This window comes from Triticum aestivum, chromosome 3B, assembly GCF_018294505.1.
Source record: "Triticum aestivum cultivar Chinese Spring chromosome 3B, IWGSC CS RefSeq v2.1, whole genome shotgun sequence".
NCBI classification, from domain to species: Eukaryota; Viridiplantae; Streptophyta; class Magnoliopsida; order Poales; family Poaceae; genus Triticum; species Triticum aestivum.
The window spans coordinates 487,464,787-487,536,875 of NC_057801.1; the positions used below are offsets into that span (position 1 = coordinate 487,464,787).

General features: G+C 47.2%; 2 protein-coding genes across 5 annotated transcripts; one reads left to right on the forward strand and one right to left on the reverse strand.

The window, feature by feature from the left end:
- Positions 1-6,079: 6,079 nt before the first annotated feature.
- On the forward strand, positions 6,080-31,805 carry LOC123070525 (LEAF RUST 10 DISEASE-RESISTANCE LOCUS RECEPTOR-LIKE PROTEIN KINASE-like 1.2). 4 transcript variants are annotated; one of them, XM_044493775.1, is made up of 5 exons: positions 6,080-6,977; positions 29,684-29,716; positions 30,152-30,439; positions 30,547-30,997; positions 31,109-31,805. In XM_044493775.1, exons 1-5 carry the CDS (start codon positions 6,221-6,223, stop codon positions 31,566-31,568), a joined length of 1,989 nt encoding a protein of 662 aa, XP_044349710.1. In that variant the 5' UTR covers positions 6,080-6,220; the 3' UTR covers positions 31,569-31,805. The 4 variants fall into 4 exon arrangements, with proteins under 4 accessions (XP_044349710.1, XP_044349708.1, XP_044349709.1 ...); XM_044493773.1 differs by lacking the exon at positions 6,080-6,977 and adding an exon at positions 20,065-21,317; XM_044493774.1 differs by lacking the exon at positions 6,080-6,977 and adding an exon at positions 21,425-23,305.
- Positions 31,806-31,915: 110 nt separating this feature from the next.
- On the reverse strand, positions 31,916-35,100 carry LOC123070526 (alpha/beta hydrolase domain-containing protein 17B). The gene is made up of 5 exons (XM_044493776.1): positions 34,525-35,100; positions 33,522-33,558; positions 33,187-33,423; positions 33,067-33,114; positions 31,916-32,752 (listed from the first exon to the last, which is right to left on the reverse strand). The coding sequence occupies exons 1-5, from the start codon at positions 34,893-34,895 to the stop codon at positions 32,354-32,356; spliced, it is 1,092 nt and encodes a 363-aa protein (XP_044349711.1). The 5' UTR covers positions 34,896-35,100; the 3' UTR covers positions 31,916-32,353.
- Positions 35,101-72,089: the final 36,989 nt, after the last annotated feature.

Consider the following 72,089-nt stretch of genomic DNA (forward strand, 5'->3'; position numbering starts at 1 on the left):
CCTAAAGCCAAAATCGGTCACACCGATTCTTTCTATCCGGCGCCACCGAGTTCAAATGTCATAGCCACTGCCACAAACCCTAGGCAAATCGGTCTCACCGATAGGGATCTCGGTCTCACCGAGATGGGATTGTAATCTCTCTGTTTCCCTTCGTAACGTTTCGGTCTAACCGGAAGTGAGCGATCGGTCCCACCGAGATTGCAATGTAAACTCTCTGTTTCCCTTTTGTAACATTTCGGTCTCACCGAAAAGAGCAAATCGGTCCCACCGAGTTTACCTGACCAACTCTCTGGTTAGCTAATTACCAAAATCGGTCTCACCGAGTTTGTGTAATCGGTCTCACCGAGATTACGTTATGCCCTAACCCTAACCATATCGGTCCTACCGAGTTGCATTTCGGTCCCACCGAAAATCCTAACGGTCACTAGGTTTACTAAATCGGTCTGACCGAGTTTGTTGATTCGGTCCCACCGAGATTGGTAAATTGTGTGTAACGGTTAGATTTTGTGTGGAGGCTATATATACCCCTCCACCTCCTCTTCATTCGTGGAGAGAGCCATCAGAACAAACCTACACTTCCAACTTACCAGTTCTGAGAGAGAACCACCTACTCATGTGTTGAGGCCAAGATATTCCATTCCTACCATATGAATCTTGATCTCTAGCCTTCCCCAAGTTGCTTTCCACTCAAATCTTCTGTCCACCAGATCCAAATCCTATGAGAGAGAGTTGAGTGTTGGGGAGACTATCATTTGAAGCACAAGAGCAAGGAGTTCATCATCAACGAACCATTTGTTACTTCTTGGAGAGTGGTGTCTCCTAGATTGGCTAGGTGTCACTTGGGAGCCTCCGACAAGATTGTGGAGTTGAACCAAGGAGTTTGTAAGGGCAAGGAGATCGCCTACTTCGTGAAGATCTACCGCTAGTGAGGCAAGTCCTTCGTGGGCGACGGCCATGGTGGGATAGACAAGGTTGCTTCCTCGTGGACCCTTCGTGGGTGGAGCCCTCCGTGGACTCGTGCAGCCGTTACCCTTCGTGGGTTGAAGTCTCCATCAACGTGGATGTACGATAGCACCACCTATCGGAACCACGTCAAAACATCCGTGTCTCCAACTGCATTTGAATCCTCCAAACCCTTCCCTTTACTTTCTTGCAAGTTGCATGCTTTAATTTCCGCTGCCTATATACTCTTTGCATGCTTGCTTGATTTGTGTGATGATTGCTTGACTTGTCCAAAGATTGCTAAAATTTGCCAAACTCTAAAATTGGGAAAAGGTTAAGTTTTTAATTGGTCAAGTAGTCTAATCACCCCCCCCCCCTCTAGACATACTTCAAGATCCTACAACTCTTCGTGCGTACATTCAGCGGTGGACCACCCTACATAAAATGGTGGAGAACTTTACCGAGCACCAGGCGATCTTCGCCTTCAATGCAGGAGTCAGATACCGATAGTTGAACATGAAGTCCGGCTGAACTAAGACCCAAGCCTTAGTCGAGCTATGGAGATAGCCAATTGGTACGCCAATGGTGAAGAGGAAGACTGACTAAGAAGCGACAAAAGCCAAGCAGGCGACGCTCATCACTCGGACAACAACAAGGGCAAGAAGCACAAGCGGAAAGCTGAAGCTGGAGGGAATGCTGAGGCCGCGACCCTGGCCAACCAGGGCAAAGGCAAAGGATCCCAAAAGCAGAAAAAAGACTGGAAGGTGAAGAAGTAGGTCACCTTGAAAAGTGACATCCTCGATCAACCCTGCCAGATCCACATGAGGAAAGATGAGGAGGGCAACTTGATTTTCCCCAAGCACACCACTCGGGAGTGCCAACTCCTAAAGCAAGATATGCGGCAGGTTTCTTCTGTGGACAAGGACGAAGACGATGATGATGATGGAGGCAAGGGTACTTCCGGATACTCCCATCGTCGAGAAAGTCTTGATGATCTTTACCGATGTCGAAAGCAAGAGTCGCCTCAAGGTTATCAACCGAGAGGTCTACATGGCGGTTCCGACTGCCACCAAATACCTCGACTGGGCCAAGACGCCAGCGACCTTTGATTAGTCGGACCATCCAACCCACATACCGACCCCCGGGCGGCAGGCTTTGGTGATTGACCCGACTGCGGGAGGAGTCCAATTATGCAAAGTCCTAATGGACGGCGGCAACGGGCTCAACATTATTTATGCCGACACACTGGAGGCAATGGGCATTCTGATGTCCCAGCTCAGTAAAAGAAATATGTAGTTCCACGGGGTAATCATCGGGAAGAAGGCAAAATCACTCGGACAGATTGCCCTCGACATTGTATTCGGTGAAGAGAAGAACCTCCAAAAGGAACGACTAACTTTAGAGGTGGTAGACTTCCGAACTGCTTATCACACTATCCTGGGTAGGCACAAGAGCGAGGCGACCCAGCTTGGCCAAATCTTAAGTCAAATCGATGCATATTATGGCTTGAAAATGATTATATTGGAAGGTGGCATACATGTAACAAATACGAATGCTCGAAAGGTTCTTGGGTTTTTTTAATTAAATCCACCAAGGTGGTATATGTCGTACACTTAAAGATACTTCCAAAGTGACTAGATGTACTTCGGTTTTACCCAACACTATCGAATAAAGTTTTTACAACTTCAAAGAATGAGTGCCGAAAAGAGGGGTTTCTCATGCGAGAACCGCTAGACTGCATTTTCCCGTTGTGTGCTATTGTGCTTTATTTATTAAGAAATGTTTGACTGCTAGGCAGGAGTGTGGAACGTTTAGCGCTCCGGACCTCGCCATCTTACATAGTACACTCTTTGGTGGGAGAAGCCATAGTTTAGAGCTACCATTGCATGCGCCTTACACTTAAATATATCTAAGGGTATTATTCATGGTGATATTTATCCTACTCACCTTGCTAAAAACTTTAATGTTATAATCAGGCATAGTGAGGACCGTTTGCTACCTGAGATTTAGGTAGATTATGGACGCATGATAGATCATGATTATATTAACAGAGACAATCCACCTAACCGGTACAACCTGGTTTTCAGCCAGGGTACCCGCAATATCATTACTCTGCGTGCTCCTTCTTTGTTTTATGTTAATGCCATGAGGAGATACAATATTATGCCAGAAGACATAATTAATTATCGGAACGAGTTGGCGGCAGCAGAGGAAGTCCACCCTTGGGGTGCTTGGGTATGACAACCGACTCAGATCCTACCTGGACTTGATGGATTCTATGATTGGTAGTGATCAAGTTAGGCCAAAATCCTACTCTTTGGGGAGTATGGATTCTATTCAACACTTTTATTCATGTTCACACATTCATTATACTTGTGGGTGTTCATCATTTTCTTTGTATATCCATTTTTTGATTTTATTGGTTTTTTGTGTGTTTGATAAAACTTTAAAAAATCCAAAAATATTTCTCGCTTATTTTTGGATTTCTTTCTTTGTTAGCAAGTCCTATATTCGTCAACCTCTCGCCACCTCTCCTCTTGAACCCGCTCATCACATGCGTGATAGTTGAAAATTTTTAAAAAGAACTAAAAGAACTCTAGCATTACTACTTCAGGCGGAAAAGTGGTGAAACATCATATTACACAAAGATTAAAAAAATTGCATCACAAAAGACCATAGGGTTATTCAACTGATACTATTTTTGTAGGCAACTTCATGCAAAAAATATGAACAACCTTTATAGATATGTTGGCAAACTGTTTGATATGCCCCTATGCAACTTCTGACCCCCCCCCCTCCCCCTAGCAACTTGACGTCACACTATGAGCAACCCCTATATCTTGCGTATGTAACTATACAAATCTGCATAGAGCGAATGTTCTAGCAAAATCAAACGCAATTGTCCCCCTAGCAAAATTCACACAACTGTTCTAGCAAGATCCGGAGCAACCGTCCTTAGATAAAATCCAAGCAACTATCCTAGCAAATCCAAGCAACTGTATTGCCAAAACACAATGCAAAACTATTCTAAGCAACTGTCCTAGCAAATCCAAGCAATTGCATTGCCAAAAACACCGTCAAAAATTGTCCAAGCAAAACCAAGCAAACTACCCTAACCAAACGAAGAAACTCTAATACGTCACGATGCAACTCTTCTAACAAATCCAGCGACTTCTTTATCCTCATAATTCACATAATTGCCAATCTATTGACCCCAAAAAATTGCCCCATTGATTCAAACAAAAAATGGCATGCATCTGGACAAGGCCCTGGTTTTTTGGTAATAGGCAGCTTCATAACAATGGTAGAAAACTAGGAGAAATATTTTATCTCTTTTTACTAAATATGGATAGGTGATAATAGGGCAGTGTATGCATAATATATGTATGCAATTTCATGACGCAAGTTGCTTCCTTTAGTGCTGAAAGTTGCCTCCATGTGATTTCAAAGTTGCCTATGGATGATACTCAGTTGCCTACATACAATAAAAATTTGTCCCACATGGTTTTTATGTTATCTATGATATACTTGCTAGGTAACTTCACTAGTACACATGATGCAAGAAAATTGCTTCTGTTAAGCTCTAAAATGTCTTAACTAGAACCAAAATTACTCTTGAAAAAATTCATCGAAACATATCCATATGTGACCTAGTTTTGAAGATTCATCGCGAGAAACCTAATAGTGAAAACGGATCTTCATTGTGATGGTTGGTTTAAATGTTATAGCTTTTTTTTAAATGAGACGGAATAAAGTGGGCTGACATCATCACATGCATGTGGCAAATCCTTAGGGACCATCCAACACCTGACAATGTCAGGTACATTGCGAGGAGGAAAGATGTCATTTTCTTAGCAGTTTGTCGAGTAGCAGATGCGCAAGGATCGGACGGCTCGCGTGCATGCACTCCACTCCGTCGAATAGCAGATGGTGCATTATCTAGAATTTAGACAACACAAAAATATATACTTAATAATAAAGGGGCTATTGCTTCTGGCGGTATGTCACGATAATTGTCCCCAAAATTGCAAAATATTACCCACAAATGTTACCTATAAGTGATAAAAACCATTTCACACATACGAATCCCCGGCCTGGGCCGACCCATGCAGTAGGGACCTCATATATTGTGCTCTGCGCGGTGGAAGAAGACACGGCGCGCTTGTTTGGACCGACCCATGTACGAGCGGCCTGTTTTTAAATTTCGTTTTTATTTTTTATTTTTATTTTCTGTTTCATTTTTTCTACTTTAAATAATTTGGGACTTTAAAAAAGTTTCAAAAATAAAAAAATGAAGAATTTTCAATAAACTAATTAATAAATTATAAAATGTTTGTGAATTCAAAAATGTTCACGATTTTATAACAAATGTTAGTTTATTTAAGGAATGTTTAAAAATTTAAAACAAACGTTCGGGAAATCAAAAAATGTTCATGATTTTTTATAAAGTTAGTGTATTAGAAAATGTTAATGAAATTGAACAAAATTTCGCCAATTAAAAAAAATTATGAATGGAAAAATATTCGCCGATTCAAAAAATGATCTTGCATTTCAAAAATGTTTGTTAAAGAAATGTTCATGAATTTCAAAAGTTGTTTCACCAACTTTCAAAAAATTGTTTGTCGATTCTAAAAATGTTCGCCGATTCAAAAAAATTGTTTAATAAAATGGTCACAATTTTTATTTATTTTTGCAAATAGTATAAAATATATAAATTCAAAAGTTATTCAAGAAAATGTTCAAGAATTTATAAAATGGTCACAAATTTGAAAAATGTTCACGATTTCAAATGTGTGCATGAGCCTAAAAAATGTTCATGTTTTCACGAAATTAAGAGTGGTAGTGTACTCCGATGATGCAACAAAATGTGGTCATGGTTATTAAAGATTATGATAAATTTTTCTTCCGTTACAGCGCACGGACCCTTTTGCCAGTAAAGTAAAATTAGCAAGGAGTCCGAACAGTGATAACTAACAACGCGCCTTTATCACTCTGTACTGTAAAATGCCCTCCGTCCCACAACCATCCCCATCACCGGTGCGCGGTGCGCCCCCGTCGTCGTCCGCAATGAATAACGGGCGATGCAAGGTCGGATCGTCGTGCAACCGCGACCAGCCGCGTGCTCCGTGGAGGATCGAAATTTCCACATCCAGTCGACGCACCCGTCGCCCCCAGCCTAACACCCTCACTTGACTCTCACGCGCTACGATCGCGCCAGCTTAGTCGGCGCCTCCTCCTCCCAGCCCCCCACCTCCCCTTGCTCATCCACACCGCCGCCATGCCTCCCCTGCTCCTCCTCCTCGCCGTCCTGCTCCTCTTCGCCGCGGCCAACGCTTACCCATCCACCTGCGGCAACGCCACCTGCGGGAACCTGACCATCGCCTACCCGTTCTGGCTCAACTCGTCCTCGGCCTCCAGCTGCGGCTACCGCGGCCTCGGCCTTGCCTGCGAAGACAACACCACCCTGATCCTCCCCGCCCAGTCCCACCACCGGTACAGAGTCTCGGGCATCGACTACGACACGCACTCGGTCTTCCTCGTCGACGACGTCGAGGCCGAAGACTTCAACACAACCAGCTGCCCGCACCTCCACTTCAACTTCACCATCGACGCCGGCTCGGCGCTGCAGCTTACGCACTCGGACTCCAACATCACCTTCTTCTACAACTGCAAGAAGAACGTCTCGTGGCCCTCCGCCGCGGAATTGATCGGCTGTCCAGAATACAACAAGAGTTCGTACGTGTCAACCGGCGATGGTTACACGGATGCGGCGGACGAGTACGGGTGCGAGGCGGCGGTGGTGGCGCCGGTGCTGGACGTCCATAAGAAGGGCATGATGGATGTGTCTGGGGAGAGAAGATACGTTGAGGTGCTGAAGGGTGGGTTCGAACTGAGCTACAGACCGCACTCCGTGCAGTGCGGCGCGTGCGAGCGCTCCGGCGGGTGGTGCGGCTACCGGCACAACCAGACGCACGGCGGGGTGGGGTTCGCCTGCTTCTGCGACGGCGGGCCCACGGGGGATCTGTGCGCTAGCGGTACGTATTATGCATTCTCCCCTCCCGCTTTGCATTACCTTTTGCTTGCTCGCTTCGGGTTTCAAAATATGCGCTCCCTTATTTGCTCTGAATGAATGTCGTCAATGCCCTGTTTTTGTTTCAAGGAACATTGACACTAGCATGTGATCTTCAAGCAGAATCAGCTTCTGCAATTAGCAGTCCTTAACAAACTCGACCAGTTCTTAGTCCGCTCGTGCTAGCTGCCTAAAGCCTTTCGTTCTTTGTGGCTCACTGCACTGTAATCTGTTCTCATAGAAACCAGGAGCAACAGCATCGTCTAGCCAACTATGACGCACAGCAATCTAATTAAGTCGTTCTTTATGAACTTCCTGTTAGGTGTTTCTCAGTGGTCCGTTAATTATTAGAACAGCAGCAAGTATTGAAGTCCACAAGTTTCAGCGACGGAGGCAGCGGTGTCAGTCACCACACACGACCTGACAAACGACTCCCGAGGTTGGGTTCACAACACGACGGTAGCTGGAGAGAGGGCCCTCGTTCGCGGATCGACATCGATAGCTCAGCTCAGTGGTGACCGGTGACTGCCCCGCGTGGAATTGATCGCTCGCCGGTTGCTTCTTACGCTTCGCTCCGACTTCCGTGGACGAGGAGTTGCGTGGATTGCCTCCCGTCTTTCGATCTTTCTGCGGCCAATTTGGGAAGTTTGGTTCGGTTGGTACCGGCCTCCTCGAAGTTTTTTCCTGCGTTCATACAGAAACATCGCGTGCGCCAGTAATAGATGGCGCCTGTCAGTGTAGTGGTACTGTACAATTGTACCTTGGGCAATGACCACACATCAACAGACGACGGACATCAGCGTCTCGTACCTACCGGGCTACTACAGTAGGACGACCAGTTGGGTTGCAGCCAGCTATCAGCGAAATAAGTTTTGCAACTTCTATCATTCAAAATCATATATGGGGGAGACAACAACAGAAGCTAATCTTAGAGCAACTTCAATGGGGCGATCCATACCGTCCGCCCGCGTCCGTTTGGGTCGGAGTGGACAAAAGTGGCGGCCCAACACGCCGACCCAAACCCATTTCACGTCCGCGTTGCGTCCGCGCCGCGCGTCTCCTCGCCGTCCGCCGCGTCCCCACCTGGCGGCCGTCCAACTACGACGGTAAACATAATTTATAACGACCGTCCACCTTGAGCCCACGCGTCAGCGACGGCAGTCGTCATTTTTTAAGCCGGGCGTGCGGCGGGGCCGTCCTCGTCCACTACCACTCGCCCCCGTCCCCATCTGGCCATCCCTGCCCCCACGCCGGCGGCAACCCTAGCCACCGCCAGCACGGGTTTCTTCTCCAGCATCGGCAACAGCCGCAAGGGCAAAGCCCCCGCCCGCCATTCCCCCTCCCTCCCCGCATCGGCGCGCGCTCCCCTGCAGAGGCAGCGCATCAACGTGCCGTTGCACCAGGCCTCATCGTCCGCGACGAGGACCAGGAGGCCGAGGCCGCCTACCAGGCGGCCATCAAGGAGAACGAGGAGGAGGAGCGGTGGAGGGAGGCGGACGAGGCGGCTTTCGAGGCTGCCATGGCGGAAGCCATGGCCCTCTCTGCGGCGGGCGACTGCGGCGGGCCGCCGGTGGCCTCGCCGTCCCCGCCCAAAGCCGAGCCGGAGGATCCGGCCTACCTCGAGCGCTACTCCTGGACCAGAGTAGTGCGCGAGTGGGTCAGCGCGCCGCCGATCTGGCTCGGGACGACGGAGAAGCAGGAGGCGGCCTACCTCGACCACTGGCGCCGCGTTCAACTGGCCGAGGAGCGCCGGGAGGGCGAGCGCGAGGCCGAGGAGGAGGCGCGCCAGGCCCAAGCAGCGGTGGCGCAGGCAGCGGCGGCAAAGCCCGACATCACCGTTGTCTGGAACACGGCGTTCCCCTGGGCCGGTCCTGCGCCGACGCTGATCGACCTCACCGGTCCCGACGCAGACGCCGCCGCCGCCGAGGACGCCTAGGGCAGCGCGTCGTCTAGTTTTTTAATGTAAGGTGAACTTTCGCCGGCCTTCGTGGTCGGCTTTATGTTTAATTAAATGCATGTACTTATTTTCAAAATGCTTCCAATACTTTTTTTGGCGCGCCGACAAAATGGATCGGGCCAGCGTTGGGTGCTCGCGCCGACCCAAACACAACAGCGGACGTTTGTGTCCGTCGGGCTGACCCAAACGGACAAAAAGCGGACAAATGCGCCGTCCGTTTGGGTTGGCCCGTTGAAATTGCTCTTACGGTGCAAGAATAAAAAAACATAACTGAACCGTTGGATCTCGGATCGATGCTCCAGATTGGCTATACCGAGCTGGTGATGCATCTGTTCATTTTCTGAAAACCCGCTAACTTGACACCAAAACAGAAAAAAGGTCCCTCCACCAGCTCCCACTGAGAAAATCTGGAGCATCCATCCCAGATCCAACGCTCCGCATTCAGTTTTTCTAGTTTTGCACCATAAGGGCATCTTCAATGTTGACCCACAAATTTGCTCCGGCATCCGACCGCGGAGACGGCCATCCAACGTTGCCCGCTTACATTTTAAATCGGGTTTCAACTAACCGGATAAAATTCATGCAAACACGGGGGATTTCATCAAAGTTCAAATAGAAAATATCACAAATCATCCATACATAACATGCAAAATAAGCTTAGTACAACAGTAGTTCAAATCAAAGAGATTAACCGGATGTTCAACAAGTTTTTCATGAACCGATCATGTCGTCTCACACATACTGCTCCTTCAGCTTCATCCAACGTTATATGTGCGTAAATGATCGCCCCTCTATCTTGTGGTACATCACGGCAGTGCATGCGGGCTACACAATGTGTAGAGCAACATTGAATCAATCAATCAATCAATCAACAAGTTGGGCAAGAAGAAGCAAAACTTACGTTCTCCTCGGCTGCCGCGTGCAATGGTCACCTTGCCTCTAGCACATCAATCCCGCCATAAAACTTGGCAACAATGGTCTCGGTGGCGTACCATTAATATGATAACGACCTCGGATTGCGATCACGGATGATGTGCATGTCATAGGACTCATGAACACGTTGCCGGAAGAACCCTTCTCTGCTCCTGCCTAGGAAATTCGTGAAAAAGGTCAACCACGCATCGCACAACAACTCATCCTCCATGGTCGAGTATCTCTCCATCCTTCATTATTCTAAAATAATGGCATGGCGTTCAAAAATAAGCTCAATGGCATTTGACCGAACACCTACCGGCTGTGGTGTCCGACATGGACGTCGACAAGGGGGGATGGACCGTACCTGCCTACAAACGGGTCCTGGGTGGACGACGTCGTTGTAAAAGGTGAGTGGGCAAGTCAGCCTCTGTGCCAGTCGAAGAGATACAACGGCGGCGACGGAGTAGGAGGATGCAGATGCAAAGTAATGGGAATAAGGGGCGGATTGGAATAAAATGAGACCGGGAGGGGGCATTTAGTGTACCAGGGGTGTCGGAGTCCTACGCGACTATTGTCTAGACTCTCACAAAGCCCCCCCCCCCCCCCCCCCCCCCGCTCCCCAACTTTGCTTCTACTTTGTGGGATAAAGTGCTCCCGTATCACTCGGCGGACTGATATAGACCCACGTTGAATGGCACAACGCATCCCGACCACATTGTCCGAACGTATGCGGGCGGTTTGAGGGTCGACGTTTGAGATTCCCTAAGGGTAGCTTCTATTGCACTACTTGGATATGTCGTTATGCATCTTGTCCGAACGTATGCGAGCGGTTTGAGGGTCAGCGTTTGAGATTCCCTAAGGGTAGCTTATATTGCACTACTTGGATATGTCGTTATGCATCTTCTGCATTCTTTATGCATAAGGTTGTAGCTGAATGGTTTTGAAAAATAAAATTCGAAGACGATGCAGTATGGAGTATCCCAAAAGGATGGATGGAGGGGTTTTTATAACCAAAGATAAACTTATCTGCTCCACCCCCTAGCTAGGTGTTAAAAGAAATCAAAATGACTCAACGATTGTAGGATTCATTAGTGGGAATAATCACATTGTCACATTGTACTTACATAATGGTGGTGAACGCATCAAATGTAATAAGCATGTATCGAAAGCATGTGATTCACTTTGATTTTGTTTCGACAAACTTTGTTTCATCATGAGCTCAAGGGATTATTGTCTTCCCTTGACATGGCACCTAAGTTCAGTTAACAAGGAACAACCATGTCATTGGTACTATAAGACAAAATAAAGTTAATGTTCATCTAATCACTTTTTTGTGTGACTTGTGATTAACCCAATAATTATTGAGTCGTGTCAGTGTAGGTGATGTTCTCGTCACACACACATGTACCGAAATCACACGCCATAGGAACCAATGTTTTGCCAACAAGCGACCAATATCAACACTCTACAACAAGATAATTGTTTCTAGATTTTATATCAGACTTTCACATAGGCATTGAAGTCATGCACTACTCGAGTTGAGAACTCTACCATCAAAACAACTACAGCTAAGACCCCAACACAACTACAACTTTTGAAACCACCTCTTCGTCTTCTACATCGGCCCCGGTACCGCCTAAGAAGCCAAAGATGACACCCTCGCCAAATTGTACCATGGCGGCTTATAAAGACGTCGCCGAGGCTTTCTCTCGCTGCACTGCCCGAGGTTACGTCCTCGCGTCCACCACCCTCACCAGTATGACAGCCCTTACGGTAGAAGCTCACCTGACTAGGTCAAGATCTCCTAAGGCAGCGCCACCAAGGAGGAAGTGGTGCGGGTGTTTGTGATATCCCGGCTTAATAGAGATGATAGACTACTCATATCAACAAGGTGCACCTTCTTTTCCAAGAAACCATCCAAAAAAAATCTCAAAGTTAAGTGTGTTTGGCTTGGAGCAATTTGAGGATGGATGACTGAATGAGAAGTTGTTCCTAGGTGTGCTCGAGTAAGGACAAAGTGCACGGGAAAGACTAGTGTTGGTGTGTGGGGCCAGTCTAGATCCCACGTGTAACGACCGGGAACTGATGGATGAACCAGTGGGTTTGGCTAGGGTGTTACAATGGTATAAGAGCCGACCTTCACGGTTACACGAGCATGTGCGGATGAGTGATGACATGAGGCACATGTGGATGTTGTCACTGGCGTGCACAGATGTGTGCCAAGAGGGAACGTTCCTGCTAGGCCAACAGGGACATCGGTTCCTTTGAGGGGGGTGTATGTGACATGTCGGCTTAATTACAATGATAGACTACTCATATCAACAAGGTGCTGCTTATTTTCTGGGATCCCATCTAAAAGGAACTTCAAAGTTAGGCTTAGTTTGCAGCAATTAGAGGATGAATGACCAACTGGGAAGATGTTCTCAAGTGCACGCCAGTGAGGACAAAGTGTGCAGGAAAGAGTAGTGTTGGTGTGTTGGACCATTCTAGATCACAGGTGCAACAACCTATAACCGGTGTGTTTGGCTAAGGTTCTAAAACGTTGTCGCTTCCTACTCCGGCAAAACTATATATTTTGGCTTTCGCCCCAAGGATCCACAAAACATCATGGCAGGAGATTCTGCAGAGAGGGCACCCACAATGAAGCCTGTAAGAAGGTGAACAACGCTCGTGGGTGTCGTACTCATCGGATCTCAACCAAGTTTGGTCAGTGTTTTCAAGCTATGGTACTCACTCAACCGATGACATTCACACCGGTGATCGCCTGAGGACTTACCAAGGTGGTATACTAGATAGGAAGGGTGATTTGTTAACTAATGTCTGTATTTATTATATTTGATGTGTACAAACACCTACTGTGGGAGTGTTTTCATCATTCAGATGTCATAAGAGTGGCAAGTTTTAAACACCACCTTGGCAATTATTAAGCCAGAGGTCCGCACTCAGGTTGACATAGTTAAGGTTTGAATGGATGGATCACTCTAAACCTTTGGATTGGGACGACCAATCTGAAAGGACCTAGATGATGCCTAGAGGGATTCAACTAGTTAAGACATTTTCCTCAGATCCAGTCTGCTCTTGACACCTTATTTATCTTTTAAATAAGTAAATAATGACACGGATAAATGTTTTGTTGAGGACCCCCATCCAGGCCATAAGAAAGAAGCCACTGGAGTGTGACGCTCAAAAAAAAGTAATAGGTAAACAAGGTTCTATTAGGCTTGCAAGGATGTTTCTCTTCGAAAGATGAGGTCTACTGGAAGAGTCAAGTCAGGCAAGTTGAGCACTCAGATTCAACAAGGGTGAATGCCCATTTTAAAGCAAGTATGCATTTACCTGAACTTTTCTTACGAAGATCATCATTGATTGCTTTTAAGAACCCTTGCTCTTGCTCTAGATTAAGCTTTTCAAAGCGTAGCTTCTCATGAGTCTTTAAAAGCTGTCGCTAATCCTCTAAGGTAGTTTCATGAGCTAACTTAAGAATGATTAGTTTGTTAGTTAGACGCTCAATCTCCTTCTTATCATCGTCATTCGTTTTATCTTGATTAGCATGGTTAATAGCAATTTTATCATAGTTTTCATCACTAGAGTTGTCATCAAGTAAATCATCATCACCTAGCAAATCATCTTCATCACTATTGAAATCAACATACTCGGGGTGTGATACCTTGGGGCCTTTAGCCATGAACCTTCCAATCCCTTCATTTGGTGAATGAAATATGTCGTAGGAGTTGGATGACACAAGTGCAAGACCGTCAACACCTTCATCTTGAGTATATTCAAAGTCAGAGTGGTAGCTTCTCTCGGAGTAGTTGTCGGAGTCGGAGTCGGATACCCATTCACCAACATGAGCTTGATGTCTTTGTCTTGTATAGATATTCGATGACTTGTCCTTCCTTTTTGAATCCTTACTTCTACGAGAGGATCTTCGTTCATAACAATCATCTATACTCCTTCTTTCTCTTGGTGGTGATTCTTCTGTTTTGCTTCTCCTTCTGGGTGAATCTTCTCTTCTCTGTAGGGAGCCATACACTCACTAGAGTAGTGTCCGGGTCTTCCACAATTGTAGCAATTGCGATCACGACTAGAAGATCTTTTGTCATTGTAGGACCTTGACTTGGAACTTCTTTTTTTGCTTCTACTCTTGTAGAACTTGTTGAAGTTCTTCACCATTAGGCTCAATTCTTCATTGAAGACTTGGTTCTCACTTGATGATCTAGGAGCATCACATGAAGCCTTGTAAGCACCACTAGACTTGTTGTGAAGCTCTTCCTTATTCTTGAGTGACATCTCATGAGCAACAATTCTACCAATGACTTTCATTGGCTTGAGATCTTTGTAATTGAGCATCATTTGGATCAATGTGCACACGGTATCATACTTTCCATCCAAGGCTCTTAGGATCTTCTTGATGATGAATCTGTCGTTCATCTCTTCGCTTCCTAAGCCGGCAATCTCATTTGTGATGAGAGCAAGCCTAGAATATATTTCAGCGACACCTTCACCATCCTTCATTTTGAACTTGTCAAGTTGACTTTGAAGCACATCCAATTTGGATTCTTTGACGGACTCGGTACCTTCGTGCGTATCAATCAAAGTATCCCAAATTTCCTTTACATTCTCAAGGCGGCTGATTTTTTTGAATTCTTCGGGGCACAATCGGTTGAAGAGGATACTGCAAGCTTGAGTATTGTATTGCAACATCTTCAATTCTTCCGCGGTTGCTTCATGATTCGGTTCTCTTCCATCGAAGAATTCACCTTGCAAGCCAATACACACAATAGCCCAAACGGCAGGGTTATGTCCAAGAATATACATTTTCATTTTACGCTTCCAACTAGCAAAATTAATGCCATCAAAGTAAGAACCTCTACGGTGGTAATTTCCCTCGCTAGATGCCATACTCTCCTAGGTTGTGAAAGTAAGGCTATGATCACCAAAGCTATGGAAATCAAGGCAAATCGAGACCAAAGCTCTGATACCACTTGTAGGATCGAAAGTAGGTCTAGAGGGGGGTGATTAGACTACTTGACCAAATAAAAATCTAGCCTTTTCCTAATTTTAAGTCTTGGCAGATTTTAACAATTTAGCACAAGTCAAGCAATCAACCTACACATGCAATTCTAAGAGTATAGCAGCGGAATTTAAATCATTACATATAAAGGTAAAGGGAGGGGTTTGGAGTGGCAAACGCAATGTAGAGACGGAGATTTTTGGCGTGGTTCCGATAGGTGGTGCAATCGTACATCCACATTGATGGAGACTTCAACCCACAAAGGGTAACGGTTGCGCGAGTCCACGGAGGGCTCCACCCACGAAGGGTCCACGAAGAAGCAACCTTGTCTATCCCACCATGGCCATCGCCCACGAAGGACTTGCCTCACTTGGGTAGATCTTCACGAAGTAGGCGATCTCCTTGCCCTTACAAACTCCTTGGTTCAACTCCACAATCTTGACAGATGCTCCCAAGTGACACCTAACCAATCTAGGAGACACAACTCTCCAAAAGGTAATAGATTGTGTGTTGATGATGAACTCCTTGCTCTTGTGCTTCAAATGATAGTCTCCCCAACACTCAACTCTCTCTCACACATAGATTTGGCTATGGTGGAAAGATGATTTGAGTGGAAAGCAACTTGGGGAAGGCTAGAGATCAAGATTCTTGTGGTTGGATTGAAATGTCTTGGTCTCAACACATGAGTAGGTGATTCTCTCTCATAAAATGAGTAGTGAAAGTGTAGGCACGTTCTGATGGCTCTCTCACAGATGGAGAGGAGTGTGGAGGGGCATATATAGCCTTCACACAAAATCTAACCATTACACACAGAGGAGCCAACTCGGTCAGACCGAATGTATGAACTCGGTGAGACCGATTCAGTTCAAAATATGAACGTTAGGATTTTAGGTGGGACAGACATGATCAACCCGGTGGGACCGATGAGCTAGGGCTAGGGCAAAACTTGATCTCGGTTTGACCGATTACTTCAACTCGGTGAGACCGATTTCAGTAATAAGCAAACAGAGAGTTGGCCAGGCAAACTTAGTGGGACCAATCGCTCCTTTCGGTGATACCGAAACGTTACGAAAGGGAAACAGAAAGTTTGCACTACGAACTCGGTGGGACCGATCTCTCATTTCGGTGAGATCGAAACGTTACGAAGGGAAACAGAGAGTTTGCACTGCAAACTCGATGGGACCAATCGCTCATTTCGGTGAGACCGAAACATTACGAAGGGAAACAGAGAGTTTGCAGTCCGATCTCGGTGAGACAGAGATCCCTATTGGTGAGACCAAACTGATTAGGGTTTCTGGCTATGGCTATGTCAAGTGAACTCGATGGCGCCGGATGAATCAAATTGGTGGGGCTGAGCTTGACTTTAGGTTTTGGACATATTTGGATTTGAGAAAGTGGTTGAGGGCTTTGGAGCATATCACTAAGCATTTCGAGCAAGTAGACCATTAAGCAACACCTCATCCCCTTTTAATAGTATTGGCTTTCCTATGGACTCAATGTGATCTTGGATCACTAAAATAGAAATGAAGAGTCTTGAGCTTTTTCCAATATTTGTCCTTAGTATTTTGAGGGGTCCACATCTCTAGTCCATGCCATACCAATCATTGAACTTTCTGAAATAATCATCTTGAAAGGATATTAGTTCAATGAGCTATATGTTGTTATGAATTACTAAAACCACCCAGGGATTAGTTGCACTTTCAGATTGATTGAAGTCTAGTGGGGGTTAATTGACTAACAAAAACAAGCCCTAGTCAATTTTTGATTTGATGATAGATTTTAAGATTGACTAGTAGTTGCCTAGAACATCCTACACATGCAAGTCCGATGAGAGTAAAGAGTATAAGCTATACTTGCAACAGCGTAAAGGGATTCATGAAAGGGATCGCAAACACTTATTTCCTCTGAGGTTTGAATAGTTACTATTGTCCTACTCCTTGTTGGTGGAAATTCAAACACAAAGTCCTAAGACTTTCTGCCACAAAGGTCAAAGCATTGTCAACTTCAGCCACAAAAATCGCACTAAGTGTTTGCACACCTATTCCACCATGGCTTGGTACTACTAAGGTCAAAGCCTCACTCTAGCCTTCACAAACTTCTTAGTTCTTCACACCTTGAAAGCTCCCAAGCAATCTTGGTCGATCGAGGAGGCACACACCAACCAAAGGTAACAAGATAGAGGTTGCTTGGTGGTGAATACATTTCTTGTGCTAAAAAATAATCTCTTGGGTGTTTCAAAGATAATCTTGAAAAACAAAGACAAAGGAGCTAAAAATAACATTAGGGTTGATCTAGACTTCAATCAATACTACACTTTAGTTTGAAAGTCTACACAAGACTTGGTAGATGTTGAGTGGAATGATGGGGTGGGTGGTGGCACATATAGGCTGGACCTAGAAATGTGACCATTAAGCCAATTTTTGCATAGCCCAGAGCTTAAAGTGTTTCACTCAGAGGTACCAAACATAACTAAGAGTGGAAACTTTACATAGGATCGGAGGGTTCGTTCGGAATGTTCCTGGAGGCTCTAATGGAAACAAATCAGAGGACAAAATTACAGACGTTTGAGGATCTGACCAGTGTTGGTTCAGAGGTCTCGAACGAGATATAGAACTCTTTTTTGTCGCTTCAAATGATCTAGATGAAAAGTGGTTGATAGGTGTGACTGGCACATAGAACAAAGGAACTAACTCTCTAAAGGACTCAAAGGCTCCGGGTGAAAAGTAGTTGGAGGGTCCAAACAAATGAAGAATGGAGAGAGTTAGGCAAAGGAAACATACAACTTTTGAGGCACGGAGTTTGATTTCTAAGAACTTTGCAACAAAAGCTTCACCTCTCCAATCATCCCCTTTTCCATTGTATCGACATACCTAAGGACTCAAGTGATCTTGGACACCAAAGGCTATGGAAAATCCTTAACCTTGTTGATGATTGTCCTGGGATAAAAGAGGGGTCAAACCATCTTCCTAACTTGTATCTCGTAGCACCTAAGGTGGTCACCACTTAGAATAAATATTACTACCTTTAATCAAGTTATCACAGATCGTAAAAACACTAATGGCAATGGATGCACTTCCACAAAAGAAAATTATGATCAAACCTCACAGTATGTAGCTCATGCAATGGGATGATTGGAGAGGAGAGGAACAAGCGATGAGATCAACAAATGACACCTAGGTCACAAATTGTTTTTATCACTAATAGAAAAAAACAATGGGGAAATTTCACATCCACCCCCGCCCCCCTTGTTGCGAAAATATATTTCTGTGATAGAGTTGCAAGGAGATTGGGGAGGCATCCAAAGGACATGACATTATTTATTTACAAAAAAGCTGACCAAACTGACCATCTGACATTATGATGTTTTTTCCACCATGCAAACAATGCAAAGAGAGCATTGGCTCAGTGGTTGGGCATGAGGTTGTGCAGCCTAACGACTCGAGTTCAATTCCTAGAATTGACAGGTGATGCATAGGGATTTTCCTTCATTTATTGAGGATCAAGTTTGGTGTGTGGTGGAACCGCTCATCAAAAAATATCTTGATACTCATTTAAAAAATTCTGAGGAGCATGTTTATCTTGGTACTCATACTAAAAATGGTCGAGGCCAAGAACTTGCCCCCGCGTCGCCCCCGTCTCGGACTCGGGCGGCTCCCGAAACCCTAGCCACCAGGGTCACCCCCACCTCTCTTCCTTTCCTCCGCCACCGCCAGAGGACGCCGCCGGGCTAAGCCCGGGGGCCGACGGCGGTGGCGAAGGCTCTCCTCCCTGTATCGCGTCGGAGGGGGTGGGGCGGGACCTCCACGTGCGTGACGGCGCGGCGGCGATCTGATCCATGGTGGCGCGACGGCGTGCTCTGCGTGGAGGCCTTGGGCGGCGGCGCGGTTGCCTGGTGGCGAGCTGGCGGCGGCGGCGTGAAGAGGGCGTCGTGGAGGTCCGGGGTGGCCAGATCAGGATCCTGGGGCGGCGGCCCTGGACGGCTGCGGTGGGTGAAGCTCGGGCTTTCCGCGACGGCATGACGTGGTGCAGTCCATATCCAAGGCGGATCTGCGTCAGCGATCTCGTGGTTTTGCCATGGATTGGTTCCGATTAGAGCCGGTGATGAGCGTGCGGGATCCATCTCGGCGGCTCTTGCGGTTTGGCGAGGTGGGGTGGAGCCCTCCTCCCAGGCTCCAGTGGTGGCGCATTCAGGCAGTGGCCGGTGTGCCAGGGCTCCTACGGTAGCACTGCTGTTGCGGTTGGTCGCCGGATCTAGGCGGCTAGATCTGGGGCTTTGAAGGCGGTCGAGACAGTGCACAGGTTGTCGGGTGGATTTCTTGGGACGGATCCGAGTGAAAACTTGATCTTCGGTCATGGTCGGAGCCGGTGATGATGATGCCCTTATCATCGTTTCCTTCATGAAGGCATCATCGAGGTACAAATCCCAAACCCACCCAATACCTCCGGGGGAAACCCTAGATCAGTTGATCGGATGACGGCGGCATTTATGTGTCGTTACCCCCTTGGGGGCGGTATTCTTGGAGATGCACTCGGACTCGAGGGACCAGCGGATGGCTTCTTCAGTGGAGCGGTGTTTCTTTCTACATATTCATGGCGGCGGCTCTTGGAGGCATGGAGCAGCGGAGGCTTGACGTCAGATGTGTGGTGATGGACACGTGCAGGAGGTCGACACTGTATTGGCGTCGTGGTGGCGTCGGCGGCAGCTAGACCAGGCAAGATTGATGCAGCAGTACAACTCTAAAGATGGATTGGTGACAAGTGGCTGCGGCGGCCTCATACCCGGCAGGCGTCCTGGTTGAGGAGCACGCCAGACTGATGGGTGCCCATACCCGGCAGGCGTCCTGGTTGAGGAGCACGCCGGACTGGTGGGTGCCCATACCCGGCAGGCGTCCTGGTTGGGACCTCAGATCTTAGATGTTAGATTTGGCTGCGATGTCCGTTTGATATTAGGCCCAGGCTATCAGTGCCCCTTCATCAATTGAATAGGTGTAGCGACAGTTGTTGCTTAGACGGTGGCTTTAATTTTACTGTTGTATGACTTTGTAAGGTCTTGTGAGAATAATTAATAAAGTGGTCGCATGCATCGCCCAGTTGCAGAGATCGGGGTCATCCTTCTTCTTTTAGAAAAATACCGTGCATGGTAGAAAAATGCACTCTCCACACTCGTAGATGCTTGACGCGTTTTCAGTTGGTAGCAAAAATGTCTTGTGCAGAAAGGCAGATAAAAATATCAGCTATTGATCGGGCTGGAGGTCAAGTCAACTAGTGAAGCCATGGCATGACGTACGAAGCAGCCCATCATGATCCATTTGGCTTTTCTGCCAACAGCAAAGTGACCCAAGACGAGGAGACCGACTTTGCTTCGGTCTTCCTCCAATCGAAAAAAAAAAGCTCACCCTACTCCTAGTGGCACACCAACCAAGCAAAATTTCCACCAGACACAGTCGTGCCCGCGATTTAAATACGGCGGCGCTCGCCGGAGCCGGTGGCGTGCAGGACCGAGCAGAAAACAGCCAGATTCGTCTTCCTCCTCTCGCCAATGGCTCACCTACCACCACACTCGCTCTTCCTCCTCTTCCTCGCCGTCCATGTCTTCGTCGCATCCCATGGCTCCCCTCTTCCGCCATCTAGTGCTTACAATGATTCTGTGTGCTCGGAGTCGATCAAGTGTGGCGGCGTTGACATCAGATATCCATTCTATCTGTCGAACGCGACTCAAGCAACACCCGATTACACATCCCAGTACGCATGCGGGTACACCGATTTGAAGATCTTCTGCCAAGGCGAGGGGGCAACCGCGATCCCAATCCTTCAACTCGGCCAAGACGCGTTACACAACTACACCGTTCGGAACATCATCTACGAAAATCACGCCATCATTCTCAGGGACACTGAAGCCCTCATTAGCGGCGGCAAGTGCCCCACGGTCGCCCACAACGTGACATTCGGCAAGGAGTGGCTGAACTACACCGGCTCCTTGGAGGAGCTCACCTTCTTCTTCGGCTGCTACTCCACAGAGGGCGATCACCTGCCACCTGATTCTCCGCTAAGAAAGTTCCAGATCGACTGCAAAGGGTTCAATCCGCCTGCAGGCAGCGGAGACGGTGTTTCCTTCGTCTTCACCTCTGAGGAAGGCAACGTCTCTCGAGAGTACGAACTGGCTGAGTACTGCAGCCAGAAGGTCATCGTGCCGGTACTCGAGAAAAATGCTCGTAGAAGTGGTCCGCTCGTGTTGCCGAGGGATTACGATGTCGTGCTTGAGCAAGGGTTCGAGTTGGAATGGAAGCAGGGCAAGGAGCAGCAATGCCAGCAGTGCGAGGAATCCCACAAGGGACGGTGCGCCTTCAACGAGAAGAAGGAATACCTTGCTTGCTTGTGCTCCGGCGGGATCTGCAAGAATCCAAACCCTCCATCATCAGGTCAGTCCTTCACAACCGGCCCTTCAATTTTATTCACATCTGCAAACAGACGGCCGATAACAACGGTCTCAGCTTGCCAATTGCCATTTCGCCGGAAGACAAAACCACCCAATTCCGTCGTGTGAGCCCACACGCAAGTTCATCTAGAGTAGACAAGAACGATGAGTAATTTGACACATGCCGTTTTTGTGCTTTATTATCTGGAGCAGTGGCTTGTCGATCTGCAACTCGTTAATAACCTCCTGTCCTGCCCCTCTCCGGTGTGTGTGCAGGCGCGGTACTGCCGCTGGCCCGTTGCAAACGCCAGCCTGATTTAATCGGAAATTCATTTCAGTTTCAGTTTCAGTTTCAGGGGCGCTTGTGCCTGAAAAACGAACGAAACCAAGAGCGCGTCCGACCATTTCGAAAAAAGAATAGCGCGTGGGGTAGGGCAGAAGCGGTAATAATATTCGTTCCCCATTTCGTCAGTCGTCAGTCGACAAGGATGGTTCCCGACCTTTTCCACACCCCATGTTCCCTACTTTGCATCGAAGCGCGCCAGCTCCTGACTGTGGGACTCGTTCATTATCATCAGGCGGACCGCTGCCTCGCGTTCGAGAAGCTCTTCTGGAGCTTTTCTTCTCTGATTTTCCGGGGCTGGACCAAACGCGTATCCTCAGCAGGTCTTCTGAAGAGAGTTAACGGGTTCCTAGTTCTTTCTGTAGCTCGGAGGTATCCAGCTTGGATTACCACCAACACCAAGTGCACTGTTTTTACAGAGACTATTAAGAGAAGTTAGCGAGCGATTCCCAAATTAAAAACCTGCCGTGGGAGACAAAAGTAAAGTAGATATCGGCGACTAGCTAGAACTAGAAGCCTTTCTTCCACGCGGCTGAGCCAATAAAGTATACCACACTAGTCTCCACGGAACAACGACGGGAGGTACCAGTACAGCAGACGACTTGCGTGGCACCCTCGCGTTATGTATGCGAGACACCGGACTGGTCAAAGGTTGCCAGCCGCCGGAGAAACTCGCAAGGCCTTCACCACTTATAAACGGAGGCGGGCAGCGCCAAGAAACAAACGACCCAGTGCATCCACCAAACCAAGGGGAGGGAAAAAGTGACCCTCGTTCGCCTAACTCCATTAGCCCATAGCCATGCCTCTCTTGATATGCCACCGGCTGCTGCTGGTTCTCCTCCTCTGGGTCGCCGCCTCCCATGGCGATTCATCTGATGATGGTGCTTACGACACCTCCATGTGCCTGAATCAAAATTACACCTGCGGAGGCGTGAACATCACCTACCCGTTCTATCTCGCCGGGGAGACAAAAGATGTCAAGGGCAACGCCAACTCCTACTGCGGCTACCCTGGCCTGGGGATCCTCTGCGACGACGAGAAGCCCATCCTGCAGCTCAACGGCGCCGCCAACTACACGGTGACGAGCTTCGACGACGCGCTCGCAACGCTCTCTCTAGCCGATCCGGAAGTCGAAGACGGCAAGCCCTGCCCGAGACCAAGAATCAACCGCAACATCACTTTTCAAGAGGGATCGCTGCTGTTCTTTCCTGACAGCGCGGTCGATTACCTTATCTTCTTCATCGGCTGCAACTTCAACTTTACCTTCTACAAACCGAGTAGCATCTACCCGATCAGCTGCGAAAGCTTTGACGATGGTCCTGGTCCTGGGCTATCGTTTGTGCTTCCGGATGATGCAGTGCCCGCCGGCAACTGGGTGCAAGCGTGTAACCAAGTCATACAATTGCCTGTGCACAAATACGGCGAGATCAACCTTACTGACCCTGGATGGACAAACGGGAGTAGATATGCCAGTGTTCTTCGTCAGGAATTCCAGCTGGGATGGAACGAGAGCGCAAAGCCCCCAGCATGTACCCAGTGCGAGGGATCCAATTCCAGGGCAAGGTGCGGTTACAGCCGGACAGGGGATTTCATCGGCTGCTTGTGCCCTGACGGCCGAGTACACTCCGATAATAATTGCAATAAAGCCCGTAAGTTCTCTGAATCTGAAGCTTTTTCTTTGCAGAAGTTGCGTGTTTCTAGCCTGCCCTGCCCTGCCTCGGTTTCAAAAAAATAAAAAAAACGTATCCTTAATTTACACCGCCTCTTGGAGAAATACCTCACACACATGCTTTCTCACCAACTAGAGGGTCGAGTGCAGGGCCTAAACATTTCTTATCGCTGTAAACAAAGCCTATCAGACCACATAAATCTAAGCCTTCAGTTCCGTCAGTTTGACTTCCAGGTGTGAGAGAGCCTGCAACCCTTTTTTGGCGGGGGCGAGAGAGCCTGCAACTTACACCAACTTGTACTGTTGCATATACTAGATGTTGAGTTTTTTTTTCCTGTGGCATGGTAATGGTTCGGGTTAATATTACATGAACGGAAGCCCAGCCAATTCTAACTCGTAGACGAGACCAATTCCCGCTCCGATTTGGACGTGATTGCTTCATGTGAAGTAAACACGTTCTATTTTACTCTTCTTGTATCTGGCGGGGAACACATTTCTATTACTCGAATGACATGTATAGGATTGTGCGCATGTTTTCCACGGGTGTTGTCGGAAAATTAGACGCCATCTTAACCATTCCGCGGACATGCCTTTGTTTTCTCTTCGGATATGAAATTTCTTAGCCGCTGCTGAAATTTGTCTTGGTCCACCGAGGACCTTTTTTTTGCGACCGAGTAGTTGGCCAACTAGAATCCTGAGAAATCCATGACACCTCCACAATATCTCCATCTTCTTCGTCTCATCCAGTTCCGACTTTAGCGGTGATGATACATCTGGTTGCAGAGCCATGCGGCTCTAGGACTGGATGCGACGCGTGGGCACGTCGCAAGTGGTGAGGTATGAGGAGAAAGTGAGGTGGGCTTCAATGAGGAGGTTAAACAGGAGTAGGGGCTCCTCGGTGAGGGCATGGGAGAGAGGAGAAGGAGTTGCGACCAGTGTAGAGCTTCATGAGGGCCATACAAGGCCCCCCCTCCCACCCAAGAAATGGGCCCAAGCTCCGCAACTAGGTATGACATGTTGCTTGGTGGGAAGTCGTTCCTTTCAATGTGTACCTTAATTTGGCGGCTAACATGTGGGCCAACTTGCTATCATACCAGCATGTCAACCACTAAAGTCAAGGTGTATCCCAATGGGAAGGGGGGGCGAGATTCGGCTTGGACTATGATTATGGTTTATATCTCATGGTTGTGGTTGATTTATCAGGTCATTTAGTGGTGAAGAAATTTGGCATTGACGGATCAAAATTAGGCCCATCTCGACGAGCCAATTTGTGGTAATAATGTTTGACCTATCTCAAACCTCAAACTTCTATTGAAGTCACCACTAACCGCCGAATTTTCCACCCATTAGTGGTGTTCTTGCCACTGATGGCTCATTGGTTGCCGGTCACAAATTTTCGGCTACTAATGGTTGCTTTTGTAGTAGTGACTCTTCACTAATGCAAGCATGCAGCCAAACCAGTTGTCATCTCTTTAGGACATGGATCACTAGATAGGCAACCAACCACTAGACCTAGTGGGCACTGGACTTGGCTTGGCTCCATGAGGCCTGGGTGCAACGATTTTCCAAGAAGCATCATGGGTTTTGGCGGCGGATATCCGAAAAGACCATGACACTGAAGTGGTGCCACCACCTAATTTGGCGAGTCGGGCTAGGGTTTTCAGACAGGTTCGAGGAAGAAAGACCAAAATGATGTCTCCAATGAAGGACTTGATGTCCGCAAGCACCACTGTCATCAAAGTCCGTCGTCAAGACGCGCTTTCGCTTAGTCCACAACTTTCCACGCGTAGTAGCTGAATTACATCCGTTTTTGCAGAACCACCATCCTAGAGATCACCATGGGTCAGACCCAAAAAAGCTCTAGATTATACCTATCGGCCCATCCATCTTCTTCCATCAACTCGCCCACCTTACAGCCAAGAAGAACGACATCGTCCGTGAGCACCACCTACCAAGCGGAATATGACAATCATCAACCGCCAGATGAGGGTACCACCCTGGCTATTGTACCATCGTCGTCGTCGGTAAGCCACCACAGTGGGGGGGCGATGAGAGCCCCACCGATGTCATCCACCATAAGTGAGTATTTGACAGAAACGGAACTATCACAATTGGGGTTCACGTCCCACAAAACTACAACTTCCAAAATTTTGACAAACTACCACTTTTTTGTAATTCGTCCCTAAAAACTATAACTTTCGGTTGATGACCGTTTTAGCCGATTTAAACACGTTTATGACAAGTGGGACCATAAGTCCAAAGACTGGGACATCTCCCGGCAATGGCCGAGGTGCTTGGATGCGACATAAATACAACACAACGGGAGATCAGGGATAGCTTGTGTCATCACCATTTACCGCGAGGCTTGGGGAGGTGGCTAGGGTTGAAAGAAAGAGTAGAGGCGACTAGCACTTGTCGGTTATACCGAATCAATTCAAAAGTCTATTGAAGGTTTCACTTTGGAAGTTTATTAGAACCATTTGAGATTTTTCTTGTGTCTTGAATGGTTTATGGATCATTTGAATTTTGAAGATTTTCGTAATCATCAGCGTTGCATTGCGTGTGAGAAGAGAAAATGGAAAGGTCAGGGGAACGGTTGGGATGTCCACGTGGCCCAAGAGAGTGTGCACACCCACCATCATAGACGTGCAGGTGCAGAATCGTCCCGAAAGGCAACCAAATCTTTCTAGATAAAACGCCAAATTTTATGATAATATATAGACCACGAGCATACTCCACAGGTGCGGCAACAAAAAAGAACCCACTGTCGAGTCGCGACTCAGCTACGGGGAGGAGACTTTACACAGCTGCGGCAAAGCTGGCGCGTCGCAACTGCCACACAGGCGTCCCATCAACTGTCACGGTGCCGTACGTCCTGCACTGCCCACCCAACCGGCCAACCCCCTCACCCGAACCCCGCCATGCTCAGCGCACGGCTTATAACCAGGAGGCAGGCAACCAACCGCGCAGAAACCGGCCTAGCTCGAGCCAACCAGCCATGCCTCCCCTCTACCGCCACCATCACGGCCATGTCATCGTCCTGCTCGTCGTCCTCTTCGCTGCCGCTTCCCATGGCGCTCCAGCCGGTGGCGCTTACGACGGCCCGACGTGCCAGTTCGAGCCTTCCACCTGCGGCGATCTCACTGTCCAGTACCCGTTCCGTCTTTACAACGGGACAGAGGATGCACTGCCGGCGTACGGCGAGCCTCAGTCGTCGTACTGCGGCTACCCCGGCCTGGCCATCCTCTGCGACGACGACAAGCCCACCCTCCTCCTCGGGGGCCACGACTACACGGTCTCGGGCATCAACTACACCAGCCTCACCGTGTCCCTCGCCGATGCCGATGCCCTCGGCGACGACACCTGCCCCATGATCGATCACAACGTCACCGTCCCGAAGCAGTTCCATCTGCCCACCTCCACCGTCGCCTACCTCTTCTTCTTCCTCAACTGCACCTTCCTGCCGGACGCCGATGTCATTCCCAGGCCATTGCGCAAGCCGCCGAGCATCAAGCCGGTCACCTGCAGGGGCTCCGGAGAAGAGCCCGCCATGTCCTTCGTGCTGCCGGAGCGCGAGATCCCTCCCAAGGAATGGTGGCAGGCGTGCCGGTCAGTCTACGCAGCCCCGGTGCTCAAGGACGCCCTCCCGGCCGACGCCACGGACCCCGGATGGAGGGAAGACGGGTACGCGAAGGCTCTCCGCGGCGGGTTCCAGGTGGGCTGGGACCGGAGCTCCGGCCCGTGCGGCCAGTGCGAGCAATCCGGCGGCAGGTGCGGCTACAACCGCACCGCCGGGTTCCTGGGCTGCTTCTGCGCCGACGCCGATGGCGCCCTGGTAGCGGGCAACGCCGCCGGCTGCAGCAAGATATCTGACACCACAGCGCCATTGCCCGGTAAGCCCACCGTTCACATCAAACTGCTGCAGCACTTCTGTGACTGCCCGTCCTTCACTCGCAACCAACAATCCGGACACTCTGGGTAGCTTCGCTTGGCAGTCACTAGTAGTAATTTGCATGCCATAATTGAAGTCATCATAGGCTCATGGTACTCGCTAGCTTCATCCACACTCATAACCTGACGGATGCATAGGCCGCCTGACCAACTTAGAATTTTCAGCGTGTGTTTTTCAAAAAGAAAGAGAAATATCAGCGTGTGAAAGGAACCAAAGCTCTCCCTCGAAAAAGAAAGGAAATCGCGTCAGTACCATTCGTCCTCCCATACCTTCTTTTCCATCCGACAACGATGCCTCCGATTTCCTTTCCCATGGCCCAACCGTCATTGCGTCGAGAGGAGTTAATACTCTCTCCGGAAGATCCATGTCCAGCAGATCACGTCGATCGCGTCGGCTTCACTATACGGCTACGCGGGGAAGAAAAATTCAATGCACAGCGACGCAGCTCCGTCCATGGACTCGGTCGTTCTGAGCTCCAAAATCGTCTCCGATCATGCGCTAGCTACTCCCTCTGATCCAAAATAAATTTAGTTCAAAACTGCGACACTTATTACGGATCGAATTCATGGCCCGTCTGCTGTCTTAGCTGCTGCAGCAGCTTCCCGGCAAGAGCTTAACCAGCGAATTAATGGTTCGTTAGGTGATCGGTCGCGAAGTTGATGTGCACTAGGCCTTGCCCTGTTTACTTGAAAGGTCGACATCCTTTCACACTTTGTAACAGAAGAAGAGAGGCACATTCATTCGACCGCTGGTCGTTGTTGCCCAGCATCGCTGGTGTTCACACCGCATGATCGCCGTAGGGCAGGTGAAGCAACCTGAGATCTGGGCCGCCTCCAAAATCTGTGCAAATCTTCTATCATATGACTACAAAAGCGCTACTTTGGACCGTCAACATCTGATTTGAACAATCCGGGGGCGTGTTATTCAGCTTTTTATCTTTTGACCTAACCTAGACCGGTTCAGATGGTGTCAGTTGGTGGCTCAACAATACGGACCAAGACTTTCCAGACCATTAGCCTTTGATCTGAATGCTCTTTCAGATGTCATGGTCAGATAATATTTTCATTTTTACGAGGGAAATCTTTTCAGTGTTTCAGCTGTCTTGATCATGTGGTTTTCCCTGCCTTTATGACTTCTTCAAATTTCTTTTCTGATGCCGATGCCCTACCTAAAGTTATCTGTCATGTTCCTAAAATACTAATATCTGACATGCCTATATATATGTTAACTGCGACTTGAAGTACTAAGCCCTCGCAAAATGCTTTGCTATAACTTTATCTGAAGTCCTAGTATTGTCGTCTTATCATCATGATGCACAATTTCTTGAAAACGAAATGTTAATTCTTCAACAAAACTATGAAAAGATGAATGAAAAGATCTTGCGTCTGCTTTTGTCTTTTAACCTAACCTAGACAAGTTCAGATGGTGTAAAGTTGGTGGCACAAAGTTTAGCCCCTCTCTCTTTGGTGGGGAATAAATTGACCCCTAATGCAAAAACATTGAAGTTCATTGTTAAGTATAAAATCAAGACTTTCAAGACCATTATTCTTTGAGTGCTTTTCCAAACGCTGTAACGTCAATTGTCAGATGTTCGTTTCATTATTTCAGCTGTCTTGAGCATATATTTTTGCCTGCCTTTATGACATCTTCAGATTTCTCTCCTGATGCCTATGCCCTGCCTATTGTTATCTGTCATGTTCCCTTAAAAACCTATCAGTCATCTCATAACATTATCCAAAGTCCTACTCCCTCCGTTTCTAAATTAAGCCCTTTTAGAGATTTCAATTAATACGGACTTCATATGGATGTATATAGACATATTATAGTGTAGAATCACTCATTTTGCTCCGTATATAGTCTATATTGAAATGTCTAAAAGGTCTTATATTTAGGAACTGAGGGAGTAGTATTTTCGTCTCACTGTCATGATGCACCTTTTTTTGAAAACTAAATGTTAATTCTTCAATGAAACTAAGAAAAGATTAATAAAAAGATCCTGTGCGGTACTCTTTTATTGCAAGATTTGGATTTTAAAAAATGCAGGTCGTTATTCATAGATAGTGAAAATCTATAAACCAATCATTTCGATTATGGCCAAGGTTTCCAGGATTAAAAAGAATAACAGGTGTGACTTCTTTTTTTACGATGCAAGACAGGCATTCTGTTGATTTCATTAAGATAGGGAAAAAAAGAGAAAAACAGAGTGTTGTCCAGGGCTCCAGGCCAGTTCCCCATGCTGCGTCTTTGGTACCGGCAGCAGATGCAGAATCTTCTCAGATATTAGTTAGATTTCAACAAATAATCTGAATCAATATTCAAAAATAACCAATTGACGATTAATTATCCCTGTAAATCTCCATAGACTTCATTTCTAACTTTTTGTGTGCTTGTTAATCTTTCTTGCAGGATCGAAGAGCAGAAATAAGATGGTTATACCAGGTATACATATTTCCCGTGTCACGTACCAATACACATGCAGTTAATTTCTTGCCTACTATATTCAGATGCGTCGCACAAGACCATTTTGAGCTACATCATCAGTTACGACTGATCTGTAATTCATTATATGTGATATATGAACTCTTGCGCTTGCTGCTGATGCCTGTATTTAAACTGCACTCTTTGATTTAGCTGCTAAAATATACCAATAAAATTGCTCTTTTCACCACTTCAATCCTCAACCTATGCTCCCCGCAAAAATAAAAAGGAAAAAAAACTCAAACTATGCAATGTTTACAGTTCACCAAATATTATACTAGAAGAAACTAGGGAGATGGAAAAAAAAATCAGAAAGTTTGGTGATTCACATTTTTTTGGTACGACTCACCTGCAGGCCCTGTCATTAATATGTTTGATCTTCATTCGCTATTCTAGGTGTAGTGGCCGGTGTTGCCGCAGGCTTGCTTGCTCTTGCCGTGATAGCTTTTTTGTTCATTCGCAAGAGAAGGCAGAGGAAGGTTGTGAACTCGTCGTCGAAGCTCCTCAAGTACAGGTACAGCGGCTCCGGCGGGACCCCGACGCGCTCCAGGGGCGGCGACATGGAGTCCGGCAGCAGCCAGGACATGGGCAACCGGTTCAGCTACGAGGAGCTCGAGGAGGCCACCGATTCCTTCAACGAGAACAGAGAGCTCGGCGACGGCGGCTTTGGCACCGTCTACAAAGGTACTACAACACGTGAAATGCACTTCTGCAACAATCTACTGTAGCTCCGTCGGTGGAGACCTGAACTTGACAATGGGTTACCTCTCTCTGACTTTGATCCGTCGCAGGGTACCTTGGGGACGGGCGGGTGGTGGCGGTGAAGCGGCTGTACAACAACAGCTACCGGCGCGTGGAGCAGTTCGTGAACGAGGCGGCGATCCTGGCCCGGCTGCGGCACCCGAACCTGGTCATGTTCTACGGCTGCACCTCCAAGGAGAGCCGCGAGCTGCTCCTGGTCTACGAGTTCGTCCAGAACGGGACGGTGGCCGACCACCTGCACGGGCCCCGCGCGGCGGAGCGCGCCCTGCCGTGGCCGCTCCGCCTCAGCATCGCCGTGGAGTCCGCGGCGGCGCTGACCTACCTCCACGCCATTGAGCCGCCCATCGTGCACCGCGACGTCAAGACAAACAACATCCTCCTGGACACCGACTTCCACGTCAAGGTCGCCGACTTCGGCCTCTCCCGCCTCTTCCCGCTCGACGCCACGCACGTCTCCACCGCCCCCCAGGGCACCCCAGGGTACGCACCCGTGCATGTCACTCACTCCGGTCGATGGCATATAGTACTGTTGTGGAAACGCAGGAGCAATGTAACCAACCGTTGTGTTTGATTGTTGCGAATGAATGGCAGGTACGTGGACCCGGAGTACCACCAGTGCTACCAGCTGACGGACAAGAGCGACGTGTACAGCTTCGGCGTGGTGCTGGTGGAGCTCATCTCGTCCAAGCCCGCCGTGGACATCACCCGGCAGAGGAACGAGATCAACCTGGCCGGCATGGCCATCAGCAAGATCCAGAAGTGCCGGCTGGAGGAGCTGGTGGACGTGGAGCTGGGATACGAGTCGGACCCGGCGGCGAGGAAGATGATGACCATGGTGGCGGAGCTGGCGTTCCGGTGCCTGCAGCAGAACGGCGAGATGCGCCCGCCGATAAGGGAGGTGCTGGACGTGCTCAGGGCCATCCAGGATGAGTGCCTGGGTCACAAAGACGGTGGAGGCAAAGGCAAGAAGGACTTTGCCGAGCCCATCTCCCCCAACACGGTGCACGCTCCCTGGGACAGCAGGACCACCACCCCTAACACCAGCCAGTAGTAGATTAGATCAGTGTTTGCGGCCGGCCGAGTTTTATTTCATCGCTGTTGAGAGATTTGCTTGCCGTGTATGATGAGCGATCCGACGATTCTTTTTTGTCCCTTCCAGGTGATGTAAATATGTGTTTGGTTTTTTAAACTGCCACAGTAGAGACAGTACTGTACATAGTGCATACGTACATTGGAGTGGAGTGCTGAACTGGGTATATGATACATATGATTACATAGGTTTTTACCATATTGTGTTCTCCTGATCCTGAGTTCTCTCTATTCTGCAGCCCCAACAGTCAGATTCTAAGTAACATACAGTAGTACACAAATGAAGGTGCAGAAAGACGCAACGAATGCAAAGTTCCTTTTAAGCCACAAAACATATTAACACTATATTTGCATATCCAGACTAGAATATGTTGCTTCTTGTGATTGCTCCAAGACTTTAGACCGCGCCACAAAGTGGCCGCAAATGTTCTATCCTTGTCCCTCGTGATTACAGACAATAACACGGTACACTTTTACATGATGGAAATCCTAACGCCACCGGGGGTTGCAATACAGGTTAATTAACCGAGAAAGTTACCATGTTGAGACGTACCCTCTTTGATAAATAACAGCTTATTCACCAGCATCCTGATTCTTCTTCTCCCACATTTAAACACAGCTATTATCCCCTCTACCGCAGGAACTGTCGCCGTTGTTCCTCGCTATACACTACGACACAGTTGCTTGATTCCCATTCCATGGTGCTCAGAAACTACTCCATGAACTGTGCAGACGTCATACCATAGATCACCAAACCAAGCATCTTCTCCTCCTAAACTTGTCAACGTCATCTGAGCTCATTCGTGGCTTTTCAGGAACATCCACTGTTTTGGATTTCCCAACTCTGCTATCCAAGCTCTTCCGCGAGATCTGCCGGCACTTTGCAGCTTCTTGGGTTTTGTCCGAGGATACAGATTCTGCGTCTTTACGAGATGTGTCTTCCGTTGCTGGTAACTCTTTCAAGTCAGGTTTTGTAGACTTTTTGCCAAGGCTCGACACAAACTTCTTCAAGTGCCTGATGTAGTCAGGATACAGCTCAAGGTTGCAGTGCCCACCGCCACTTAGCCACAAAGGTGAATGTTTCACCTTGCAAAGCTCCCATAGCTGCTTTCCGTGGGACCAATCAACTACGTCGTCTGACGTGCCCTGGCATAAGTATTATAACTGTTTCAGTTATGACTACTGAATAACTAAAATTCTGATATAAAAACTGTGGTGATACATGTTATATCACCCCAGCAACTTCAACATCTGATTGTTCATTTGGTTCATTTTTGTGTAATTTTTACATACTTGGCTTGGTGAGCATTTAAAAATGAATCATTTATATTCAGCTTCTCAATGTAGTGGTATTACAAATCCAAAACAAATCCCACTATCCCACCAGAGAGGTAATGCAAGACAGCAAGAGGCAGATAGTATTGAAAAAGAAGAGGGTAGGGTAAACTAATAGAACTTACATGAATGACAAGAACTGGACAATTTACCAAGCTGATCTTGTCAACATTCTACAAAATGGAGGGAAAATATATCAGCTATTTATCACCAACTCTGATGAGGAGGGTGCAAATCGAATTTACCTTGTAAATGTCAAACCAAAAAGTTTTCTTGACTGGATATAGTACTCTCAGTCCAGATAAAATGGGACTGTGCAGAACCACAGCTCGCAAGTTTGGCAACCGTGAAGCAAGATCAATGGTTGGACCACTTCCAACAGATTGGCCATACAAAATTATATCCTCATCTGGCACACCATATTTTTCCTTGAGGCAGTTATATGCTGCTTCAATGTCTGCATATGTATTATACTCAGTGGGCTGTTCAATGGAAGAATAAATTGTCCATTAAAATATGCTTGCATACAAGATTAGCATTGCCACGTAAGTTAAAGATGAAGCAGAAAACACAAACATACCTTCCCTGTAGACCTCCCATAACCAGCATAATCATACCTGCAACACGTAGGGGGGTCTATTAAGATGGATGTCAGGGGGGAAACATACTCTTCTGTAGGGTACTAACTTTGAGCATAAATCAAGCGTGTGTGTGGGTGGTGTGGGGGGAGGGTCTTGGGATCCATGTCTGCTTAATTCCAATCATCTGGCACATTGGTGATCCACTAGACAGACCCACTAATTATGCCTCGAAATACAACATACCATCTCCTCATCATTCGAAAAGTTTCTTGTGTCAGATCCAAGCTACCTCCACAAAATACATTATCTTATTTCTTTAGCACCCCCACAATGTCGGGTACAGTACCATGGCCCCATTGTTACCGTATAACGGTATAACTAACAAGAGATAGCCTGGAACTGGAACTATTAAACTCAAGTCACAGAGTTTCTGCTGTAGCATATACAGCACACTACTAGGCAACCGCCTGTTTTCTGAAATCCATCTAATTTTAGAAATGAGGTCGAGATTTTCTAAACTAATGGACTGATACGGTGTGTCCCTTAACACCAAAAGCAAGAACCAAATATACATTGAGGGTCTCGCCGTGTTGGACAGCAATACAAAGATAATTTTCATGGCTGGACAGATTAAATAGTGCTAAGCAGGAACCAACAAATACAGATGAATTTCATCCGCACTAATACTAGTAACTAGTTTTGTTTTCCTTATCTTGTGTGCAATTCGAAAATTTGAGTCTAAAAGGATCTGCAGCAGTGAAGTAGCACCAAAATAAGATGATCTTACCCCGAAATAATATAGAAAACCCCCTTTTGCAAAATTACAGCAACCAATCAGAAATAGGCACACCGAATCTAACACTAATAAATGCACACCACATATCCATTTACTACCCAGTACGCACCTTTCCTAATCGTCTCCCGGAAGTTTCCCCTAACGGAAACTTCTCAGCCGCAAGCAAGTCCGGCTTCGAAAGTGAGGCGGGGGGAGGGGAGCATTACCCGAAAATGTTGACGCGGAGGCGGCGGCTGAGCTCGACGAAGAGGCCGTACATCTGGCCGAGGTCGGCAGCGTTGCCGTGGGAGTAGAGCAGCGTGGCGGAGGCCCGCGCGTGGCGCACGTAGACGGCCACGATCTCGTTCCCGCGGCGCGTGCGGAGGCGCACCACCTCCGTGGCGTCCTCCTCCTCGGCGGCGGCGGCGCCGGAGGAGGAGTCCCCGCCGCCGTCTCGCCTCCGGCGGCGCGCGGGGGGCCGAGAGATCTCGGGGATGAGGAGGCGGCCGGTGGCCGCGTCGGCGACGACCGTGTAGGAGGGCGGCGTGGGCGGGAAGAAGGCGAAGCGCGCGGCGATGGTGGAGGTCACCCCGCCCATGTCGGCGGGCTCCCGGAGGGGCGGTGGGGTCAGCTGCGCCGCCGCCTCGGGGGGAGCGGCGGCATGCGAGGTGGGAGAGGGTTTGGATCGGAGGGTTTGGTGGAGGTGGTGGTGGCCTGGTGGGAGCAGAGAGGAGGGGAGGGAGGTGGGAGCTCACTCGCTGGAGCGAACTTTTCGTGGCGAGTGTGCTTAATTTTTTTTATTTTTTTTGAGGGGAAGAGTGTGTGTGTGCTTAATTCTAGTGTTGGATTTAGCTCGGGGTTTCCTTTAGATTTAGCGAAAGGAGCGAAGCGGTTGGACTCACCCGGACTAGCGGAATGTGGCGGATCGGCTGAGGCCGCCGGCTGCCGTGGCCAATTCTGCGGTCGTCGTCCTAGTAGACTAGTCGGTCTATGGTGGATTGGTGGGTGGCCAACCAGTGAAAGATTTCTCCCTTCTTTCTCTTTTACTAATCAAAATGGATTTGCCTCAACAAAAAAACTAATTAAAATGGATCATCACAGTTGTAAATGGATGGCTAGAGATGGTTTAGGTTAGGCGAAGAGAACTAGGAGTCCAGCTATGTACTATGGAGTATGTGGAAGGAGAGAACGTGGCGAGGTTGGTTCCCTTTTTAGTTTCCCGATAAAAGAAAAAGGTTGTCTTTAGGATGGGGGGTGTAAAGGGGTGACGATTGCAGCATACCAGTACATGACAAGCTGTATGGTTCCTTTTCTAAAGAACCCGTCGGTCTTTCCCTCTTTATTTAGCTGCGCTTCATCGGGGCGGGTCATGTACTCGAGCTTGGAGTGTCTCCTACACTTAATTAGCAGAGCTCGAGCAAAAGTAATAAACCTACACGCATATACAGAACGGGCAGGCACGACGCCCCCGCACGCGAGCCCAGGCACACACACACGATGCGCCGACGGGTGAACCCGTCCGTCCCAGAGTGCGAGTGCGCCGGACGCAACAATCGATCTTTTCACTCCTGCCGGTTGGATAGGGATCGGTGGGGAAAGTCCAATCGGTGGACGGGGGTCTCTCCGTCCGTTTCCTCCTTGTTCGCTTTTGATCCATGTGCACAGCCACCCAACAGGAGATGTGGCATCATATCTCGGGACGGCGTGATGGGCATGGGAGACCAGGTCACGAGGAGCAGGAGCTCCTTTGACCAACGAGTTTTCTCGAAAAAAACTCGTCTCCGATCTGCCGCGCCTTCTACGCCCGATTCTCCCGGCAAAAAACTACAGCTGGACCTACATATTCGGTCCCTTTTTTTCATTGAAATCGGGAGCTTTATTAATGAACAACCGTAGTGTTATCAGTGGCGGCGCCAGGATTTTAAGGCTGGGTATTCATTGGCACATAAAAATACTCTAGATGTACTATAAGGCTGGTCACAATGGGGAGGAACTTAGGAGTAACATCACACACTCCAATACAACTTTGCTTATGTGTCACATATTTAATGAAGAGAGAGGTGCTTGTGGTAACTAGCTAAGTTACCGGAACATCACACACTCCAAGAAACAATGAGTCTATAACCTAATAAATACATTGTTGCATGACACTACATAGATGTTCCTACCCACTGTGGAGGTAGTAACATAATCTAGGGAAGTGTGTAAGTTACTAGACTATGTTCTTGCCCATTGTGACCAGCCTAAAGACACCAGTATGACAATAGTAATTTTTTAATGCATCAGACCATACTAATTATACATGAACATAAAGACACCAGTACCTTTTATTTGACAGATTAATGATATCCCATCTTACAATATAACTTTGCGATCGTCTTTTTGGAAGAGATTGATGACATCCTCATCCTTTACTTGATTGAAGAATTCTCTCTCAACAAATATAACCAAACAATTGTTCAAGTAATCATCACCCATTTTGCTCCTTAGCTTATTCTTCACATAGTTCATTGAAGAAAACACCCTTTCAACACTAGCAGTAGCTACTGGCAGAATTAATACCAACTTAAGAAGCTTGTAAACAATATAGTATTGTTCATGCTTGTTTGTCTCGACAAACATAACTGAAAGCTCACACAGATTCTTCAAGTTTTGAAACCTTTCATCTCTACGCACATGAGTAACATACATGTTTAGTTGCCATGGAAGTCTTGCCAGTTCATCACTTGTGAAATCATTAGCATAAAACTTTGTAGCAAGCCTAACCAATTTCTCTTGATCATAAGCAGCAAATAGACGAAGTGGACAAAATGCTGCCATGCAAGAAAGTAGATCTGTGTTTACCTCATCAAATCTGCCAGTCAACTCGCTAATTTGCCTATTAATGGCACTCACATACATATCAACTTTGAAGCGATGGTAATTCGTTGCACCATTAAAGAAACCCCTTCTAGGCCGGCCAGCGGGAAAGTAAGGACCATCCATATCAGCAATTTTGATCTTATGCTTTGTACAAAAAGATGTGACCTTTTTGAGAAAATCATCCCATCCAGGATCAGTCCTCAAACCCTCCAAGTGATACTTTGTGATATCAACAAGCTCAATAGCATGAACAATATCTTGGTCTTGCTTTTGCAAAGCTCTACTCAACTCATCTGTGTATCCAAATATTTCTTGCATCAAGTGTGCCATGAAAACAAACTCAAATGATCGAAATGGTGTCAATATGCTTAGAGCCGCTTGTGCCTCCGCACCATGGTACTCTTTTCCAATCTTGACGAGGACTCATCGTATTGCACCATACATACAGATGACATGGTTCACGGTTTTAAAGTGAGAGCCCCAACGTGTATCACATGGCCTTCCCAAACCCATTTCCTGATTCAGCCCACTCTCCGTCTCTACTTCTTCCAATTCCAATGCATCAATGAGTTCCTCAGCCTGAGCTATACGAAGCATTCTCATCTTTTTACAAGACATGCCAAGAGCATTTAACAAGTGTGCAAGTTGTTGAAAGAACCAAGTACAATCACCACTCTCTTTGGCAACAGCAACAAGAGTTAATTGTAGTTGATGGGCAAAACAATGAACATAATAGGCAGAAGGAGACTCATCCATAATAAGTTTTTTTAGGCCATTAGCATTACCTTTCATGTTGCTAGCCCCATCATATCCTTGCCCACGAACCATTGCAAAGGTCAAATTGTACTTCATAAGCATTTGCTCAATAGCAGCTTTAAGTGTCAAAGAGGTAGTATCTTGAACATGAGCAAGACCAAGAAATCTTACAACAGCCCTTCCTTTCTTATCAACATAACGCAAGCAAACTGCCAACTGTTCATTTTGATACACATCACTAGACTCATCTGCAAGTATTTTTTTGCGCTCAATAATGGGTATTCATACGAATACACACGAATACCCTCAGCGCCGCCGATGAGTGTTATAGTCCGCCCGTAGGCACGAAATAGGAAACCCAGGGCTTAGGGCATCTCCAGCCGTTGGCCTCCCCAGGAGGCATTTTTTTCGCCGCCTAGGGGCTGCCGGCGACAATTTTACTCTAGGGCTCAGATTTCTTCCAGCCGTTGCCCTCCCCAGCCCAGCTGGCAGACCGCGGAGTCAGAGCATCACCAACGTCCCCGACGCTGCCGGGATCGCCAGCCAATACAGCCACGCTGTCCGTGGCCTCGGCGCTGCTGCGAATCGTCGTGCTGTCCATCGCCGCGTTCTTCGAGCTCGACCACCGACGCCCCGTCCTCGTGTCCCGCGTGCCCGGTGTTCCAGTCGCGGCAAGCGACCGCCCGGGCCGAGTCGCGGCGCAGGAGAGGCGGCGCTCGCGGGCGCGGCGCATGGCCGGTTCGAGGCTGGCAGGGCTGGGCATGAGCGTGAGGAGCGACCGGCGAGGGGACGTGCAACCGCAGGTCAGGGCGACACGCGAGGTGGGGAGCACGGACGAGCGTGGGCGGCCACGGGTAGGGATCTCATGGCCGCGGCCGCTTGGCGCGCCAGGGAGATGCGCTGCTCGCACGCGGGCGCGCGACCGAGGAGGACGCCGTCGAGCTCGCCGAGATGCACCGCGCGGTCGACAACGACAACAACGGCCTGCGGCGCGCGCTCGAGCGGGCGGTGGACGAGGCCAACAGACGAGCTCCCCGCAGAACGCCATGGACGAGCTCCCGCGAGCTCACGCGGCCGTCGTAACGCCCGCGCTCGCCCGCCATGACTCTGGCGCCCGCTCGCCGTGGACGCCCGCCCTCGCCCATGCCCCAGCTCCGGCGAGCAGAGGAGGGCGCGAGCGCGAGCCGGCTGGGGAGGCTGCGGGGGCGGAGGCGAGCGCGCGGGCGGAGCAGGCGGGGCAGGACCGAGAAGGCGGGGCTGGGCGAGGGAAAGATTCCCACATGCACGGGTGGGCCTAGCAGGAAAAAGAGGAGAGAGAGCGAGGAGAGAGGCCGACATGTGGGGGCTTTGCATGCAAAAAAGAGCGCCGGCGTCCCCAGCTGCGTCCCGGCTTTTTGGGTGTGGGTTGGTACCGCCGGGCGTAATTTCGGCCAAATCCGGCGCTATTTTAGGTCTTGGGATCCCGACTGGGAGAAAAATTAGGCGTCGGCGTCCAAAAAGCGCTCGTGGGGGGCATCCTGGGGGGCCGGCTGGAGATGCCCTTAGCCACGTGAAACATGTGGTAAGCAATTCAAACATTTTTTTTATAAAAAAGAAACTCAAGGCTTACGTTAAGCCAATTCTCGGTCCAATCAAGTGAGCAAGCTAACAACGTAGAAACTGATGGGCCGGAACATTTCTATCCCTAGTGGCATGAGTAATTGAAAGAGAGGCGAAGCTAGCACTGATCTCCTCTAATTCATTCAAGATACTCCCTCCTTCCATTTATATAGGGCCTAATGCATTTTTCGAGGCTAACTTTGATCAAATATTAGAGCAATAATATATGACATGCAACTTACACAAATCACACCATTAAATTCGTGTGTGAAAAGAGCTTTTAATGATATAATTTTCACATTGTGCATGTTATGTACTATTAATCTTGTCAATAGTCAAAGGTAGTCTTAAAAAATGCATTAGGCCCTATATAGATGGAAGGAGGGAGTAGGCGCTGCAACTGATCTTGTGTTGCCGCGCGACTTCCATTGATTGACTAACTCTAAGCAGCCAGTCTTCATAATTACATGTGAGAACACACAAACTTGAGCAAAAATCATCCCATCACGAAGAGCTAGAAGTTCCGTGATGAAGGGATCGGTCACCCCGTATAAAGGTTTACTCGGGGCTCCAAGGAACGCAATTGTGATCGAGCCACATCTCCCATGCCTCCCTTCATGTCCTCAACATTTACGGCTCCATCGGTATTTATAGTAACCCATCCCGCTTCCGGTGGTCTCTAGCATTGACCAACCGTATGTTTTTCTGCAATGAAGGGATTGGTCAACCTGTATAAATGTTTACTCCAGGATCCAAGGAACGCAATGTGTGACTGAGCCACGCCTCCCACTCCTCCCTTCATGTCCTCAACATTTACCGCTGAAAGTGCAACTAATCCCCGGGTGGTTTTGGTAATTCATAACAACATATATCTTATTGAACTAATATCCTTTCAAGATAAATATTTGAGGATGTTCAATGATTGGCATGGAATGAAATAGAGATGTGGACCCCTCAAAATGATAAGGACAAGGATTGGCAAAGCTCAAGACTCTACATTTTTGTTTAAGTGATCCAAGATCACATTGAGTCCATAGGAAAGCCAATACTATTAAAAGGGGATGAGGTGTTGCTTGATGATCTACTTGCTCAAAGTGCTTAGTGATATTGCTCCAAAACCCTGAGCCACTTTCTCTATCCAAATTTGTCCAAAATCTAATTCCCAACCCGGCCCCACCGATATTTCCCATCCGGAGCCACCGAGTTCATCTTGGCATAGCCGCTGCCAAAATCCTAACAATTTGGTCACACCGATACGGATCTCGGTCTCACCGAGATGGCCTTGCCAGCGCTCTATGACTTGTTGCATTCACTCCCGTCCCACTGAGATGTTGCAATCAGTCCCATCGAGTTGGCTTGACTGATTCGCTGTTGCTCATTGCACTCACGTCGGTCTCACCGAGTTGATGCAATTGGTGCCGCCGAGATGAAGTTTGCCCTAAGCCCTAGCACATTGGTCCCATCGAGTTATTCCCGTTGGTCCCACTGAGATTCCTAACGTTCATATTTTTGTACAGATTGGTGCCACCGAGTTTTCTAATCGGTGCCACCGAGATGGGTCAAAAGTGTGTAACGGTTAGATTTTGTGAGGAGGCTATATATATCCCTCCATCCCCTTCTTCTCATAAGAGAGAGCCATCAAAACGTGCCTACACTTCCACCATTCATTTTTTGAGAGAGAACCACCCACTCATTTGTTGATATCAAGAGATTCCGCTCCTACCATTTGAACTTTGAATTCTAGCCTTCCCCAAGTTGATTTCCACTCAAATCCTTCTTTCACCATAGCCAAATCTATGGGGGAGAGTTGAGTGTTGGGGAGACTATCATTTGAAGCACAAGAGCAAGGAGTTCACAATCAACACACCATCTATTACTTTTTGGAGAGTGGTGTCTCATAGATTGGTTAGGTGTCGCTTGGGAGCCTCCAACATGATGTGGAGTTGAACCAAGAAGTTTGTAAGGGCAAGGAGATCGCCTACTTCATGAAGATCTACCCGAGTGAGGCAAGTCCTTCATGGGCGATGGCCATGGTGGGATAGACAAGGTTGCTTCTGTTGGGGAACGTAGTAATTTCAAAAAAATTCCTACGCACACGCAAGATCATGGTGATGCATAGCAACGAGAGGGGAGAGTGTTGTCCATGTACCCTCGTAGACCGAAAGCGAAAGCGTTAGAACAATGCGGTTGATGTAGTCGTACGTCTTCATGGCCCGACCGATCAAGCACCGAAACTACGACACCTCCGAGTTCTAGCACACGTTCAGCTCGATGACGATCCCCGGACTCCGATCCAGCAGGGTGTCGGGGAAGAGTTCCGTCAGCACGACGGCGTGGTGACGATCTTGATGTTCTACCGTCGCAGGGCTTCGCCTAAGCACCACTACAATATTATCGAGGACTATGGTGGAGGGGGGCACCGCACACGGCTAAGAGATCAAGAGATCAATTGTTGTGTGTAGAGGTGCCCCCTGCCCCCGTATATAAAGGAGCCAAGGGGGAGGGGGCGGCCGACCAAGGAGGGCGCGCCAAGGGGGAGTCCTACTCCCACCGGGAGTAGGACTCCCTTCTTTCCTAGTTGGAGAAGGAGAAGGGGGGAAGGAGGAGGGAGAGGGGAAGGAAAGGGGGGGCGCCGCCCCCCTCTCCTTGTCCTATTCGGACTAGGGAGGAGGGGGCGTGGCCACCCATTGCCTCCTCTCTTCCTCTCCACTAGGGCCCATGTAGGCCCATTAAGCCCCCCGGGGGGTTCCGGTAACCTCCCGGTACTCCGGTAAAATCCCGATTTCACCCGGAACACTTCCGATATCCAAATATAGGCTTCCAATATATCAATCTTCATGTCTCGACCATTTTGAGACTCCTCGTCATGTCTGTAATCTCATTCGGGACTCCGAACAAACTTCGGTACATCAAAACTCATAAACTCATAATATAACTGTTATCAAAACCTTAAGCGTGCGGACCCTACGGGTTCGAGAACTATGTAGACATGACCTAGAACTGTTTCCGGTCAATAACCAATAGCGGAACCTGGATGCTCATATTGGCTCCTACATAATTTACGAAGATCTTTATCGGTCAAACCGCATAACAACATACGTTGTTCCCTTTGTCATCGATATGTTACTTGCCCGAGATTCGATCATCGGTATCCAATACCTAGTTCAATCTCGTTACCGGCAAGTCTCTTTACTCGTTACGTAATGCATCTTTCGTAACTAACTCATTAGCTACATTGCTTGCAAGGCTTATAGTGATGTGCATTACCGAGAGGGCCCAGAGATACCTCTCCGACATCGGAGTGACAAAACCTAATCTCGAAATATGCCAACTCAACATGTACCTTTGGAGACACCTATAGAGCTCCTTTATAATCACCCAGTTACGTTGTGACGTTTGGTAGCACACAAAGTGTTCCTCCGATAAATGGGAGTTGCATAATCTCATAGTTATAGGAACTTGTATAAGTCATGAAGAAAGCAATAGCAACATACTAAACGATCAAGTGCTAAGCTAACGGAATGGGTCAAGTCAATCACATCATTCTCCTAATGATGTGATCCCGTTAATCAAATGACAACACATGTCTATGGTTAGGAAACATAACCATCTTTGATTAATGAGCTAGTCAAGTAGAGGCATACTAGTGACATTAAGTTTGTCTATGTATTCACACATGTATCATGTTTCCGGTTAATACAATTATAGCATGAATAATAAACATTTATCATGATATGAGGAAATAAATAATAACTTTATTATTGCCTCTAGGGCATATTTCCTTCAGTCTCCCACTTGCACTAGAGTCAATAATCTAGATTACACAGTAATGATTCTAACACCCATGGAGTCTTGGTGCTGATCATGTTTTGCTCGTGGAAGAGGCTTAGTCAACGGGTCTGCAACATTCAGATCCGTATGTATCTTGCAAATCTCTATGTCTCCCACCTGGACTTGGTCCCGGATGGAATTGAAGCGTCTCTTGATGTGCTTGGTCCTCTTGTGAAATCTGGATTCCTTTGCCAAGGCAATTGCACCAGTATTGTCACAGAAGATCTTCATTGGTCCCGATGCACTAGGTATGACACCTAGATCGGAAATGAACTCCTTCATCCAGACTCCTTCATTTGCTGCTTCCGAAGCAGCTATGTACTCCGCTTCGCATGTAGATCCCGCCACGACGCTTTGTTTAGAACTGCACCAACTGACAGCTCCACCGTTCAATATAAACACGTATCCGGTTTGCGATTTAGAATCGTCCGGATCAGTGTCAAAGCTTGCATCGACGTAACCATTTACGACTAGCTCTTTGTCACCTCCATAAACGAGAAACATATCCTTAGTCCTTTTCAGGTATTTCAGGATATTCTTGACCGCTGTCCAGTGATCCACTCCTGGATTACTTTGGTACCTCCCTGCTAAACTTATTGCTAAGCATACATCAGGTCTGGTACACAGCATTGCATACATGATAGAGCCTATGGCTGAAGCATAGGGAACATCTTTCATTTTCTCTCTATCTTCTGCTGTGGTCGGGCATTGAGTCTGACTCAACTTCACACCTTGTAATATAGGCAAGAACCCTTTCTTTGCCTGATCCATTTTGAACTTTTTCAAAACTTTATCAAGGTATGTGCTTTGTGAAAGTCCAATTAAGCGTCTTGATCTATCTCTATAGATCTTGATGCCCAATATGTAAGCAGCTTCACCGAGGTCTTTCATTGAAAAACTTTTATTCAAGTATCCCTTTATGCTATCCAGAAATTCTATATCATTTCCAATTAATAATATGTCATCTACATATAATATCAGAAATGCTACAGAGCTCCCACTCACTTTCTTGTAAATACAGGCTTCTCCAAAAGTCTGTATAAAACCATATGCTTTGATCACACTATCAAAGCGTTTATTCCAACTCCGAGATGCTTGCACCAGTCCATAAATGGATCGCTGGAGCTTGCACACTTTGTTAGCACCTTTTGGATCGACAAAACCTTCCGGTTGCATCATATACAACTCTTCTTCCAGAAATCCATTCAGGAATGCAGTTTTGACATCCATTTGCCAAATTTCATAATCATAAAATGCGGCAATTGCTAACATGATTCGGACAGACTTAAGCATCGCTACGGGTGAGAAAGTCTCATCGTAGTCAACCCCTTGAACTTGTCGAAAACCTTTCGCAACAAGTCGAGCTTTGTAGACAGTTACATTACCATCAGCGTCAGTCTTCTTCTTGAAGATCCATTTATTCTCGATGGCTTGCCGATCATCGGGCAAGTCAACCAAAGTCCATACTTTGTTCTCATACATGGATCCCATCTCAGATTTCATGGCTTCAAGCCATTTTGCGGAATCTGGGCTCATCATCGCTTCCTCATAGTTCGTAGGTTCGCCATGGTCAAGTAACATGACTTCCAGAATAGGATTACCGTACCACTCTGGTGCGGATCTTACTCTGGTAGACCTACGAGGTTCAGTAGTAACTTGATCTGAAGTTTCATGATCAATATCATTAGCTTCCTCACTGATTGGTGTAGTTGTCACAGGAACCGGTTCTTGTGATGAACTACTTTCCAATAAGGGAGCAGGTACAGTTACCTCATCAAGTTCTACTTTCCTCCCACTCACTTCTTTCGAGAGAAACTCCTTCTCTAGAAAGGATCCGAATTTAGCAACGAAAATCTTGCCCTCAGATCTGTGATAGAAGGTGTACCCAATAGTCTCTTTTGGGTATCCTATGAAGACACATTTCTCCGATTTGGGTTCGAGCTTATCTGGTTGAAGTTTCTTCACATAAGCATCGCAGCCCCAAACTTTAAGAAACGACAACTTTGGTTTCTTGCCAAACCACAGTTCATAAGGCGTCGTCTCAACGGATTTTGATGGTGCCCTATTTAACGTGAATGCGGCCGTCTCTAAAGCATAACCCCAAAACGATAGCGATAAATCAGTAAGAGACATCATAGATCGCACCATATCTAGTAAAGTACGATTACGACGTTCGGACACACCATTTCGTTGTGGTGTTCCGGGTGGCGTGAGTTGTGAAACTATTCCGCATTGCTTCAAATGTAAACCAAACTCGTAACTCAAATATTCTCCTCCACGATCAGATCGTAGAAATTTTATTTTCTTGTTACGATGATTTTCCACTTCACTCTGAAATTCTTTGAACTTTTCAAATGTTTCAGACTTGTGTTTCATCAAGTAGATATACCCATATCTGCTCAAATCATCTGTGAAGGTAAGAAAATAACGATACCCGCCGCGAGCTTCAATATTCATTGGACCACATACATCAGTATGTATGATTTCCAATAATTCAGTTGCTCGCTGCATAGTTCCGGAGAACGGCGTTTTAGTCATCTTGCCCATGAGGCACGGTTCGCAAGTACCAAGTGATTCATAATCAAGTGATTCCAGAAGTCCATCAGTATGGAGTTTCTTCATGCACTTTACATCAATATGACCCAAACGACAGTGCCACAAATAAGTTGCACTATCATTATCAACTCTGCATCTTTTGGTTTCAACATTATGAATATGTGTATCACTACTATCGAGATTCAACAAAAATAGACCACTCTTCAAGGTGCTTGACCATAAAAGATATTACTCATATAAATAGAACAATCATTATTCTCTGATTTAAATGAATAACCGTCTCGCATCAAACAAGATCCAGATATAATGTTCATGCTTAACGCTGGCACCAAATAACAATTATTTAGGTCTAAAACTAATCCCGATGGTAGATGTAGAGGTAGCGTGCCGACCGCGATCACATCGACTTTGGAACCATTTCCCACGCGCATCGTCACCTCGTCCTTAGCCAATCTTCGCTTAATCCGTAGTCCCTATTTCGAGTTGCAAATATTAGCAACAGAACCAGTATCAAATACCCAGGTGCTACTGCGAGCATTAGTAAGGTACACATCAATAACATGTATATCACATATACCTTTGTTCACTTTGCCATCCTTCTTATCCGCCAAATACTTGGGGCAGTTCCGCTTCCAGTGTCCAGTCTGCTTGCAGTAGAAGCACTCAGTCTCAGGCTTAGGTCCAGATTTGGGTTTCTTCTCTTGAGCAGCAACTTGCTTGTTGTTCTTCTTGAAGTTCCCCTTCTTCTTCCCTTTACCCTTTTTCTTGAAACTGGTGGTCTTATTGACCATCAACACTTGATGCTCCTTCTTGATTTCTACCTCCGCAGCTTTTAGCATTGCAAAGAGCTCGGAATAGTCTTGTCCATCCCTTGCATATTATAGTTCATCACGAAGCTCTTGTAGCTTGGTGGCAGTGATTGGAGAATTCTGTCAATGACACTATCATCAGGAAGATTAACTCCCAGTTGAATCAAGTGATTATTATACCCAGACATTTTGAGTATATGTTCACTGACAGAACTATTCTCCTCCATCTTACAGCTATAGAACTTATTGGAGACTTCATATCTCTCAATCCGGGCATTTGCTTGAAATATTAACTTCAACTCCTGGAACATCTCATATGCTCCATGACGTTCAAAACGTCGTTGAAGACCCGGTTCCAAGCCGTAAAGCATGGCACACTGAACTATCGAGTAGTCATCAGCTTTGCTCTGCCAGACGTTCTTAACGTCGTCAGTTGCATCTGCAGCAGGCCTGGCACCCAGCGGTGCTTCCAGGACGTAATTCTTCTGTGCAGCAATGAGGATAATCCTCAAGTTACGGACCCAGTCCGTGTAGTTGCTACCATCATCTTTCAACTTAGCTTTCTCAAGGAACGCATTAAAATTCAACGGAACAACAACACGAGCCATCTATCTACAACAAACATAGACAAGCAAAATACTATCAGGTACTAAGTTCATGATAAATTTAAGTTCAATTAATCATATTACTTAAGAACTCCCACTTAGACAGACATCTCTCTAGTCATCTAAGTGATCACGTGATCCAAATCAACTAAACCATGTCCGATCATCACGTGAGATGGAGTAGTTTCAATGGTGAACATCACTATGTTGATCATATCTACTATATGATTCACGTTCGACCTTTCGGTCTCCGTGTTCCGAGGCCATATCTGTATATGCTAGGCTCGTCAAGTTTAACCTGAGTATTCCGCGTGTGCAACTGTTTTGCACCCGTTGTATTTGAACGTAGAGCCTATCACACCCGATCATCACGTGGTGTCTCAGCACGAAGAACTTTCGCAACGGTGCATACTCAGGGAGAACACTTCTTGATAATTAGTGAGAGATCATCTTAAAATGCTACCGTCAATCAAAGCAAGATAAGATGCATAAAGGATAAACATCACATGCAATCAATATAAGTGATATGATATGGCCATCATCATCTTGTGCTTGTGATCTCCATCTCTGAAGCACCGTCGTGATCACCATCGTCACCGGCGCGACACCTTGATCTCCATCGTAGCATCGTTGTCGTTACGCCATCTATTGCTTCTACGACTATCGCTACCGCTTAGTGATAAAGTAAAGCAATTACAGGGCGTTTGCATTTCATACAATAAAGTGACAGCCATATGGCTCCTGCCAGTTGCCGATAACTTCGGTTACAAAACATGATCATCTCATACAATAAAATATAGCATCATGTCTTGACCATATCACATCACAACATGCCCTGTCAAAACAAGTTAGACGTCCTCTACTTTGTTGTTGCAAATTTTTACGTGGCTACTACCGGCTGAGCAAGAACCGTTCTTACCTACGCATCAAAACCACAACGATAGTTCGTCAAGTTAGTGCTGTTTTAACCTTCGCAAGGACCGGGCGTAGCCACACTCGGTTCAACTAAAGCGAGAGAGACAGACACCCGCTAGTAACCTTTAAGCAACGAGTGCTCGTAACGGTGAAACCAGTCTCGCGTAAGCGTACGCGTAATGTCGGTCCGTGCCGCTTCATCTCACAATACCGCTGAACCAAAATGTGACATGTTGGTAAGCAGTATGACTGGTATCGCCCACAACTCACTTGTGTTCTACTCGTGCATATGACATCTACGCATAAAACCAGACTCAGATGCCACTGTTGGGGAACGTAGTAATTTAAAATAAATTCCTACGCACACGCAAGATCTTGGTGATGCATAGCAACAAGAGGGGAGAGTGTTGTCCACGTACCCTCGTAGACCGAAAGCAGAAGCGTTAGAACAACGCGGTTGATGTAGTCGTACGTCTTCACGGCCCGACCGATCAAGCACCGAAGCTACGACATCTCCGAGTTCTAGCACACGTTCAGCTCGATGATGATCCCCGGACTCCGATCCAGCAGGCTGTCGGGGAAGAGTTCTGTCAGCACGACGACATGGTGAAGATCTTGATGTTCTACCGCCGCAGGGCTTCGCCTAAGCACCGCTACAATATTATCGAGGACTATGGTGGAGGGGGGCACCGCACACGGCTAAGAGATCAAGAGATCAATTGTTGTGTGTAGAGGTGCCCCCTGCCCCCGTATATAAAGGAGCCAAGGGGAAGGGGCGGCCGGCCAAGGAGGGCACGCCGAGGGGGAGTCGTACTCCAACCGGGAGTAGGACTCCCTTCTTTCCTAGTTGGAGAAGGAGAAGGGGGGAAGGAGGAGGGAGAGGGGGAGGAAAGGGGGGCGCCGCCCCCTCTCCTTGTCCTATTCGGACTAGGGGGGAGGGGCGCGGCCAGCCCTTGCCTCCTCTCTTCCTCTCCACTAGGGCCCATGTAGGCCCATTAAGCCCCCCGGGGGGTTCCGGTAACCTCCCGGTACTCCGGTAAAATCCCAATTTCACCCGAAACACTTCCGATATCCAAATATAGGCTTCCAATATATCAATCTTCATGTCTCAACCATTTCGAGAGTCCTCATCATGTCCGTAATATCATTCGGGACTCCGAACAAACTTTGGTACATCAAAACTCATAAACTCATAATATAACTGTTATCGAAACCTTAAGCGTGCGGACCCTACGGGTTCGAGAACTATGTAGACATGACCTAGAACTGTTTCCGGTCAATAACCAATAGCGGAACCTGGATGCTCATATTGGCTCCTACATATTCTACGAAGATCTTTATCGGTCAAACCGCATAACAACATACGTTGTTCCCTTTGTCATCGATATGTTACTTGCCCGAGATTCGATCATCAATATCCAATACCTAGTTCAATCTCGTTACCGGCAAGTCTCTTTACTCGTTACGTAATGCATCTTTCGTAACTAACTCATTAGCTACATTGCTTGCAAGGCTTATAGTGATGTGCATTACCGAGAGGGCCCAAAGATACCTCTCCGACAGTCGGAGTGACAAAACCTAATCTCGAAATATGCCAACTCAACATGTACCTTTGGAGACACCTGTAGAGCTCCTTTATAATCACCCAGTTACGTTGTGACGTTTGGTAGCACACAAAGTGTTCCTCCGATAAACGGGAGTTGCATAATCTCATAGTTATAGGAACTTGTATAAGTCATGAAGAAAGCAATAGCAACATACTAATCGATCAAGCGCTAAGCTAACGGAATGGGTCAAGTCAATCACATCATTCTCCTAATGATGTGATCCCGTTAATCAAATGACAACACATGTCTATGGTTAGGAAACATAACCATCTTTGATTAATGAGCTAGTCAAGTAGAGGCATACTAGTGACATTAAGTTTGTCTATGTATTCACACATGTATCATGTTTCCGGTTAATACAATTATAGCATGAATAATAAACATTTATCATGATATGAGGAAATAAATAATAGCTTTATTATTGCTTCTAGGGCATATTTCCTTCAGCTTCTGTAGGAACAAAGTATGTCTACCAGAGGAGGGTGAATGGGAGTTTTAAAATTTCTTCAGAAATAACAAAACTCTCGCAACCCAACAGCGGAGCGAATGGAAAACAGTTTACAGTGACCGAACATAAGCTACCGAATGGAAACTAAAGGCGTGCATCGAGACAAATCACATGATTGAAACTAATCGGATGTAAAGAGAAGAGACAAAGTTAACCAGTGATGCTCGATGGTGACAAAGAATTTGGTAGACCACTTCGTCCTTCTGCACAAGGACTACGTCTGGTTGGAAGGGTTGTGATTTAACACAGAAGATAAACTCTCTTCGCCCTATTATCCTCGACATTTCACTACTGCAGGATGCTGCTAACATGACACTACGATCAGAGACCCTTTGATGAAACTGTGTGTGATGCATTAATCGCAAACAGTGATGTAAAAAAACATCAAAAAAGATGCAAAACGTTTGCGATGTATGATACATCAAACACGGTTCAGATTTTAGTTGCGTGTGCGATGCGGGGCATACAGTTGATCCATACAAATTGTTTACAATGAGACAGAACAGTAGAAACGGGCAGCCAGGTCAAGGTGTGTGCGATATACGACATACAACTCGCTCTGATGAACCGGTTGCGAAGATCGAGGTGAACACAAACGATTCGGTGTAACAAGATGTGTGTGATACCTGGCAAACAGGTCGGTAATCAGAATTGTGTGTGATCAGTATAGACAGCCCATATGGTCTTTTTTTGTGAATTGTGTGCTTGTCAGGGCACACAGTTCAACAAACCAACCTGTGGGCGATAATGTAGAAGATCTCTGTCAAATACGTATTACTAACTGTTTGCGATGAGATTGACAGGATAAACAGAGTTAACAGATTAATATGAGCGAATGGAAACAGAGATATATACAGTCTACTTAATTTAGTTCTTCTTCTTCTTGTTGTTGTTATTGGATGGCCCCGTGACATCGTCTTGGCGAGGATGCTTCTTGCCGCTGACCGTTGGATTTTCATCGTCGCCGCCATCGTCATCATCGTTGTTGTCATCATCGGCCTCCTCCTTGTTCGACCATTCCTCCTCCTCCTCATCGTCGTCCTCTTCTTCATCATCCGACGGCTCCTCGTCCGTCTGGTTGTCGTCTGACGACTCCAGAGGCGGCATCCCTTCCATGAACCGGATATAATCGAGGTCTGGGCTCGACGCCGGACTCATGGAAGACGAGCAAGATGATTCTGATGTTGACCTATCATCGAGCACCAGACTGCTGGCTGAACTGTCATCCTCGCTGTCGCTCGACATGACTTTAGAGTGTGTGCCAGTGTGTAGCGCGGCCTGCCGGGGACGATGAAGATGGTGGACACTTAAGCGGGGTATGCAGAGAAGAGGAACTGTCAATTGAAGCGGGGGTTGACGTATTATCTAACCACTGATATAATCTACCGCAATTATTTGTACCCAGTCGCTCCAAATTCTCGGGGTGGCTATTTGGCTGGTTTCTTTTTTTCAGGACAAAAACAAGGAAAGAGTTTTGGGATTATGCACCGGTACAGGTACGAACGGAGTAGGACAGTTGGCAAGCAATACATTGAGCTCTTCTTATTGATAAAGCTAGGAATAATCAACTTCAAAGGAAAAGAAAAAAAGACAAAGGAAAATATATGCACAAATCTTCACGTAACATCAATGGCATATGATGTAGATGTGCATTACTTAGAGCACATCTAGATGTGCTTTAGAAATACTGTCAAACAAAACCACTAATCATCGTTGCAAGCAGCACATAGAACATGGCTAATACGACAACCACAACTACACATGGTGTTCCTTCTTGTCTCTTGCTTTCATGTGTTGCCTGTGATTGATTCTTTCTTGCTTCATCACACCGACTATACATTCCAGATCACACTACAAAAAATACACTTTCATGATGATACGTGTTTGTCACAGTAGGTCACGTTTTCTGTCATGAATGTACATCCATGACGATTTTATGACAGAATTAAGATAGTCGTACCTGTGCTGTCGTAGAAGTGTTCCATGACATTACCAAAATTATCATCACGGAAGTGTCCACTTCCATGATGAAAAATCGTGCGTCACAGAAGTGCTTTCGTCAAGGGTGACCGACACGTGGCATCCACCGTAACGGAACGCCGTTAAGTTATCGGGTCCGGGGATCTGATAACCCGTTAACAGCCCGAACCAATGGGGATTTTCCACATGTGAAATCATCATTGGCTGGAGGAAACGCGTGTCAGCTCCCCGTTGGCACATGTGTCACTCATCCAATGGGCGAGATGCGCTTATGAAATGTTGACACATGGACCGACCCAAAAGTGGCCCATAAAGTTTAAATGGGTCGGCCCAACTAAAGGCCCATAAGATTTTGCGGTCCTTAATGGGCCGGCCCAGCAAAAGGCCCACGAGATTTTGCAGACCATAATGGGCCGGCCCAGCTAAAGGCCCACAAGATTTTGCAGGCCATAATGGGCCGGCCCAGCTAAAGGTCCGCGAGATTTTGTGGACCATAATGGGCCGGCCGAGCTAAAGGCCCACAAGATTTTGCGGATCATAATGGGTTGGCCCAGCTAAAGGCCCACGAGATTTTGCCGACCATAATGGGCCGGCTCAGCTGAAGACCCAAAAGATTTTGATGACACTAGTAGGCCGACCCATTAACAGGCTGCCATGTTTTGGGCCAAATGCCGACCCATATTTGATCTGGTCCATTAACAGCCTGCCACGTTCCGGGCCTAATAAAGGCCCATATGAGATCCGGGCCGTTAAAAGCCTACCATGTTCTGGGCCAAATTTCGGCCCAGATCAGGTCCGGCCCTTTGAGAGGCTTTGGGCTAAATTATGGCCCATATCAGATTCGGCCCGTCAACTGGACGCTATGCTTTTGGGCCCACTTGATAAAGGCCTATTTAGTAATTCGACTTGATATTATTTTCAGCCTGTTAAGGCATGTTTAACATTTCGTCCCTATATATATTTCGGCCTGTTGAAAGCCTGTCATATAGTTGGGCCTAACTACGACCACGTTTGCATCCGTCCTGCTCACAGCCGATAATCTGATTGGGCCAAACAAGGACAAAGACAATTTTGGCCTGTTATAGGCCCATGATTTGATTGGCACAATCATGGGTCGGTGTCTATTTCGGCTTGCTGCCGGCCCGTGAGCTGTTCGGCACGTTTCAGGCCCAACCTACTTTTCAGCCTCCTAAAAGCCCATTGAGTTTTCTTGGGAAAATAGGGCCGGCGGTTTACTCGGCCTATTAAAGGCCCGAATCTACTAGTGGGCCAGTTTACATTTAGGCCTGTTAACGGACCAAGATGACGGGGCCCATGATGCGGATCATACATAGTGATTTGCATGACGGCCTGATTATGTACCGTAATTTTACGGTTTGGCCAGTTTACTGCGAGGACAGGATATATATACAGTAAAATAACTGCAGCATCGTGAATAAGAAAAAAACCTAGACTATACAATAAAGAAATTATGGCATATTACATCCACTGGGCATCAAAGTTCGCCATTATGATAATAAAGTACAAGCAGACAGCAGATTACATACACTCGGTATCAAAGATCACCACCGGTCCAATTAAACACACCGGCAAAATAATATACAAAACTGACAGCACTTCCATAGAGTTCAAGAAAGGTTAGCCCTGCTCGGGAGCTGCAGCGCAAGCAGCTGAGCAAGCTGATGAGATTGCACTTGTTTGACACTTATATCCTCCTCACTCTGAAAGATAAATAAGCAGATAGATGACATGTTTTGCACATATAAGTATCAACGCTGACAATTCATCACATTTCTTACTGACGAATAAAGTGACACAGTTTAAAATAGCATTAACACAATATGGTATTGTTCAGGTCAAGACATGGCAGGAAATGCCATTGTGAAGGAGTTGGTAGCTTCACGACACCACTGGATTACAGATCAAGAACTCATAAGTATCAATGGTTAGTGTGTTGTCAATTTATCCCATTTCATATTGGCAAAATAAGCAATTGCTCTGTATAGTTTAATTTACATGGTATGAAGAAGGAACTTGGTTGTACAACTGAAAACATAAATTGAGAAGGACAAACTTTTGTTTATGAACTACATAATAAACTTTAAACATGCAATTTGATGCAAACACCAAAAATAAACAGCTGTTGCAGTCATGCCTAACCAAATATACACAACAAAGTTTGAAGGCTTGAGAAGGACAAACTTACATTATTAGTGAAGGCAGGCTCTATAAAGCCCTTGTCCATACTGATGGGGGGGGGCAATTCAAGAAGTTTACCACAAAATCTTCTTCATAAGCATTGCCTTTATTCTACATTTTGTTAAGAGTAAATATAGATGTGACAATATAAGAAAAAATGGAGAATATTTAAGATAAGATGAAGAGTGATGCTACATAACCAAGTAGCTATAAATGCAAGTACAGCGATGCATGCAAAAGGTACAACCAAGAGCAATGCAGAGCTAAACTTCTTCAGTACCATAGGTGTTATCCAACCTTATGGTAAGAGAAAATATAGATCTTATGTGTAGAAAATGGAGGGCAAAGGAAAATAAGCTGCAGAGTGATGGTACATGAACAACTACCTGTCAATATAAGTACACTGATAAAGGACAACATGTACTTACAAGAACAATGCATAGCTAAAAAAATTTCACTGGCATTGGATATATTCTACACTAATGTAACCATTCATACAGATTAGATAATTGGGAGCGAACAATAAGCAAGCTATCATGCATACTGCTGTCACATAATGAACCAGGTATGTATGCAAGTACAGTGATACAAGATAACAAATACTAACAAGAGCAAAGCAGCGGGCAACATATTTGCGATATCCTGTCATTCTTTTCAAACCGGAATTCTTTTTCGAGCAGATTTCCTGCAAAAAAGATCCGTAAGGCACATGCGGAAAAGTAGAAGTTCAAATTGTCATGCGATATCATAGACAGTACCTTATCCTCGGAACAAGAGCAGTGCATAACAAGGTTTTTCCATTCAATGTCTAATTTATCACAGGAGACTTCACCGAAAATTCGTTTATAGACTTGCCATCAAAGTGTGATTTCCTCAGGTAACACCGATACTGCTGCAATGCTTCCTTGAAAAGCGCAAGCAAGCTTTGCTCGTCATGACTATCCAGATTGACCCTCGCCTACTTACAATAATGTAATGTAAATCATCGATGTGTTAAATCAGCAGAAAACAGGAAAATAATCACCATGAATAATAGAACTTACACGTAAGTGGGACATGAAGATGTGAAAATGATGTTTGTCTTCACTATAATCTTCCCATGATGGGAGTATATGCACGTAGTCCCTAACAACATTGAAAGCATTGTCTTTTAAATTGGGAATAACTGGAATGGGGTTCCAATCTGCAGGAATTGCCCGTCTTTGCAGTTGGGATAGGTCTTCGGCCGGTGGACTTGCTGTACTTTTTGATGGAGTGGGATTTTTCTGTGGCACGGCTGGTGCTATGGCAACTGAAATCGGCATACATTTTGCTGGAGTGCAGGTCCTGTGTGGTGGGGCTAGTGGTGTGGCCAGTGAAGTATGTGTATAGTCTGCTGGAGTCTGTCCTACGTTTTGTGTCACTGGTTGTACTTCCAATATAAGTGGGGTGCTGTTTTATTTCTCCGGCACAACCACGTTTTTCAAGGACTTTGCTGGTGCTCCTTCAGGTTCGGCAATCACCCTCTTCCTTTTTGATGTCTGATGCACAAGAACAACATTTGAGTGGAAAAACATGGTATGATGACAGATGGAATATTTATTGATAATGGATGGGCATGGCATCTCGACATATATGATGAGTAAACTATGCATATGGAGGTGCAACAAAGTAGAAGAAATGCAAGACAACATATGCAAGATACATGCAATCAATAAAACCTTGGCAAATTAGAACACGCACCTTGATGGGTGAACATGACAGGCCATTTGCCTTTGACTCCTCGAGGTTAGAATAGTCATTAGGATTATTCTGAACAAGAATCTACAAGTGGGGAGCGTTTCATTGCATCCAGAATGGCACTCAATGCCTTGGTGCCAATTTTGTAAGTCATTGCAGTGTTCCACAATATTCTTCTGATGCGTGGATTCTGATATTCACTGTAATTATGTATAATATATGAGAACCATGAAAACATAAATAGTTGTGAGATTATCTTTGTAATGCAGAGGATATTCTAATATAGGCGCGCCCCTGTAAACACTTGTGTGCTATCACTGGATTCTAATGAGAGAGCTCATTTGTGCTGTAATATGGTGCATGCATTTATATAACATGGCACAAGTACACAAAAAATAGGCTCCAGAAGTAAGGATAGTTGGTAGATGATAGGTTCATAATTGTCGGTGTACAAAAGTAGGGGCTCTCCTTTTGACCCCTTTACTTGTGCACGGGCAGTCGAAGCCACGCACCATGGCCGCACATATGGGCAAAGGAGGGAAGCCGGAGAGAAGCCAAAGGCACGAGACAAACAAGGCAACGCCAAGGACCAAGGCCACAAAGTGCGGATGGACGAAGCAGGTTTCCCCGACAAGACCCTTGCCGGGGGCAACCTCACCAGCCCCGGCAAGCCCCTTGCCCGGGCAGCTCGCCCACACCAGTGGAGCGAGCCACCCTCAAGCGCACGATCTCCAACACCAACAATCACGTTGAACCAGGGCTCGAGAGGCACCTCCATGGTGGCATGCAGATCTTTGTGAAGACAAAGAATATTCAAGATCAGATAAGGATTGGAGGGCAACACTCCCCGTCAAGATCCTTACCGAAGAAACCCACAAGACCCCCGGCAAGATCCTTGCCGGGGACGCCAGCGCGCCACGGCAAGACCCTCACCGGGCCACCCGGCAAGGCCCTTGCCGGGCCACTGCTACATCTTGAGCTTGCGTTGGTTTTCCTTGAAGAGGAAAGGGTGATGCAACAATAGTAGAGTAAGTATTTCCCTCAGTTTTTGAGAACCAAGGTATCAATCCAGTAGGAGGCTCCTCAAAAGTCCCACGCACCTACACAAACAAAAAAGGAACTTGCAACCAACGCAATAAAGGGGTTGTCAATCCCTTCACGGCCACTTGCGAAAGTGAGATCTGCTAGAGATAGTATGATAAGATAAATATATTTTTGGTAATTTATAATATAGATAGGTGTCAGGACCCCGACTCGATGTCACATCGATCTAGCTGGTAACACCTCATATCACTTTGCGGCCTCACGCACGGTATTCCCACGGGTGTCGTCTTACCTTTTTCCCGGGACCGTTTGCGCCTTTTGGCTCACGTATATGATAGTGTCGCTAGCATCCATATGATAAAGAGCCCGGGCTGACATGACTAGTCGTAAACCAAAAGTGGCACAGACTTACAGGGACAGGCATCCATGACCCAGCTTCGAACGTGTCGGTCATCAGCAAGTGGGTCCGGGCTGTAGCACTGGGCTAGCAGGACTCCGGTACTCAAAGCGTGACATTTCCCCGAAGGGACAGACACAGGAACGAAGAAGGACACATGCCGGCCAGCCTAAGTGTTCCAGAGCAGTAGCAAGCTACCATGGCTCAGCGGTAACACTAGGAGACATTTCCCGGTAAGAGAGGCTACTAAAGATAAACAACTAGATAGTCAGATCCCACACATACCAAGCATTTCAATCATACACACAATATGCTCGATATGTGCAAATACAACGAAGCATCACAACATGACTCTACGACACAAGTACTTTATTTAAGGCTCAGTGAGCCATACATAACATACACACAAAGGTACGGGTCTCACGACCCAACATACAGTCATACAATCATACAAGCCAACAGCGGAAGTAACTTGTCTGAGTACAGACAACTAGTAAAATAAAAGAGGCTTGGAAAGCCTGGCTATACTACGTGGTCCTTCACAAGCTCAGGGTCACCACCTGGGTCTTTAGCCTACTCGTTGATGTCAACGTCTACATAGAACCCATCAGAAGGGGTTGCAGCGTCTTCTGTAAAAATGTAGATTATAGCAACATGAGTACAAAGGTACTCAGCAAGACTTACATCAGATCCTACATACATGCATAGTATCAAGAAGGGTTGGTGGAGTTATTGCAGCAAGCCAGCTTTGACTCTTGGCTATACTATCCTACGATACTCCAATTGAAATAGTTTTGCGCACACGAGTCCACTACTCACCACTTCAATACACTACCGAGGATCCACCTCCGTCTTCCTACGGAAGAGCCATCCTCGGCACTCACACTTATCTTGAGGCTTTTAGTAGTTTCCATTTACTTGTCTATGAACTGTATAGGCAACCAAGTAGTCCTTTACCGCGGACGCGGCTATTCGAATAGATCATGTTAACCCTGCAGGGGTGTACTTCTTCATACACGCTCTCACCACTTACCGTCGTTTACACGACATGTACTCGGCAACCTTCAAGCGGAAGCCCAACGTGGGTGTCGGCCACGACCTACCTAATCACCTAAGGCTCCAGTCCAGGTTTATCGCCTATTCAGGTTCCATCCGCAGGGAGTCCGGCCGAGGTTTCCCATACGGCCCCGAACGATGTGAACAGGGTTCCCGAGATACCTAACGGGTATTCGGTACACCCGGCCACGTACCTACCGCATCACAGCCCACCCCTACGGTCAGCGCTGTCCACGGCCTCCAGTAGGCTACAAACACCAGAAACTACTTGCAACTCCTGGACGGAGAGCTAGGGTGAATAAGAAGTCGAGAGGGTCCATTGGTTTCGGGCCCAATGCATGGTAGTAGCTGGTTCTTAAATCACACATACAGATCTCAGTGCTTAGGGTCGGCTTCAATGAAACAACCCACCATGTACTCCTACATGGCCTCTCATCGATACCTTTACCAAATCGTGTTCACCACACCACTCTCATTACCGACATAATCATTTCACTCTAGCCCATCTCCCAGATGAACCAGACCTGACACAACTCTAAGCATAGCAGGCATAGCAAGGTAGGAACAACACATACATATGGCTCAATCAACTCCTACACATGCTAGTGGGTTTCATCTAGTTACTGTGGCAATGACAGGTCATGCAGAGGAAATGGGTTCAACTACCGTAGCACACAGCAGTTTGAATCGCGTTGTCTTAATGCAGTAAAAGAGAGCAGGAGCGAGAACATGGGATTGTATCGATATGATCAAATGGTTGGTTGCTTGCCTGATGGTTCGTTGCACGGATACGACTCTTCGTTAGGGTAATCACGGTACTCCTCGGGGACAGATCCTGTCGCAAAGGATAACGATACACAGGCATCACCAAACAATGTGCAACAATATGATGCATGCATGAAACATGGCAATATGAGTGTGTTGGGCTAATGCAACTAAAGCCAGGAGGGTTTGAACAAATTTGAATCAAAGATTCAAATTTCAAATTCAAATATGGCCTTTTAAAGTGCCTTTTCTTGTTCTGATTAAAACATCAATTTAACTTGTTTGATCATGCATGAAAATAGTACAGATGGATAGATTGGATTTTTCTGATCATTTTTCATATATTATTTGTCCAATTTGGAGTTACAGAATAAAAGTTATGAATTTTTGAAGTTTAAATAATATTCTGGAATTTCCTGATTTAATTTAAATCCAGAATTACATTTACTGCGTCAGCCTGACATCACAGTGACATCAGCAGGTCAACAGAGCTGGCTCGGGTCAAACCTGACGTGTGGGGTCCACACGTCAGTGACCAGGGGCTAATCCCGCGTTGACCCGGGGCTGGTTAGCTTTGACTAAGCCCTGGGGACCCACTGTCAGCGTCTGGGGGTGGTGGATTAGTGGTTAATCATCTAGGCCACGTCAGCTCGCCGGAGTTCTGGCCGGCGGCGACCAACAGTGCGGTGGCGATAGTGGTTTTGGTTGTTTCGGCCACCAAATGGACCGTGGCGACCACCGGAGTGAAGCTGAGGACGACCCGCGGCTCTTGGCGGAGTCAGTTGGGGTCGGGGTGGCCGGAGTTGACGGCGGTGAGCTCGGCTGCGGCCGCCGGGGTTCGGTCGTGCGCGGGATTGGTGCTGGAGCTCGAAGTCGAGCAAAGTGAGGCGCTAGGGGGGCTCTACTGGTTCTTGCGAACGTGTTGGACTCGTCGGGGTGACCAAATGGTCACCGGAGCTACGTCGACGGCGAGCTCGGCGACGGCGGAGGTTCGGCCGTGGTGGAGATGCAGCTACGGTGAGGGAACGAGGGGAAGGAGAGGGGGAAACGACTCGTGGGCTCACCGCGGTTGCAGTGGGCGTCGAAGTGGGCTCGGGGACGCGCTGGAGACGGCGAATTCGTCGGCGACGGTGATCGGAGTCCGAAGAGGGGAACGGCGACGAGGCGGCGATGCAGGGCTTCCGGGGACTCGTGGAGCGGTGGGGAGGAAGAGGGAGTTGTGGCGGAGCTTCTGAGCTACTCGGGGGAGCGAGGGGTGGCCGGAGTCAGTGGCTACGGCGAACGGCGGCGACGGTGTGCTTCGGCCGAGAGCGAGAGAGAGCGAGGGAGAAGCCGGGGGAGAGTGAGAGAGAGAGAGGACGAGGCGTGGCGTCGTCCAGGCCATCGAGGCGAGGAGAGGAGGCCAGGCAAGCAGGCGAGCAGGTGGCGTGGCGCGGTGGCGCGCGCGCGCGCCGGCCACACTCCCCTCCCTCTGTCTGGACGAAGACGACAGAGGAGGGAGGTGGGCTGGGCCGGCTGCTGGCTGGGCCAGCCAGCTGGCTGGGCCGCACAGTGGAGGGGCCCAGGTAAGCTCCTCCTGTATTCCTTTCTGTTTTTTTTAAATTTTCTGACATTTGTTTTGATTTAATTAATATATTAAATCATTTATTTAACTTATGCCAATTTTTGCAGGAGCCTTATATATTATTCCAAAGCTCTTTTACAAATGGCATAATTTTTGGGCATATATTAATATATATAATTAATATAATTCCAATGCAAATACCTATGCATTAATTCCAAATGCCCAAAATAAATGTCCATGAGCCGCTAAAATTATTGGTTTGATTTTTTTATCTCTGTCCAATATTTTCAGAGAGCAACATGAGCATTTTTCTTGGATCCTTTTGGAGAAATTTTCATTTGGGTCATTTTCAAGATGATTCTGAGGGTTTCACAGATCCCCATTTCAAGTTTCTGATGAAAGAGTAAACATGATGCAACACTCTAATGCATGACTAGCTAGGGTGTGACAACTCACCCCCACTCAAAAGAATCTCGTCCCGAGATTTGGGTTCCTCCGAGAAGAAGGCGGGATATTCAAGTCGAAGACGATCCTCCCTTTCCCAAGTTGCTTCATCTTCAGAATGGTGCGACCATTGAACCTTGAGAAACTTGATATTATGACGTCGCGTGGTACGTTCGGCCTGATCGAGGATACGAATGGGGTACTCTCGATATGTAAGATTATCTTGGAGATCAAGCGTTTCGTGGCCCACTTCGCGGATAGGATCCGAGAAGCAACGCCTGAGTTGAGAAACGTGGAAGACATCGTGAACTCTGGAGAGGTGCGGAGGTAATTCCAATTGGTAGGCAACTTCTCCTCGTTTGGCAAGAATGCGAAAAGGTCCAATGTAACGAGGAGCCAATTTGCCTTTGATACCGAAACGATGGGTTCCCTTCAGAGGGGTGACCCGAAGGTAAGCCTTCTCGTCAACCTCGAAAGTCATAGCCTTATGTTTTCGGTCATATTGACTCTTTTGACGGGATTGGGCTGTTTTCAACTTTTCACGAACGATACGAACTTGTTCTTCTGCTTCCTGAATCATATCCGGGCCAAAGAATTGTCTTTCCCCGGTCTCTGACCAGTTAAGGGGTGTTCGACATCGTCGTCCATAGAGAACTTCAAAAGGGGCTTTACCCAAGCTAGATTGATAGCTGTTGTTGTAAGCGAATTCGGCAAATGGAAGGCACTTCTCCCAATCCATTCCGAAAGAGATAACGGAGGCTCGAAGCATGTCTTCTAGAATCTGATTGACGCGTTCCACTTGACCACTTGACTGAGGGTGGAAAGCGGTGCTAAAGGAGAGACGGGTTCCCATAGCATTTTGGAAACTTTCCCAAAATCGAGAGGTGAAAAGACTTCCTCGATCCGAATTGATTTCCAAAGGAACACCATGGAGGGACACTATTCGGGAGATGTATAAGTCTGCCAGCTGACTAGCGGTTATACTCTCACGAACAGGTAAGAAATGAGCTACTTTGGAAAGACGATCGACCACGACGAAAATAGCATTATTCCCTCTTTTGGTCCTGGGAAAACCGGTAATGAAATCCATACCAATTTTATCCCATTTCCATTCAGGAATAGCTAATGGTTGAAGGGTGCCAGCAGGCCGTTGATGCTCTGCTTTTACATGACGACAGACGTCGCAATTAGCAATATACTGAGCGATTTCTCTCTTCATCCTAGTCCACCAGAACCTCTGGCGTAGATCCTGATACATTTTAGTACCACCGGGATGAATGGTGAGAGGAGATTCATGAGCTTCCTTAAGGATCAAACGCCTTAGGTTGCGCACTTTGGGAACTACTAGTCGATTCCCGAAGTATACGACTCCTTGATCATCAATGGAGAAACAACCCGCAATTCCTTTCTGAATGTTCCTCTTGATGCGGGATATTCCCGGATCTACCTTCTGTGCTTTGATAATTTGATCCGTAAGGGTAGGTTTTGCCACCAAGGTGGAGAGAAAACCTTGAGGTACAATGTGAAGGTTAAGCTTCCGAAATTCCTCATGGAGAAGCGGTTGACTTTGTTGTAACATCAGGTTGTTACAATAAGATTTACGACTTAGCGCATCAGCCATGACGTTGGCTTTCCCTGGGGTATAGGTTATTCCTAAGTCAAAGTCAGTGATCAATTCAACCCAACGTCTTTGCCTGAGATTCAGATCCGGTTGGGTGAAAATGTACTTCAGACTTTGGTGATCAGTGAATATTTCGCAACGATTACCGAGGAGGTAATGTCGCCAGGTCTTAAGTGCATAGACTACGGCTGCAAGCTCTAGATCATGAGTAGGATAATTCTCCTCATGTGGGTGCAATTGCCGTGAAGCGTAAGCAATTACGTGTTGATCTTGCATGAGAATGCAACCTAGTCCTTGTCGCGAGGCGTCACAGTAGATAACAAAGTCCTTGGAGAAATCCGGCGGTACCAGCACGGGAGCAGAAGTCAGGCGTCTTTTCAGTTCCTGAAAACTGTGCTCACATTGTGGAGTCCATTCGAACTTCTTATCTTTCTTGAGGAGTTCGGTTAGGGGTTTAGCAACTTTGGAGAAGTTCTCGACAAAGCGACGGCAATAGCTCGCTAAGCCTAGAAAACTCCGAACTTGCTTGACCGATTCGGGTGGAGTCCAATCAAGGACGGCTTGAACTCGCTCAGGGTTAACAGCAATACCTTTACCAGATATTACATGACCCAGATAGGTCACTTCTGGCAACCAGAATTCACATTTTGAAAATTTGGCATAAAGGCGATGCTCTCGAAGTTTCTGCAACACTAGTCTTAGATGTTCGGCATGTTCTTCCTCGTTCTTGGAGTAGATGAGTATATCATCAAGATAAACTACGACGAATTTATCCAAATACTCCATGAAGATTGAGTTCATTAACCGAGAAAAGGTGGCTGGTGCGTTGGTTAAACCGAAGGACATGACGGTGTACTCGTATTGGCCATAACGAGTAACAAAGGCCGTTTTAGGAATGTCCCCGTTTCTGATTTTGATTTGATGGTAGCCCAACCTCAAATCCATCTTAGAGAAGACTGAGGATCCAGCGAGCTGATCATACAGGTCGTTGATCCTGGGAAGTGGATATTTGTTTTTGATTGTGACCAAATTGACAGGTCGGTAATCAACAACCATCCGGTCCGTTCCATCCTTCTTCTTGACGAATAGGACGGGGCAAGCCCACGGAGATGAACTAGGGCGGATGAAACCCTTTTTCAAGGACTCATCGAGTTGTTTCTTAAGCTCGGCTAGTTCTAGGGGTGCCATCTTATAAGGTCTTCTAGCAATCGGAACGGTTCCGGGGATGAGGTCTATTACAAACTCAACATCCCTGTCAGGTGGAACACCTGGCAATTCCTTTGGAAAGACATCCGGAAAGTCTCGGACTATCGGAACGTCCTCAAGGTCTGGCAAAGGGTTGGCGTTAAGAGAATATAATTGTCGCTTGGCTATTCGGGTCAAGACATTGACTATCTTGCCCGAAGGATGGGTGAGTTGGACAGTCCTAGAAAAGCAATCGATTTGGGCATGATGAGCTGACATCCAGTCCATACCCAAAATGATATTAATATCTGAAGATTTAAGGGCTATCAAAGATGCAAGGAAGACAAGTCTGTCGACTTGGATCTCATTTCCATAACTTACCCTAGAGGTCTGCCATCTAGAACCAGGGGTAGAGATTTCCATAGTGGATGGCAAGTCACAGAATGCAACGTTATGCAAACGAGCATAATTTTCAGATATAAAAGAATGAGAGGCTCCTGTATCGAAAAGAACAGATGCCGGGTGGCAATTAACAAGAAGCGTACCGAGAACGACGTTGGGATCCTCTTGAGCTTCTTCGGCAGAGACACAATTGACATGGCCACGTGAAGCGGTGACCGGTTTAGCGTGGAACACTTTTCCTGTCGGCTTGCCACGGCCAACAGCTTTAGCAGATTGATTGGGGTTGGTCTGGGGACACTCACGCATATAATGACCAGATTCCCCACACTTGAAACAAGTCACGGAACTGGTACGTGGAGGAGCATTATTGGTTGGACCCCCATAGGGCTTAGCTGGAGCAGACTGTTGAGCGGGGCGAGGCGCCTGGAAAGATGGCCTCGGTGTGAACCTGGGTGGCAGGGCGGTGTTGGGTACCCACACACGGCGCTTCTGAGGACCAGCACCGGATGAGGAACCCATGTCACGTCCATGCTTGCGTGTTGCGTCGTAGTCAGTCTGACCAGTTTCAGCACTGATGGCTTTGTTGACAAGTTTCGAGAAGGATGTGCACTCATGCAGACGGAGGTCGCGGCGAAGCTCAGGACTAAGGCCCTTACGGAACCTTGCTTGCTTCTTGGCGTCAGTAGAAACTTCCTCGGTTGCATATCGTGCAAGATTACCAAACTCCCTGCTATAGACATCCACAGAAAGTCGGCCTTGGGTGAAATTGCAAAATTCTTCACGCTTACGGTCCATGAGACCCTCCGGAATGTGATGTTCACGGAAAGCGTCGCTGAATTCAGCCCAAGTTGTGACATGGCCTGCTGGGCGCATAGCTCCATAATTCTCCCACCATAGACTGGCGGGGCCTTCAAGATGATATGCAGCAAAGGTGACCTTGTCAGCCTCCGCTACCAGCGCGGAACGCAGTTTATGAGAGATACTGCGAAGCCAGTCATCAGCGTCGAGAGGCTCGACGGAGTGGCGGAACGTGGGTGGATGCAATTTGATAAAATCACTGAGTGACACCACGTTAGCCCTCTGATGGTGTGCTGTATTCTGTTCAATACGCTCCAGCAAACGGTTTGTCTCTCGCTTGTTTCTCTCAGCTTCCATCATAACCTCGGCTAGTGAAGGAGGTTGAGGCAGATGTTCATTCCTGGCTTCACTGCCTTCGGCCTGCTCTTGGGAAGCAGGGTTAGCGCGCGTGTTGACCATCCTAGGTAAACAAGACAATGATTTAGTCAGAATTATAAAATTCCGACATAGGATATAGAATGTAAGGAATAACTCGAAATGCAAGATGATCATCCGTATGACATGGTAGATACAGAAACTGCTTCTTTATTCCATCGTCATACACACCATACAGGTTTAGTACAAGACCAAGCAAAGTACTAATACGGTGAAAAGAGGATTACATCTCATCGGGGGCATCTCAAGCTCCTATACATTATTTTTCTACATCTCCGGAAAGAGTACAAACTAGGTCATATCCCACGAGTCACGCAGGACGATAGACGACATAGCTAGTGCGAACTAGTGATACTACTACTAACTCAAACTGATCCGTAGTAGTCCTCATAGAAGTCACCTCCATAGCCTGGAAGTTCAACATGATCATCCGGAAACAGACGGTCTCGCGGAGCTTGTGGACCATAGGGGCTAGGATGAGGCCTTGGACCAACAAACGGTGGCCTGCGGGGACCGCGAGGTGGGGTGATGCCTCCTACATCACGCCAAACCATCACGTCCGGCAAAGCAGATCTCACAGGATAGAGATCGCGCATATCTGAATATCCAGCTTGCACCGCCGGTGCGAACCGAGTCAAAGTGGCCCAGTGGTCAGCACGGGTATTGAAGAGCTCTAACCTTAAGGCCCGATTTTCACGGTCCTTATCCTCGAGCATCTCAGCAGTGGTGCGAGTCCGTGAATCCTCCTGAGTGGAGTCAGCATAAATAGCTTGGAGATATCCTTGTGCTCCCGGAAGTGATCCTGGCATATACCGGAAGTCAGAGTCCCGAAATAACCCAGATCTGACTCGCATAATGGTCATCATGGAGTAGGCGGCATCCTGCACAGCCATCTCGATAGTAACCCCGAGTCCATAGGAGCAGTGAAGAGGCTCAGTGGATCCAGGATAAGATGGAAATATCCTGACAGTGCAGAGATACTGGCTTTGATTAAAATCTCAGAATTGCTCTTCGACCGTGTACTCAGGATACCAGCGGTATCCAGCCTCAGTCATTACCCTGACCAACTTAGCAGTATGGCCGGGTACATCTAGGCATCGAGTCAGGCGAACCACTTGATTGAGGTCGCGATTGGCCATCTGAAAGGATAATCATAATGCAAGGGCATTAGAATTTCTAGCAAAATTTCGGCAGCATAACAGCTGTAAACGCTCAAAAAGGATATTGAGACATTTGACAAAGGATTTCGTACACACCCAACATCATCATATCAAAGTTCTGGAACCATTCTAACAACATAATGTGGTAGTAGAACTGAACTAGGCTTGTAACCATCAAACTTATAAGGTACTACTGATTAGTAACTCGTGATCCTGATAGAGAGAGCAGATCCTAATTCCTTAACCCCCGGTGGAAGAATGGACTGACTCAGATCAGAATGTCATAAGGTATAAGGAGTAAAAGAGCCTTACGTTCCATCCCACAAACAATTCCCCTACATATAACTAAAGAATTTCTAGACTCAACATCGACCAGTTTGGCTTGAAGAACCTACAGGCAGTCCGGCTCTGATGCCAACGCTGTCAGGACCCCGACTCGATGTCACATCGATCTAGCTGGTAACACCTCATATCACTTTGCGGCCTCACGCACGGTATTCCCACGGGTGTCGTCTTACCTTTTTCCCGGGACCGTTTGCGCCTTTTGGCTCACGTATATGATAGTGTCGCTAGCATCCATATGATAAAGAGCCCGGGCTGACATGACTAGTCGTAAACCCAAAGTGGCACAGACTTACAGGGACAGGCATCCATGACCCAGCTTCGAACGTGTCGGTCATCAGCAAGTGGGTCCGGGCTGTAGCACTGGGCTAGCAGGACTCCGGTAAACCGGGCTGTAGCGGGCTAACAGGACTCCGGTACTCAAAGCGTGGCATTTCCCCGAAGGGACAGACACAGGAACAAAGAAGGACACATGCCGGCCAGCCTAAGTGTTCCAGAGCAGTAGCAAGCTACCATGGCTCAGCGGTAACACTAGGAGACATTTCCCGGTAAGAGAGGCTACTAAAGATAAACAACTAGATAGTCAGATCCCACACATACCAAGCATTTCAATCATACACACAATATGCTCGATATGTGCAAATACAACGAAGCATCACAACATGACTCTACGACACAAGTACTTTATTTAAGGCTCAGTGAGCCATACATAACATACACACAAAGGTACGGGTCTCACGACCCAACATACAGTCATACAATCATACAAGCCAACAGCGGAAGTAACTTGTCTGAGTACAGACAACTAGTAAAATAAAAGAGGCTTGGAAAGCCTGGCTATACTACGTGGTCCTTCACAAGCTCAGGGTCACCACCTGGGTCTTTAGCCTACTCGTTGATGTCAACGTCTACATAGAACCCATCAGAAGGGGTTGCAGCGTCTTCTGTAAAAATGTAGATTATAGCAACATGAGTACAAAGGTACTCAGCAAGACTTACATCAGATCCTACATACATGCATAGTATCAAGAAGGGTTGGTGGAGTTATTGCAGCAAGCCAGCTTTGACTCTTGGCTATACTATCCTACGATACTCCAATTGAAATAGTTTTGCGCACACGAGTCCACTACTCACCACTTCAATACACTACCGAGGATCCACCTCCGTCTTCCTACGGAAGAGCCATCCTCGGCACTCACACTTATCTTGAGGCTTTTAGTAGTTTCCATTTACTTGTCTATGAACTGTATAGGCAACCAAGTAGTCCTTTACCGCGGACGCGGCTATTCGAATAGATCATGTTAACCCTGCAGGGGTGTACTTCTTCATACACGCTCTCACCACTTACCGTCGTTTACACGACATGTACTCGGCAACCTTCAAGCGGAAGCCCAACGTGGGTGTCGGCCACGACCTACCTAATCACCTAAGGCTCCAGTCCAGGTTTATCGCCTATTCAGGTTCTATCCGCAGGGAGTCCGGCCGAGGTTTCCCATACGGCCCCGAACGATGTGAACAGGGTTCCCGAGATACCTAACGGGTATTCGGTACACCCGGCCACGTACCTACCGCATCACAGCCCACCCCTACGGTCAGCGCTGTCCACGGCCTCCAGTAGGCTACAAACACCAGAAACTACTTGCAACTCCTGGACGGAGAGCTAGGGTGAATAAGAAGTCGAGAGGGTCCATTGGTTTCGGGCCCAATGCATGGTAGTAGCTGGTTCTTAAATCACACATACAGATCTCAGTGCTTAGGGTCGGCTTCAATGAAACAACCCACCATGTACTCCTACATGGCCTCTCATCGATACCTTTACCAAATCGTGTTCACCACACCACTCTCATTACCGACATAATCATTTCACTCTAGCCCATCTCCCAGATGAACCAGACCTGACACAACTCTAAGCATAGCAGGCATAGCAAGGTAGGAACAACACATACATATGGCTCAATCAACTCCTACACATGCTAGTGGGTTTCATCTAGTTACTGTGGCAATGACAGGTCATGCAGAGGAAATGGGTTCAACTACCGTAGCACACAGCAGTTTGAATCGCGTTGTCTTAATGCAGTAAAAGAGAGCAGGAGCGAGAACATGGGATTGTATCGATATGATCAAATGGTTGGTTGCTTGCCTGATGGTTCGTTGCACGGATACGACTCTTCGTTAGGGTAATCACGGTACTCCTCGGGGACAGATCCTGTCGCAAAGGATAACGATACACATGCATCACCAAACAATGTGCAACAATATGATGCATGCATGAAACATGGCAATATGAGTGTGTTGGGCTAATGCAACTAAAGCCAGGAGGGTTTGAACAAATTTGAATCAAAGATTCAAATTTCAAATTCAAATATGGCCTTTTAAAGTGCCTTTTCTTGTTCTGATTAAAACATCAATTTAACTTGTTTGATCATGCATGAAAATAGTACAGATGGATAGATTGGATTTTTCTGATCATTTTTCATATATTATTTGTCCAATTTGGAGTTACAGAATAAAAGTTATGAATTTTTGAAGTTTAAATAATATTCTGGAATTTCCTGATTTAATTTAAATCCAGAATTACATTTACTGCGTCAGCCTGACATCATAGTGACATCAGCAGGTCAACAGAGCTGGCTCGGGTCAAACCTGACGTGTGGGGTCCACACGTCAGTGACCAGGGGCTAATCCCGCGTTGACCCGGGGCTGGTTAGCTTTGACTAAGCCCTGGGGACCCACTGTCAGCGTCTGGGGGTGGTGGATTAGTGGTTAATCATCTAGGCCACGTCAGCTCGCCGGAGTTCTGGCCGGCGGCGACCAACAGTGCGGCGGCGATAGTGGTTTTGGTTGTTTCGGCCACCAAATGGACCGTGGCGACCACCGGAGTGAAGCTGAGGACGACCCGCGGCTCTTGGCGGAGTCAGTTGGGGTCGGGGTGGCCGGAGTTGACGGCGGTGAGCTCGGCTGCGGCCGCCGGGGTTCGGTCGTGCGCGGGATTGGTGCTGGAGCTTGAAGTCGAGCAAAGTGAGGCGCTAGGGGGGCTCTACTGGTTCTTGCGAACGTGTTGGACTCGTCGGGGTGACCAAATGGTCACCGGAGCTACGTCGACGGCGAGCTCGGCGACGGCGGAGGTTCGGCCGTGGTGGAGATGCAGCTACGGTGAGGGAACGAGGGGAAGGAGAGGGGGAAACGACTCGTGGGCTCACCGCGGTTGCAGTGGGCGTCGAAGTGGGCTCGGGGACGCGCTGGAGACGGCGAATTCGTCGGCGACGGTGATCGGAGTCCGAAGAGGGGAACGGCGACGAGGCGGCGATGCAGGGCTTCCGGGGACTCGTGGAGCGGTGGGGAGGAAGAGGGAGTTGTGGCGGAGCTTCTGAGCTACTCGGGGGAGCGAGGGGTGGCCGGAGTCAGTGGCTACGGCGAACGGCGGCGACGGTGTGCTTCGGCCGAGAGCGAGAGAGAGCGAGGGAGAAGCCGGGGGAGAGTGAGAGAGAGAGAGGACGAGGCGTGGCGTCGTCCAGGCCATCAAGGCGAGGAGAGGAGGCCAGGCAAGCAGGCGAGCAGGTGGCGTGGCGCGGTGGCGCGCGCGCGCGCCGGCCACACTCCCCTCCCTCTGTCTGGACGAAGACGACAGAGGAGGGAGGTGGGCTGGGCCGGCTGCTGGCTGGGCCAGCCAGCTGGCTGGGCCGCACAGTGGAGGGGCCCAGGTAAGCTCCTCCTGTATTCCTTTCTGTTTTTTTTTAAATTTTCTGACATTTGTTTTGATTTAATTAATATATTAAATCATTTATTTAACTTATGCCAATTTTTGCAGGAGCCTTATATATTATTCCAAAGCTCTTTTACAAATGGCATAATTTTTGGGCATATATTAATATATATAATTAATATAATTCCAATGCAAATACCTATGCATTAATTCCAAATGCCCAAAATAAATGTCCATGAGCCGCTAAAATTATTGGTTTGATTTTTTTATCTCTGTCCAATATTTTCAGAGAGCAACATGAGCATTTTTCTTGGATCCTTTTGGAGAAATTTTCATTTGGGTCATTTTCAAGATGATTCTGAGGGTTTCACAGATCCCCATTTCAAGTTTCTGATGAAAGAGTAAACATGATGCAACACTCTAATGCATGACTAGCTAGGGTGTGACAATAGGAAAAGTAAAGATGCAAATAAAAGTAGATTGAAAGTTTATATGATAAAAGATAGACCCGGGGGCCATAGGTTTCACTAGTGGCTTCTCTCAAGATAGCATAAGTATTACGGTGGGTGAACAAATTACTGTCGAGCAATTGATAGAAAAGCGAATAATTATGATATTATCTAGGCATGATCATGTATATAGGCATCACGTCCATGACATTTAGACCGACTCCTGCCTGCATCTACTACTATTACTCCACACATCGACCGCTATCCAGCATGCATGTAGAGTATTAAGTTCATAAGAACAGAGTAACACATTAAGAAAGATGACATGATGTAGAAGGATAAACTCATGCAATATGATATAAACCCCACCTTTTTATCCTCGATGGAAACAGTACAATATGTGCCTTGGAACCCCTATTGTCACTTGGTAAGGACACCGCAAGATTGAACTCAAAGCTAAGCACTTCTCCCATTGCAAGAA

Excerpts from the sequence above, each read along its gene's own strand:
- LOC123070525 (XM_044493771.1), top strand. The coding sequence starts at position 26,033 with ATGATAATATATAGACCACGAGCATACTCCACAGGTGCGGCAACAAAA. Across the intron at positions 30,440-30,546 it reads CTTTGGCACCGTCTACAAAG|GGTACCTTGGGGACGGGCGG; the intron begins GTACTACAACAC and ends GATCCGTCGCAG. Across the intron at positions 30,998-31,108 it reads GCCCCCCAGGGCACCCCAGG|GTACGTGGACCCGGAGTACC; the intron begins GTACGCACCCGT and ends AATGAATGGCAG.
- LOC123070526 (XM_044493776.1), bottom strand. The coding sequence starts at position 34,895 with ATGGGCGGGGTGACCTCCACCATCGCCGCGCGCTTCGCCTTCTTCCCG. Across the intron at positions 33,115-33,186 it reads TTTGGTTTGACATTTACAAG|AATGTTGACAAGATCAGCTT; the intron begins GTAAATTCGATT and ends TCCATTTTGTAG. Across the intron at positions 32,753-33,066 it reads GTCCAGTTCTTGTCATTCAT|GGCACGTCAGACGACGTAGT; the intron begins GTAAGTTCTATT and ends TACTTATGCCAG.